The sequence below is a fragment of the Dermacentor variabilis genome, chromosome 5 (genome assembly GCF_050947875.1).
Source record: "Dermacentor variabilis isolate Ectoservices chromosome 5, ASM5094787v1, whole genome shotgun sequence".
NCBI lineage: Eukaryota > Metazoa > Arthropoda > Arachnida > Ixodida > Ixodidae > Dermacentor > Dermacentor variabilis.
In genome coordinates, this window is record NC_134572.1 from 23,525,081 (window position 1) to 23,597,169 (window position 72,089).

Consider the following 72,089-nt stretch of genomic DNA (forward strand, 5'->3'; position numbering starts at 1 on the left):
AGGTAGGAGCAAAAGAGAGCTTAATATTCAGCTGTCAAACTAATATACCCGATTCCATCTCACTAATGAAAAATGAAAAGCGGAAAAATTGTTTGATATATCTGTTAGTATACGTCAGACTTCGGTGAGAATTTTCTAGATCTGGAAAGAGGCGAGAATAATTAAGAACCAATAATCTGCTTTGGAGTCTTCAATACACCTGACAGAGTTGACGTGGTTTATTAGGATATCATGCAGCGTATAAGGGAAAACACAAGCCCGTGAACTTTTATTTCGGTTGTGCTCGGCGAAATCTTGCAAGAATAATTTCCCAGCACAGGTTATACCTACTGTACATGAATATAGACGATTAAATATGCCGTGCACTGCACTTAGTTTTGATTTGGCTTGAACTCCGTGCAACGTTAGGATATGTTGTGATCGCATGAAACGTGCTTGTTATGATTATCTTTTTGTTTTCTGTTCAGCGCGCAGAATACGCGAGCGCATCCTTTTGTTGGCCCTGTTGCCTTTAAAAGCACAGCGGCCAACCTGTGTCGTGTTATGGATTGTACTGCCGTCAGATGAAATAAATGGCTTTTCGACATCTACGTCTTCCTTCTAAACAGTATAGAGGGCTTTCAAAGGTAAAGTATAAGTAACATTATTAAAAGGGCTATGTAAGCCACTAAAAGAGCGATTGTGCGTGTTTTTTAAGTGCTTTAGCGAGCACAGTTTTTGTGAAGAAGAAAAGTCAACACTTGCATAATTTATTTTTTCTTAAGTTTTGTGGCTATAACAGATTTGTACAGAAAAATCCTGAGGCAAGCGTACTCACGGACTATTCAAAGCGTATTCTTGAATTTTTCATTCAGAGGCGGCAGTTATGACTCAACAAATCACCGTGGTTGTAGCAGTTATTATCCTTGACGACAAATATCGCTAGTTTAAATAAATGAATAAAGAGACGCCACAATCAAGGCGGGAAAATGCGGTGACAATTGCATATAGAAGCGGAAGCTTATCATTGGCTGCTTTCTCCGCCGAAATTTCGTACATGAATAGCCTCAGTTAAAAGTCATAGCGGCGGCTTCGCTCTCTACAGAGGCTCCGAATCGTCACTCTTCGTATAGTTGGACTTGGTGCACAAGGTCTTTGTTCCACGTGGCATGCATGTCTTGCCTTCTGCAGCTCTTCTATTTTTTGGATGCGCGCAGAGTGCTGTGTCAAGCAAAACGAATGCGACGCGCATCATTTATTAATGGTGATTAATTACCTCCGCACACATGTCACAATTCACCATAGATCCCTTATTTGCTCGGCAATGTCTGACAGCCTGCCCGCGTGGGACGACGCAGGTTCTGCCCAAAGGCATTGTACATCTTTAGTTGTTACTGCAGCGCCTGCATTTAGTGCCGCAAATGAGGCTTATCGAGAGCAGGATGGACACTATTGTGCCTTTAGCGAAGTAACAATGTGCAACTAAGTTATACGCTGAGCGGCCGCTGATATTGTGCTCTGACGTCAGAAACATCCTTCCCATTCACCTGCAAATAACTTCATGCCAGGCACACTGTGCTTGGTAAAAGTAGGAATGCTTACAAGCGTAGACATCTTATTTATGCTGTAAAAAGATTACTATATGAACAAGCGGCGACCAAGCAAATGATGAGAGAAAAACCATGCCGCGAGAGCGTAAATAAAAAAACTTGTAAACATACTTGGGCTGAACTCACCAAGTTTGCCGATTTCTTGGAGTATGTCCAGGGAGAAAAGCAGAGATGAAGAGCACTATAGCTTTCTCAGATGCCTTACGGTCACACGAATGGGGTTCTGTATTTCAACGCCACACTGTTTCACATAATCCCCATGTGACATATAGAGTCGCTATAGACTTTGGGGCCGAGTACCACATTACTGGACTGTGGAACTCAGAGCAGTTGACCTGGCGAAGTCGCGAGACAAACAGAACGGATGCCGGCTACTGCGAGCTTTCCATGCTCTACAGTGGGTTTATTACTGTCCATATGAGGTGGACAAATGACAGACCTCGTTGTATGGGGCTTCTGTACTAAATATGCCATTTTGACACTCTACCTCCAGTTTAAATAAAATGCCCGTATGGGGGGTGCAGTGATGTCTTAAACATGTACTGGATTCAAACTTTCAAGTAGCCATATATCACAAAAAATGTACGATTACAAAAAGCCAACAAACGAAGACACCAATTACAGCATGGGGGAAATTATATCTACTTATTAATTGAGTTAAAGGAATGAAAAATTAATTTAAAGAGAACGAAAAACAACTGACCGCAGGTGGGCCACGAGCCCGCGCTTTTTGCATCGCACGCGTAATGCAAAAGGCGCGGGTTCGTGCCCCACCTGCTCAAATTAGTTTTACCGCGAGGCTGTGTATGGCTAGGGTTCCGTGAATTTTAGTTCTGCGTGTGCAAGAATCGTGCGACGATCCAGGAGAGAGTGCAGTACCGCGCCGACTCGCGGCGGAGGTGAAGCAGGCTTCAAGCGCTCCGCCAACTTGCAAAAATAAGTTTAATATCTTAAGTGCAAATAGAACCTGTATGAGATATTAAGCTGATAAGAATAGATTCTACACTCTGACCTGTGTCGACCATGTCTACATTCGCACCGCCCTGTCTTTGTAGGCGTTCGAAGTGCTTGCGTTCCTACTTTCCTTCCGCTCTCCCGTGGTGGCGGTCCCGTCGAAACGTCACGCGTGTCTAGTTTCCTCCGGCTTCTCGGCGTGGTGGCCCCTTCGTCCTTGCGAATGTATGTAAATATCACGGTAAATGAGCTCGTGCATTTGTTTAAAATTCTGTGTCACCTCTGTGTCGTGTGCTAAACAGCTTCGCTGGTTATCCAGTGGAATGGCTCATGATTTTTTTCATCCACTTTCATATCCATTAATTTATAATTTCATTATTTCACCTAATAAGGACAAGTAGTTTCCCCTACTCCGTTTCAAACCGACGCGGATGTGGTCTATGTAGAAGCGGCGGCATATGCAGACGGTCGACATATGTCAGTGGTCGCCTCAAATCAAACGGGCCGTCAGCTTGCCAGCGGCACCAGGAAACTCGGCAATCGCGGAGGTAGCAACCATAGTGCTGGCGCTCGCCTCCAAAACAGCCAGCGTAGTAATAAGTGACTCTAAAACCGCACTTCATAAGTTTGATAAGGGAAGTCTCACGAAAGAGGCGCTAAGGATACTGGCTCACTTTCGCGGCGAGCGTGACGGTTATGTCATATGGACGCCTCCCTTCTGGGCAAGGAAACCGCACATACCCTAGCTCGAGAGTTAGCGAGCCGAGCAGGGGCAGGAACAAGGCGGGGCACGCACGCACGCACGCACGCACGCACGCACGCACGCACGCACGCACGCACGCACGCACGCACGCACGCACGCACGCACGCACGCACGCACGCACGCACGCACGCACGCACGCACGCACGCACGCACACACACACACACACACACACACACACACACACACACACACACACACACACACACACACACACACACACACACACACACACACACACACACACACACACACACACACACACACACACACGCACGCACATACACATACACATACATACACACACACACACATACACACACACACACACATACACACATACACACACATACACACACACAGAAGACATCCGACGCATAATCTGGCCTTGCCTCAACGTAGTGCAGGGGCCAAGCAACACGTGGAGCAGTGAGAGACCGAGGTGCTCAGCTCAGACAGCGAGGTCCAACTATAAGTAAGGCAAGCAGAAGTTGCCGCTAGTACCCAAATGCTCCTAGGCGCCATCAGAGGGAGAGGAGATAAACTCATGTGACACTTTCCGTTTTCATTAAAAGTTGTTTCCTCATAATCAGGTAATAACATTCTCGTAACTAATATTTTCTGAAATTTAGATATACGCGAATTTTGTGGCTCCTCGGTCAAGCAAGGTTCATTAGAAATAAATATTGCGGAGTTTCTTACGCTGTTTTCACGAGACCGAACTTCACAATGAAATTATAAGGTGCTCTGCGTTCTTTGTTATGTCATGCAAGTTTAAGCAAACCGGCCCTTTCCTTAGACCATGCAGCGCTTATGTACTGATAAAATAGAGGTAAAATGCGATTAGATAGGGCGTATCCACTGGCTTGGTAAACAGAAGGGGAAAATGCCTACGACATTACATTTACATGACTATAACGAAGAGAATATAATACTAGCAAATGCGACAAAACTTAGGAGGTCCAGTATTTTAATTCATGGACCAAGTACCGATTGAACTCAGAACGAAGACGGGTCAGCGCATCCAGAGGGTGGATTCTCTCAGGGTGCTCGGACTGGTCCTCAATGCAAAGGGCAGCAACGCGCAAACGATCGCGCGCCTGAGCGCGAAGACGAAGAACATGCTCAGACTCGTTTCGCGAGTGACGAGCAGGAAGGGGGGCATCAGCGAAGCCAACCTCATAAGGATCTACCACGCCTTCCTCATGAGCCATATCAACTACGTGGCTTCTGCGCTAAGCTGGTCGCGGTCGGAGGAGAACAAGATCGACGCACTCATGAGGAAGAGCATTAAACGAGTCCTCGGCATCCCCGTGACGACTAGCACGGAGAAGCTGATGCAACTCGGGGTCCACAACACCCTGAGCGAAGTGATCGAAGCACAGAAAACGGCACAGATTGTTCGCCTCTCTACCACCAAGGCCGGCCGTCGAATACTCGAGATGGCGGGTCTCGCAGCCATGGCCGAGGAGTCGTGTGCAGTCCCGCTCTGCGAGGGTGAAAGGGACGCCTTTCGAGTCTCCCCCTTCCCGAGGAACGTTCATCCACAGCACAACGAGGCCCGGCGCGCAGCCAGAGCCCGAGCACTCATCAAGACTGCCCTGCAGAACCCAGAGCTCGCGTCCTTTGTCGACGCGGCGCGGTATCCCGGATCAAACTCCTACGTGGCTGCGGTGGTTGACCCCCAGGGCAAGATCCTGAATGCGGCGTCTATACAACGTTCGACGGCGTCCGTCGCAGAGCAAGTCGCAGTGGCGCTTGCTCTGTGCGAACCCGGGCGCACGCAGATCTTCACGGACTCCAGGTCGGCGGCGATGGCCTTTCTCGCCGGCTCGGTCTCGGCCGAGGCTGCAGCAGTGCTGAGGACCCGCAAGACAGGCACGGCCCGTCACGTCATCACTTGGTTCCCGGCTCACATGGGCCGGGACGTCTACCCTGGCTCGATCAACCCGAATGAGCTGGCCCACGACCAGGCGCGAGGTCTCATCAACCGCGTCGGTCCGAGGGGCCCAGCTTCGCAGGGGATCGACCGAACCACGGACCCGCTGCTAACTTTCCACGAGATAACTGCTCACTACCAGCTGGGACGCAGACAGTTTCCGGCTCCTCACCCGAAGCTAGGCAGACCCCAGGCGTCGGTGCTGAGAATGCTGCAGACGGGCTCCTTTCCGTCTCGCTCAAGGCTGAGCCACTACACTCCGGGTGTGGATCCCCGCTGCCCAGACTGCGGCGAGGCACGATCCACTTTGAACCACATGCTGTGGCAATGTTCTGTGTTGCGCCACTCGCCTTTCAACAGGCAAGAAGATTGGGATGAAGCCGTCAAGAGCGATAAGCTTCAAGTCCAACTTCGGGCTGTCCAAAGGGCCTGCGCCAGGGCTGAAGATCACGGTCTTCCGCCCCCGGCGCGGGTGCGGCCCGCGACTACGACAACGTAGTCCCTTCGGACCAATTAAAGTTTCTTGTCTGTCTGTCTGTCTGTCTGTCTGATGATTATTCGCAGTCAACATTACAGAAACGCAGACTACTTTGGAACAGCGCAAAGCATAATAGGCAACAAGGAAGAAAAGTAAGCTTGATTCACGATAAACTTAACACTGACTGATACATATACGATGGAATGAAAAGAAAAATATAAAAATAAAAACGACAGATCTCCAAAATGATAAAGCAAGAGTATGACGAGGGACTATCTTTGCATGGAAGGTGCTCTGGCTGTTAAATATGAATGCCCGCAGCATTAAAAATAAAACTGAGTTATTGGAACTACTCCTAATGCAGCACCGATTCGCACGTTACTATTATAACAGAAACGTGGCTTCCTCAATAAAACTTGGTGCTGGGCTAGTTGGTGATGCATTCTTTAAAACTGATGGTAGCGCTAAAAAGGACGGACACACGATGAAAAGACGACACGACGACGAGGAAACGCTTCCTACTGAAATATCAGATGATGTCGCGTTTCCTCCTTCTTATGCTGTTTTCAGCAGGGCTCGCTTAACTAGAGCTGGCGGAGTAGTGGTATTTATTACAAATCAGACAAAATTGCCGAGCTCGAATGCTTGTGCATGAAGCTCTCTTTCTGTAGGCAGACGTTTATTCTCTAGGCTTTACACAGGCCTCCTGACGCGGCTAAGGAATTTTTAACCAAAATGCAGGTGCACATGCACCAGCATGAAAACAAGAAAATAATCTTGGCTGCCCATTTTAATCTCCTTGGTATTAATGACGCGAATGTTATATTTGACATGATGTTAGAGCACAATATTATCCATATCACAAACCAGCCGACTCGTGTGCATGGCTCTTGCAGTTCTGTTTTAAATTTAGTGTTTGTTCCCCACTGTATTGTTAATTACACTGTACGTGTCGAACACGGGATATCTATGGTGCTTGCTTGAGCTAGTTGGTAATTCATGATCAAAAATAACGAACAGCGCGAAGGACAAGGACTGCGAAGACGACGTACACAGCGCTTACTTCCAACAATATTTAATTGCGTTGCCGCATCGTGTGCGTATGTACAAGAAAGGGCATGCGCAGAAAATGAAAGGCAGTCACATGGGGTGTTCAAACAGGGGTGTTCAGTGACTTGCTGTTAGAACACCCCTTGTGAAAGCCTTTCATTTTCTGCGCATGCCCTTTTTTGTATATATACACACGATGTGGCAACGCAATTAAATATTGTTGGAAGTCAGCACTGTGCATGTAGTCTTCGCAGTCCTTGTCCTTGGCGCTGTGCGTTATTTTTGGTCACGGGATATCTGATTACAATCTAGTAAATGTTTCTATGACGGCATTTCTTGCCGTAAAGTGCAAAGAGAGACTCCTGTACATTGCTATAAAGGTTACTCGCGTGCGGATGATGCGTCAATTATTGATCACTTGGAGGCATGTCTTACTGATATTGATAGTGGTGATGTTAGCCTTTTACGAGAACGCTTTAAGAACATGTGCAGGTATTGCCTTGATAAGTTTGTGCCGAACAAACGAAAGAAAGCACACAATTAAGCAAACGCCGTAGATGACGCGAGACATGAACTAGTTAATACGCAAAGTGAAAAGATTAAAAAAGAACTGCGCACAACTTAACGTCATGGGGCAAACCAGCGGAAGCCTTGCAAGTGCATCGAATTGTTAAAAGGAACATTATTCGAATACAACACCGCCAAGAATAACTGAAACCGATCCTACTAAATTCTGGAACTCTTGAGGGGAAAAAGAAAAGCAGCCAGTTTCACCGATTTCTGCTAACGGCGTTATTATTAACGAACAAAAAGGCATAGCTGGACAATTCAATATATAACAGCGCATTTTCTTCTGCAGCTGATGGCTTTCCCAACCCCACAGACACTGCAATTACAAATTTTTCTAATGCTATGAGTTACCCTGGAGTGCTCTCAATGCTACTTAACTTGAAAACTAACACTTCGTCTGGACCCGATAACATACCAAACGCTTTTCTTCGCCGATATGCCGAACTTCCCGCAAAGTACCTTGTCATCATATTTCATGCTTCCTTGTCGTGTTAGAGTTCGCCGAACGACTGGAGGACAACTCGTTTCTTTAACAAAGGCGACCGACTACTTTTAAAAACTACCGCCCTGTCTCACTAATGCCAACTTGCTGTAAACTTATAGAGCATATTATTGTAAAGGCCCTCAATGAGTTTCTTGAAGAGAATAAAATTCTAACCAACTCTGAACATGGTTTAAGACAGGGATATTCTACAGTAACACAACTAGTCACGGTCATTCACACTTTTGCTTCTTCCACTGAAAACAACAACCAAACTGATTTAATTTTTCTTGATTTTAGTAAAGCTTTCGATAAGGTACCTCATTCTAACTAATATTGACACGTGTACTTATCTTTATCGGGCGACCACGTTTCGACGCCTAACAAATGTAATCGCACAGCGCGGGACGCGCCTGCATGTCTCCGAAGTTTCTGGAGAGTTTTTGATGCTTCTACCCGGCTGTCTGTTGTCGCCGAACCTTGTGTTATCTGATTTCATCGCGTGACGCGAATGGCGTAAAACTTTGCGGAAGGCACGCGGGTCTGAACGATTAGTCTGGAACATTCGACGACTGCTCTATAAAAGCCGACGCGCTTGACCCGCTGATTAGATTTCCGACGATCGCCGACCGTGTTCGCAGCTATCGTTGTGCTATAAGTGTAGCCTGTTTTTGCTGTCACAGGTTCGCCCAATAAAAGTTAGTTTTGTATTTCACCGTATTGCTGCTTTCTTCACCGTCACTACCACGTGACAATATTTAAGCTAAAGGACTATGGCGCACCAGACTACTTGTTTCTTGGATCTCTTAATACTTAAACAATCGTGAACAGTCCGTGGATGTAGGTGGGCATCAATCGACCTGCCTTCCAGTCTTATCTGGGGTACCACAGGGAAGTGAATTGGGTCCTTTGGTGTCCCTCCTGTACGTGAATGAGATTGCACATGTTGTAAAACCGAACGTTAAAATAAGGCTATTTGAAGATGATTGTGTGTTGCTTAAAAAAATCACACGTACCAGCGACCACAATGATCTGAATGATAGCCTGAGCAAAATTTTCTATTGGTGCACTCCATGGGGGTTACCCTTGAATGCTGAAAAAAGACTTTTTCTTCCCATTTCCCACAAGGAAACATCTCTCTCTTATAGATATATACCAGGCTCTTTTGCACTTAAACAAGTTTCCAACTATAAATATTTAGGTGTGACCAATTGCATCAGCCTGTCCTGCAACCTTCAAGTGGAAAATATATATTTCTCTGCTTTCCATAAACTGTGCTCTCTCAAATACAAGCTTAAGTACACCCAATCCACTGTTAATTAGTCCCTTATTACGACTTAATTGGACCGAAGCTAGAGTACGCCTGTATTATTTGGTATCGCTACACTCTTTGTAACTTAAATGAACTTTAACGAATTGAAAGACAGGGTATCCGCTTTGTGTACAACAAATTTTCGACATTCGACTCTCCAACTGAACTAATGTGGTCTAGTAGTATTCCGACCAAAAATCGCGCAAAAAAAATTACGGCTCGACTTTCTTTCTCAGTTACTTACTAACAAACTTGGACTCGAACGGGCAATATATGTAAGTTCACTAATAACGAGACCTACTTGCGAACACCACCAAAATGCTATAGCCCCATATTTTGCCAGAACCAACCTATTTAAATTCTTCTTCTTTCCACGCACCACTAATTACTGGAATGATTCGAATTTATGAAAGCTGTATCACCATCATTACTGTATTGTTGCAGAATTTTGTTGTATAAGCATTGTTTTACTGTTTGTGACCTGATATTGTATTATATCCACCCTGCGCGTACTTCGTTGTCCGCAGCACGTATTAAACAAAGATACAAACAAACAAGCAAACAAGCAAACAAACAAACAAACAAACAAGCAAAGAAAGAAAGAAAGAAAGAAAGAAAGAAAGAAAGAAAGAAAGAAAGAAAGAAAGAAAGGAAGAATACCGGTACGCCTATTAGCTACAAAATAACGAGAGAAAGAAGGGTGGGGGGGGGGGCGTTTCTTTCTTTTGTCTGATATATGTAGTATAGTGGGCTATTCCAGGTGAATACACTGGCAGGAGAAGTGATTGTCGCAGGACACGCCAAATTCCTGCAACATACAGGCTAGATTATATTCGAAACAAACGAGAGTATCTATTTAAGGCCAGTCATAGCGCGGGTCGAAAGGAGAGCGCTGGTCTTGTTTTTCAACCGCAGAAATTTGGCCCTGCTAGTATACCATGGTAGAGAATATTGAATAGCGCAACTACGTGAAAAGAACACAAGGAAAGACAGAGCGCTAACTTTCAACAAACCTGATTCGTGAAAACAGCGTTTAATATACATCGTCCAGACTAACATGCAGGTTTTGGTGCAAGTCGAAAGATATTTCAAATACCTACAATGGTGAGCTATATGAATGCTGAGACTACATCATTCGAGAAACAGTGAGGGTTGTGTGCGGTTTTGTTTGTTTTGGTACTTGCACAGCAAAGAAAACGTACTGCGCGACCCTCTGGCTACGCGTACCCGTCTTATGGTGATAATAAAGATGTTTTTATTAACGTATAGCTCGCGCGAAGGTATGTTATATGCAACAGGAAGGGGGAGGCGAATTCGCAGCCGGCTTAGAATCTGCGCGTCATTGGCGAAACGCAAGATGGATTCCAGAAGGGCCCTGTCAGAATCCACTTATCCTGTTGCGGCCTAATACACTTCTTGTAGGGCGACACTCGAACCGTCCTGAGGTGGCGGCTCCGGTTCTGGGCGTGGCGGTGGCCCTCCCCCCCCAAAATGGGCTGCGGTTGGTCGTGTGACCCCGCCACAGTTGGAACACCTGCATGGCTAATCGGATACTTCTTGGTCCGCGGAGGCTATCGTAAGGCCGGGTTCCTGTGGTGGATATTAGGTGGTAGGGATTAAACCGCGCATGTCCCACAACTGATTCGGGCTTCGTACGCCATGAACCACGGTTGCCGTCTAGTTTTACTGCAACCTCACTAGTCCCTCTCCAGTATTACGTTAATTTCCTGTTAATACGAAGCGCTCGTTGCCTCATTATTGATACCTTGCGATTGGTCGGTAGGCAGGTAGGTAGGCAGAGATTTCCTGTCTCGCCACTTTCCGACCTTTTTAAGGAAAAGTTCATGAACGATAGTGGAATTGAATCCATGCATTCGAGCACTACAGCCCAATGCTGTAACCATTACGCCTCAATCACGCTCATACTTTTCTCGTGCCAAAGCCGGCTAGATCACCGAAACGTCTGGCGTGTTCGTCCTACGATCCATGTGTTCCATATATCTCTTCTTTATTTTCAACCTTTCACCCCCTTCTCCCTGCGTAGGGTAGCAAATTGCTCGCGCGGCTGGTTGAACTTATGTCTTGGACTAGTTGGCTGATACTTGGTGAAGCCACTGTAGCGCAGATAGATACGAAAGCTAAGAACACAAGGCCGGATACCAAGAGTGCCCATGATGTCTGGTCTTGTATTCTCTGCGTTAGTTTTTACTTCCGCTCAATGGCTCCATCAGGTTGACTCCCCCGTTCTCTCTCTATCTCTTCTCCTCCTCCTCGTCATTACGACTTGGCTTGTGGTCATGCGAGTTCCCGACACCCAGATTTTGTGATTGAAAGAGTCAGTAGACAGAGAAAATTACTTTGCATTGAATTGTATTGCGAAAAACCAAGAGTTGACCTTTAGACGTACTCTCCTAAACTGAGGGAGGATGCTAATGAGCTTACGATAGAGTACAAGCTAGCGCCTACCCAAATATATCCGTGCTGAACTAATTGGCAATGTAGATGAGCTGAGTACGTAATAAGAGAAGTTTTCCGGAAGCCGTCTCGCGTTACCACAGCGTCGTGCTTTATTATCCGGTTAGCGTGGGTGAAACAGGGAACTACCGTACACAGCTTCGCTACTCAAGCGCTCATGCCTCACAGGGAAAAAAAGTTGCACGTGTTAGCAAAGCATGCCAAACTACCGCAGTTGTAGGCATGGCGCGCAACTTTCCGTTTACCCAAGTGAGTTTTGGGGCTTCGCTAACACATTGCGATTACAGGCAGCTTGCCAGAATCTCTGCAATAAAGGGATTGAAAGCTTGTGGGTAACCATAAGCAAGCAATGGTTGTAACGTGCAACGATTCTTAGGATTTACTTATTCAACATGTAAGGGTCGCTTACGTGAAATTGTATTCTGCTTTTAGTTACTTGGTAAACTTTCGCTGCAACTTTAATTCCAGCTCCATTTTTCTTTCTATCGCGTCTTCTAAGTTCTGGCGAAACTCTGCCCTTACCCATAGACTGACGAACTCTTCAAAGTCTAGTTAACGTTCCTGCATTTTCGTTCCTTCTTCCCTCTCTCTTTGTCTGTTACACTACGCCGGCTGCTCTTCCGCATAGTAAGAACTACGTTTAAGTAGTCATAATGATAACCAAAGTGTAACTATAGCTACCATCGGGGCTACTAGGCCATTACTCTTTTCCGCGTCGTCGCCCTGTATTCATGGCGCAGCAAAGCCTCCCCTGCCGTCCCACTTTGCGCCATGTAGAAGTGCGCCTATTTCGCTCCGTCCTGTCGCATCTACCTCAGTAACCTGCGCATGTTTTCAGACGTGCATGTACATCGTCGTCTGGCCTCTTGTGCCACAGGCCCCTTAATCTTAATTACCGCTCGCCGATCCGGCACACGTCCAGCCGCGATAAGCCCGCTTTATTTAGCCGAGAGGCACGTGCCGAGGGTGGACTACGGCCACGGCACACCTGGTGACGATACCCGCGGGGATTCCTAGAAGCGCACACGTGGCGTACGCCGCTATGAGTGCATCAAATATTTGCCCTCGTTCGAAGTTCCAGAACGCCGGAAAAGCTGCATCAACTTCAATATGCAGCTTTAGTAATAAATAAATGGGATTATTCATCCGCGAAATTGGCTACACGTTCACTAGGGCGGCCAAGCAACTCAAATGCAGTATAAGGACTTTAAAAGGAAGCGTGAAGCACTTTTCAGAGCCATTTCCTGCGCCTCGGGGGTTAAATTCTTGAAAGCTTTTTTTTTTCTTTCTTTAGATGTGGTTGCCATTGGCCGGCCGCCTTCGCTAATGTAATGTCCAAAGCCGCAACATCAACTGGCATTTGCGCTTAAGAACAGTCCTGGTGTATAAGAATGGTATTGTGAACTCTAGTATATGAACGTTCCAAGGGCATCTATATTGTCTGAAAATATACAAGCCCCCTCCTGAGTGGACGTGCTAGGCTATAGGTTTACCTGGAGCTATAGCAATATTTATCCTTTGTAGGAGAAAGGAACAAGGTTACGTGAACGTCAATGAAAAATGCGATCAAGATTGGAATGATGCAAACGGTAATACATACATACATACATACATACATACATACATACATACATACATACATACATACATACATACATACATACATACATACATACATACATACATACATACATACATACATACATACATACGCACGCGCGCATGTGTGTGCACACGCACACACACAAACGCGCGCGCGCACACACACACGCACACACATCTATGTAGGTTGGCCCACATAACTTGAGCCAAAGTTTTAAAAATGAAAGGCACTCCGGACGCGAGTTGAACCGAATGGATGTTGGCACTGGCATGGAGTTCGGCTATTTTTATTTTCCCCTTAACTAATGGATTAGATATGTATAATTAATCAACTTTTTAAGTATTGGCTGCAGACCCCAAGTGTCATAAGCAATGTTGTAGAGCCCCTTGAGAGACCTCACAAATTGTTTCCAACACGATATATCTCACGTGGTCCTTTTACGCATTCCAAAGAAAGCCCCACGAAATATGAAAAAAGAAAATACCACGTGACGGGGTGCTTGCGCACTGTTATTGTGCGGCTGTCAAGTGTGCGATGGATGAACAAGGTCGGCAACGCTCGGCGAGCAGCATGCATTTGCACCGTCATGCGATAAAAGCCGCATGCCCAGATACCTACGCCAGGCATAACCCCTTGTCGCGGGCCCGTCTCGCTGCAGCCGACCTTGTTTATCCATCGAATAAGCGTTCGATGGATGAACAAGGTCGGCTGTAGCATAATAACAGTGCGTATAGTAACAGTGCGGCTGCGGCATAATAACAGAGCAGCATAACAACAGTGCGTATGCACCCCCGTCACGTGCTATTTTTTCATATGTCGCGGGCTTTCTTTGGAACGCGGAATAAACGACCACGTGAGATATATCTTGTTGGAAACAATTTATTGAGAGGTTTCTCAAAGTCCTCTACAACTTTGCGTATACCGCTTGGGGTCTCCAGCCAATACTTAAAAAGTTGATTGATTAAACATTACTAATTCGTTAGTTAAGGGGAAAATAAAAATAACCTGAGTACCTCTAGGCCAGTGCAAACATTATGCATTCGGTTCAGCCCACCTCTGGAGTGCCCTCCAATTAATAAAGAATTGGCTCAAATTATATATATATATATATATATATATATATATATATATATATATATATATATATATATATATATATATATATTGTAAAGAACTTCGTGGAGACGAAAAAAGCCGCTCCTCCTTCCGGTACTCGCGCCACTTCGTCCCCTTCATGCAGCACTCCACATTCTCCGGAACCTCTGGCTCCACCCCGCCCTTGGATGACACGATATCATGTTACCAACGGAGCTAGTTTCCATTCTCTTTGCCGGAGTCTCATAATACACCAACTTGAGGATTCCTTGCTGGCTTGCCGTTTTGGTGACCGTGTATAGACCACTAAATTGGCACTTGGGGCGCTCATTCCTTTCTTGACGAGTGTAAAACTTCCAGGTTCACTCACTGGCAACTTGCGATAGTGTCTAATATCGAAGTTTCTTTCATTCCAAATTTATATTTCATTTGCTGTTCGGCTGTCTTGGGTGTCTGTAGAAGAGTAACGCGGCCGGCGATTCTTCACTGATGATCTGAAGGAAGCAAAGGAGTCGTTCCATTTGCAGAAAAGTGCGGACTGCAGCCGTACCCCTCCGTGTAGGTGCTATTGAGGCGAGTCGCTGTAGCTTCCAAAGCACATTTTCACCCACACGGGAAGGTAGGGTATAAAACCAAGCACTTCATTAGGTCGCGAATCAACCTTTCTGCGAGTGCGTTGCCTTCCGGGTGGTTTGACGTCGGAAATGTTAGAGCGGGGCTTCGCTGTTCTGCCCATTTTCTAGCTTCTTTACTGCGAACAGATTTATACGTCTCCGTTGAGACCTTTCAATTTTGGCGCAGTCGAAAGGATGTAAACAACTCAATGGAGGTGGATGAAGCCGGTTCTTCATTTCATTGAAATTCCTTGTTTTCCTCATCTTCTCCGGTACGCGCGCCCACTTCGTCATCATCGTCTCGACGGCACCATATATATATATATATATATCAGTTAATGTTTAGCACTGTGACTTGGTCTGGATCTTGCCCCACGGCACATGACCTTCTGGGCGGTCGCCTTTTGCATGTAATTTCAGGGCTGTGTGCGCAACATACAGGGTTTTAATTTAACTTGAGCGAAACCTTACGAAATATGCAAATGCAACGTGGCTGGATGTATTTTGCTGTCGCTTGGAGTTACTCCGATTATTTTTTGCATTCCGCCTATTTGGATCATCATCATCATCATCATCATCAGCCTAGTTACGCCCACTGCAGGGCAAAGGCCTCTCCCATACTTCTCCAACTACCCCGGTCATGTACTAATTGTGGCCATGTTGTCCCTGCAAACATCTTAATTTCATCCGCCCACCTAACTTTCTGCCGCCCCCTGCTACGCTTCCCTTCCCTTGGAATCCAGTCCGTAACCCTTAATGACCATCGGTTATCTTCCCTCCTCATTACATGTCCTGCCCATGCCCATTTCTTTTTCTTGATTTCAACTAAGATGTCGTTTACCCGCGTTTGTTGCCTCACCCAATCTGCTCTTTTCTTATCCCTTAACGTTACACCCATCATTCTTCTTTCCATAGCTCGTTGCGTCGTCCTCAATTTCAGCAGAACCCTTTTCGTAAGCCTCCAGGTTTCTGCCCCATATGTGAGTACTGGTAACACACAGCTGTTATACACTTTCCTTTTGAGGGATAGTGGCAACCTGCTGTTCATGATTTGAGAATGCCTGCCAAACGCACCCCAGCCCATTCTTATTTGATAATAATTATTAAATAACTAATCAACTTCTCAGTTATTCTAGTTAGAAGAATAGTGTCAATGAGAGTATTGTAGAGAAAATGAAAAACTCCCGATACACCTCTCTGTTGCTCAATAAGCGCTGCCAAAAAATGTTTTTCCCAGCATGAAAGAAGCCCACGAATACACGCAAAGTGGCTCAAGCGGCCAGTCACGCGGCGATGTTGCGTGTATTCGCCGCCTCCCTTGAAGTAGCTTTAGTCAGATTGCTCGTTGCATACAGTAATAACAGCGCGTGCTTGCGATGCAGAAATGTGTGGCTGGATGTCATCGGGCCTCCCTAAATTGTTCGGTTGATATTCTTGTATGAATGCTATGGCGTATGTAGAGATTTTGTTATAAAGTGTCCCAGCTGTCCCGTGTATCATGAATATTCTGGTGACTGAAGCTGCGTTTGGCGGCAAATCTTACCAGATTGTTTTGTAAGAGAATGGGTGGCATATCTGATGTGCTTTTCTCATTGTGCAGTAGACGCCAAGCGTAGAGAAATCAAATGTTTCCAAAACTAATCAACAAACTCTGTAAATCCTCCTCATCATCACAATCATTATCATCATCACTATAATCATCATAATAATCTCCACCCCTACTACAATAGATCTGGTGATGTTGAGCATCTAGTCTCTGGCGCAATATTGGCCCTGTGCAGCTGCAGGAACCCAAGCCGAGTGGTGGAGTTTCATGGGGACAACGGCGTATCACACTTCATCTGCATGTCGGAAACTGTAGTCGCATAAAGTTAAAACGGATGTGCCTTTCAGTATACCCGTGCCCCCACCATGTCCAATTCCGCTGGTTTATGTAGACAGCACCGAGTAAAGCCAGTGCCCATGTAGTCATCTTAGATGCAAGTTCGTAGGTCACAATTCCAAGCTCTCTTTCCCCCAAAACCACCGGAGATAGGTACACGCTTCAAAGGAATCGACGACCCTGTGATGACATTACCTCATGACTCAACTAAATATGATCTTCGAAAAATAGTGTTCGTCTGCATTTATGCCGCCCACCGGATCGGCAACGTTCTCGGGTACCTCGCAGACAATGAAGTCCGTGCTCCGCATGAGTGAGAGTTAAAGCTCGTCGGTCGTTCGCGGTTCCTTACCGCGTTAATGGTTCTCGAAGTGCGGGCGTATAATGTTACGATTCTTAACACCTTAAGGATTGATCAATCGCGGATATATCAAACTTCCTTGTCAGTCAAACTAACCGAAGGCGCAAGGCGCGCGTGCTATCAGACAACGATCCCTTGTAGTGCATTGAACAGTATTCGTAGAGGTCACGTGATCGCTGATATCGGTATCAGCGCAGATCACGCTTCTCTTGAAGTAAAGGTAGGCACCCACAGTAGCCGCAATTAATGAACAAATTTCTCCCGCTCTTGGACGTGAGATTGTTAGCGTGCTCGTGCACGCGGTCGTTCAGGCAACGACCCGTTTGCCCAATGTACGAGCCACCCCATGACGTTGGGACCTCCTACACAACGCTCTTCCTGTGTCGAGTTTCTTGTCCTAATTTTATTTTGGCGCTTTTTCTTTACCTATGACTCAGTACCAACTAGCTGGAGTTCGCACCCTCTTAAATAGAATTCTGCGGAATCCTGCCAGGTGGATGGGGGTGGTAAAATGTTTTATTTCCTATGCGTCCATATTAGCAGGAAGGCAAAGGGAAGGGTGTTCTACGGAGAAAGGTGCAGTTTACAGCACATGAACAGCTGGCATTCTCGGATCTGAGGGCGAGAGTCCAAGAGAGAGTCAATGACGGAGACTAAGATGCATTTCCTGTGCTGTGGTTTCCCACTTGACCTAATGCACTGCTGCAATTTTGCCGGCCGTAGCCATGCGGGAAGCGTCTGGACGTTTTTCTGTCGCTGCCTCCTGAGTCCTGGGAAAGTTCATCCTACTGGAGCATGAAACTGCAGAGGAAACCCATGGGTGTTCCTCAGAAAAAAAGAGAGGGAAAGAAAGACAGAAGAAAGAAAGAAAGAAAGAAAGAAAGAAAGAAAGGAAGAAATAAAGAGAGACATAAATAAATAAATAAATAAATAAATAAATAAATAAATAAATAAATAAATAAATAAATAAATAAATAAATAAATGAACAAGATAGTAGGAAAGCTATTGGTTTCCTCTGGAGCTTCTTGATGAAGTCGCATGTATGACCATTGTTCCCTTTCTTACTATAGCGATAATAACTGTAGTTGCCAAAGTTTTGTTCTATTAAGTTTTAATACAACCTTATCAGTTCTTCATCTAAATATTGTTTGATGCAGTATAGAAAATTATCGCTGAAGAATATAAAAAGGATGGTGAAACTAAAGCGTTTGTAGAGAGCACAAGAAAAGAAAGTAAAGCTATTGTTTGGCATAAATAAAACTGATTGCTGCGCGGATGTCAGCTTACTTCCATTCCTCCTATTCTCGACTTAGCCATCTGCCGACGATTACCTCACCCGACCTTCCACTGACACTACCATTTTTTTTCAGGTACTGATGCTTAGGCTCTTATGGCTACCTAATAACTCGTATCACGGAAGAATACCTACTTCATAGCGGCTGTTCTCCTCAAGGCATGATGCGCCGTTGTGGTTGCCTCTGCTGTTGGGCTGCGTGTCCCGCCGTGCGGCTTCTCAATCACACCAACGTTGTCATTAACCAGAAAAAGAAGGTGATGTCTCTGTAATAAACACACGATCGTACACTAACAGGTAAGCATGTTATTTATTTAATTAATTACTAATGCATTTTCACTGTAGAATAATATTCTGAGAGGGAAACCAAACAGAAATGCATTTTATTTGCGCGTTGGGCGTCTCTCCATCTCGAATTTTGGCATTGGCGGCGACATAGCATGACTAGAACAGGAAGTGTCTTCCACGAGCATAAAAAAAAGAAACTAAAACGAAGAACACATTAAGCGTATGTTGAACTTTGTATGACTGAGATACACTGGTTCATAATCAGTTGCAGGTAAAGAACAGAACAAGAGGAGCCATGTACCAAATAAACGTATAAAATTGGCCGGCATTTTATAACGGGCAACTATATATTCCATAAACTACGCCAAAAGGTTTTTGAAGCTAATGCTTGGGACGTCTATTTCTAACTTGACGTGCTCATTCAGAAGTCGTGGTAAGGTTTTCATCAATAATTCGCAATGAACTATTAATTTCTTCAGAGCTGCACAAATATTAGCATCTACACATTGGTAATCATCAGCACAGCTAGCCGTTTAATGTCACCGTATTGCAACAGGAAAAATATGTTTTTATTCTTGTCCAATTCTACGTTCCTCATTTAGTACTGCGAAGTAACGCCATCAAATTGATCATTTGAGCGCTTTTGTAGCAGCAGCCGGGACTTCGCTGCTGTCGTCGTCCGCCCCCGTATGCAGCACATTCACCGGGAACAAATAACCGACATTACAACGAGAGACTCGCCGCCAGCTTCAGGACTTAAGCAAAGCAAGACGTTTCTTATTGCGAAGTAGGATGAATGAAAGGTCTTCGAAGCCAATGTTAGACGGTACCCTGGAGACGGCTCAACTCTCACGAGAACTTGAGGGAAAAGAGGCGTGGGCAATGTGTCTCCACTCTGACAGATGGAAAAACCCTCGGGGTGAAATTTTGGCAGCGCAGGAGCTTTAGGTTCTTAACGTTACGCCTCATAGCACAGCCCGCCGGCGTTTGTAGAGAAAAGCTGCGCCTAAGGGAGATGTAGTGTTGTGAAGATGGTGTGCAGTATTCTTCTCAATTAAACATTTCAACTGGGGAAGTGCCAGAGGGCTACAGTACACTTACACTCGAGCCAATTTTTTTTACCAGCGCGTAGGTTTAAGCGTTGTGCCATGAAAACGAGGCCGACAATTGGGTTGGGTATTTGCCTGCCCTTTTTACGCCTGAGTATACATGCGAGAAGGTGGGAAATATTCTCGAAGCGATCAATTCGAGCTTACCGCGCCGGCTAGCAAGGACTATTTCTAACGAACTAAACTGCTGGTTTCCTATGACACGCGTCTTTGCCACCTAGCTGCTTAACAGGTGCACTGGCCCCACTTTATGTGGGAATGTATATATAGGCCACCCAACTTAAACTCGCCCCACACACTGACCTCCCTCAGCGAGCCTTGGGAGCCCGTCCTCGCTCGAGCTGACTTGGAGATCCAAAAGGGTCTCTTAGACCAGGCTGAGCGCAAAGCAACGGGCACTGTCCTGGAATAGGGACCAACCCTTCCCGCTTCTTTGTCTTTCCTGTTTAATAAAATTTTTCAATCAAAATATCTGCGCAGAGACGCTAATTATTATCAATACTGCCTCCAACTGCATCAGCAAACAAGGCGGTGGAACCTGTTACATGCATCAGTGCTTCGTCTGTGCTGAACACATCGATCGCAAAAACGCGTGTCATGAGATACATATTGATAACTCTACATTTTGGAAAACTAGACGCTCTAACTTGGTCAAATCAAATCTCTAGAGAATTATTCGACTGTCTTTTCTTTTTCCAAAACACTGATCATCCTCGAACGCTGCCAGGCGTTATATAGAGAAAACTCTTCGTTGCGGCATTATCGTCTTAATAATATTTATTTTTATTATTATTGTTAAATGTTTTATTACTTTTATAATATTAACAATCAATTTCTTCCTTTCTTTCTGTACCACTTACAGAAATGAAATTGCTGAGGTACTCGCTACCTCAATTTCCTCACGGCAGCCGGTTTAGAACGGCACAGGATATAACGTAAAAGAACTCATGTTACCTTTAACAGAACAATTTGCCCAGTTTTGTTGGTCGTTTATGAAACCCAGTAGCCGCGCACGCAGTATTCCAAACGTTACAACAATGGAAACCTTTTTGTCAAAAGAATACACTCAATTCCTAGAGTCGAGTGCTCGCGGGCAACTTCTTTCTTGGCCGAAATTCTGCAGTTCTGCAAAAGCGGCTTTCACCCACGAAAGCTGTCAAGAACAGCGGTGCACGTTTCCGCACGAGAAATTGCTTGCGTACGTTGCCGAAAAACTTCTCGAGTCCAAACACTGTGCAGCCTCACCGCGAGTTCTCCATGGGTTCTGCGCGAGAGCTGCTTATGCTCACAGCAGCCAGCACTTCTGCCCCTTCTTCAGAGCGGTTTGCAAGAATTCTGCGCTTTTGCTTCGCTAGAACAGTTCTTTGCTGCTGTGTGTGCTGCGGCACAAAGCCGATTAACTGTGAAAACCAAGTTCCAAAGAGACGGGAGACAAAAATCTGGAGGAAAAAAAACACAATTAGCAATGACTGCGTTCTCGCAGCTTATATTTTTTTGTTCTACTGCGTGCGTTGGCCTTGTTTTTCTACTACTCGACAGACATTTAGAAAGCGCGTGATCTTTGGCGGTTGCGATGCGCCATTAGAGGCCGCATTTCCATTCACTGCAGGCCACTGCGTACGCTGAGCGCTGTCCTGTGCAAGTGAGCCCGCCTTAGCGTGGAACCAAAATTGAATGCGCGCATACCTTCCCGACAAACGGTAGCTTGCCTCAAAATATATACTGCGCCAATTGCAAATACTGCAGCTTTGAAATATTTCTCCGCACCTGTTTTCTTCCACACGGTCTTCAATCCACTGCAATGACTTATGCCGCACAAAAAAAAAAAAAATTATAGGAGCAGGAACAGAAGGAGAAGGAGGACGTTAGTTGCACAGGGATCTAGCCTTGCAAGGCATGCCAGCAACTACTCCACCCGAACTCCTTTCAAGGCATTTCAGGTAACGCAAATGATACAGTTATGTCGTGCAGTACATCATTCAGTATATCATCGTTCAGAAGGGCAGTGTGGGATGGGTGAACAAAACAACGCGCCCAGCCAGGCGAAACAGGGCGCAATATCGCAGCTTCAGTGCCATGCATCGTACCATGCCAGGCCAGCCTGCCCGCCTCCCGGCACAACGCTGAGATATGAGTCTGCTAAACGATATGAGTCTGCTAATCACTTAAAAATTTCAGTGTCAAGGCTCCTGTATGGCGAGAACAGAACTACTCGATACATGTGTGCTTCGATGAGATTGTGGAGCGGCGCAGTGAGAACTTTCGCAAAGATGACAAAGATAAGCACACAAACACTTTAGTGAAACGAAAAATTTGTCCGTTTTTATTCTAAGAGAACGTGCTATTATTTAATCCCATGAGAAAAAGTTTACGGACCCAGGAGTCCAAGATAAAACTGATTTTGTTCTTAGACACTGAATTTAACTTCAGATTAAAGACTGCAGTCCAAATTTGGCATGGCGAATTTTCGAGCACAAGCGTCAATTTCAGTTCGTGCGTCTGAATGATGAATAAACAGTTTTTTTTAGCGAGCCTCTGGTCAACATAATTTTGCTTACGAGTGTACATGCCATCTAGCACCGAAAAATAAATGCGAAAAAAATGCCATGAGCGTACAATGTTACTCATCAAGAAGCCATCCACCGGCCAAACGCATGCACATTATGGACACATGTTGTGGCCTACTTGCGCAGGATCTTCTATGGTTTATGACTACGAAGCATATCATGGCTGTCTCCATGGTTTATCTTTATCTCTAAGCACAAAATCGTATCCACTGGCTTGGAACTGCAAGGCTCACAGTGTGCAGCCAAGTTGCCGCGCACGCAAGCAAGGCCACTAGCATACCACTGTTGCATGAGCCTCTCGTTGAGGCAAAGGCTGGTTAGCGCAACAGTCGCTTAACTTAACAAGTGCAAAAATATTTAAACGAACCCTTGGGCAACAACGATGAATTTTCTAGTGTGTACGAAACAGTCGTCGCACCACTTATTACGGCGCGTTTCTTGTCCTATTGTTTCTTATGTTTTAAAGCGCAGCTCCTAGGCGCCCGTTCCTGCCGCGAGCGTCGGCGGCGTCGTAACCGAATGAACGAGCACAGCGAGAAATGAATAGGCGAACGCGGAGAGGGAGAAGGAAGACGCGAGCCGCGAACTGCGTAGAGCAATGAGAGCGGCCCCTTAAGTGACGTGCGCGCGGGAAACTGGTCTCACGCTCACCCGCCCGATCACTCGATGAGTTCTCTTATCTGGTATCAGCCGGACCGCTGGTTTCGTACTATCGTCTGCTCGCGTCAGCGCTTATTTGGTTTTCTCGGGTTGGTCTTTTTCAAGCTTGTTTCGATTGTCATCATTTGCGATTCTTTTGTAATATGACTGTACGCGCGACGCTAATTGTGTAGTACTTTCTGGAAGCCACGCGGTACCAGCGTTTACGTTGGAAACTTCGACGAGCCATGTATAAAAGCCGATGCGCTTGACCCGCAGGTCGGATTTCCGACCGATTGCCGACTTTGCTACATTTCTCTCTCTAATTCTTTGCCTCAATATATCGCGAAATGAAAACACGTATGGAGCTGCGTTCAAATTTCGCATTAGGGAGTGTCGTAATCGTCGGTGAATTTTATGTCTCCTCTTTTCTGAAGAATAGGCGAGCGCTGTAACCCCTCCAGTGGCACTTGCCTGCCTGCACCTTGCTTTTCCTTTCCTGCCAAGTATATATATATATATATATATATATATATATATATATATATATATATATATATATATATATATATATATATATATATATATATATATAGGCACATCAAACAACAACAGCAGTAGCAATAATAATAATAATAACGTTGACGGAAAAAATACAATCCGCAGAGTATGTCTGGCAGTAACTTTCTTCAGTCTATGCGACAGAGCATGAATGTGAGGTGAGGCTACGCGTCTTCTGTTTGTCTTCTGATCACTTTTTGCAGCGAAGGCCATTAGTATCAGTAGATGTTATCTTGTTTGTTCTCTTGTCGTTTTCTGCCTTCATGAAATCATTGTGATCTGAAGCAATCTCTCCGATAGATAGGGTCATATATGAAGCTTTCTTTCTTAATTTGCAGCATCGTTGACCCCTCCAAATTCCCCGTCAGACGCTACTGAGTGAAGACACACACGTAATACCATACGTTCCGAGCATTCTTGACGCGACAGCTTTGCTGAACACCATTTTTCTTCTGCGCACATTCCTGCTCATGGAAGGCATTCCAGGAAAATGGGTACTGCTGCAATAACAATGTGAGACAGCTGGCTTCTAATTGCTTAATTAATTAGGCTGCAGAGCTGAAGTCACCACTACAAATTTAGAAACAAAGGAAAGACGAAATTCACAGGGGAAGTTCCATTTTATTTAGTCAGATTTATCGGCAACCAGTCCAAAGCCAACTTTCGAGCTAGTTGGTTAAAAACGCGTAGACTAATGACGACTACAGAGCGCTGATCTGGTAGTTTGATTACATTCTTCTAGGAGTAACCGAATAGCATATATGTGTTCTGGAGTCACAAATTCCTGTCTAGTTCTCCTGTATTCAATCCCCACTCAGCGTTTAGTAATGAGGAGGCTACGATAATAGATGGTGAAGGCATAGGCCACTTGATTGCACAAGTAACTGCAAGATATTGGTTAGGCAGGAGTTTTTAGAAAATTAGGAAAAATTTTAATCTTCACAGGGCTAGCGAACATGATTCACTAGGATTTCGTTTAGGCCTTGGTTCTTTTCAAGTGGAAATTTTTAAGAGTAGAGAGCCCATAAAAAGTCAGATATGGGTGATCTTAGTTGTAGTTACTTGTGACCATGTGATATTTTCTTTTGCTGCATTTTCGGTAAAATTCTGCAAGGAGCCAAACAACAGAGATAAGTCACACTAAAGCACAGTCTTATGCCCAGCGACAACTTTCTGCGGCAGTGATTAAAAAAAATAGCTGCAAGGTTGCAGGTTACGCAGTTGCAGGAGATTGCCGAACAGTTGAGAATAGTTTTATGTCACTGTGGGTTTCTGTTTGAACGTATACGCTGTCACCACTAAGAAAGAAGAATACTATTACCAAAATAATTTACGATTGTCTTTCCTCTTTTTCTATAACACAAAATGATAAAAGCAAGTTATTAAGTATTCTGTTCTTGTTTAGCTTGTTTCACACAACAAGACACTTCCATGGTTAAGCGACTAAGTCTTTCTGACGTGTTATTTACAGAGCACCACATTAGTACCAGAACTACGAACTGTGAAATATTGAAACAATCTCCCTCTTCTTTATTTCTTTTTATTGAAGAAAGGTGCTTTTTATCGTAAAATGCTTAGGGTTGAGCTCAAATGAGAGAAAGTGAGAGCTTTATTCGCTGTCTTCGTGCCCGTCCTGTCTTTCTTTCTTTTCTTTTTTCTGATTGTGTTTTTTGCCGCTGTAGTTTCAAGTAAGTCAATTGATTCTGTGCTGCGCGCAATTGCCGGCTCGCAAGCGAATGCAAATTCATGGTGCTGCAAGGAAAATTGGTGCCGTCATGTTTCCTGCGCGGCAGGAAACATGTGCGCACGTACGTTCTTTCTTTGGGGATTTAACCTCAGGTTAGACATATTCATGAATATCGTAGTGCACATTTTTTTTCGGAAACGTCATCGGTATGGAAGGAGAATATAGATTTTCGTTGACTAGATTAAAAATGGACCCGAAGTAAGATGCTGCATCCAGTAGCTCTATCGCACGTGCGCTTCCAGTCCTTAGGCTTTGCTACTATATCACAGGAAATTGTCGCTACGTGCATATCAAGAGCTTCGAGCTCAGCAGTAGCGTGAATCATGAGTGTGGCAGAACAGGCAAATTACACGCGCAATGTTTGAAAGCAAAGGAAAGTGCAAGCGGTTCCAGAATTTCTCAATGGATTTTCCCGTCAAGTTCCTCAGCCCCTCTCAGGCTTAAACTGCGCCTACAGGCGGTGAACAACGTCACGCCATAAAGAAGTTGGTTACGACTGTTTTCAATAGAAGCCCAGCTTTCGGCAAATGTAACATGGTGCATTACATTCTAGTCGTATCAAGTCTTGATGCGGAAAGGTCTTGAAGACTGCAGACGAACCTGCTAGAGCTGAATTGGGGCCGTTCTGCGAATATCGTAGTTTATCTACGAAGCAGACAGCTACAACGAGCTATCACTGTTGGCAGATTCTTTCTGCTTGTAAATGATGTCGTTCGTCTTAATGCTTAAATTGCGTCTGTATTTGCAAATCGAGAGTAAATTAGTGAAACAGTAATACGCTTACAAAATAATTTGCAAAATTTATTCGCAGATTCGCTCACTGGTTCTTTTTCTTCTTTCTTTTGCTACTTGAGGGAAAGAAAGTGGATGATCAAAGGCAAGGTGACTCAGATATGCTGGCTAATGTTTCGATAGGTGGCCTTACCTTTGTGAGTTGCGGCCTTATTTCCTTGACATGTTCATTTTACGTGTTAGTAGAGTGTCTTGTTGTGTCGATGACGGCGTTGGCTATATCTGCAAATTAATGAAAAAACTGAAAAGAAAATGAATTCTGTCATTTATAATTTCTAGACACAGTGATGGGGAGGACTAATAGGGGCGGAAAAGAAGAAAAAAAGGGGGAGGAAAGGGTGGGGATGAGACAATATGCGAGAATCGGTCCCAAGACCGGCATCTGTAAACGGTACGCGTCTCTGATTTAGGAAACCCTATCGGATAGGTTAGCTTCACGCTGCTTAGCTCGAGGACGCATATTCTATCCCGACCTCGGCAACCGCATTTCTATGGGGGCCGAATGAAAAGACGTTCGTGTACTTAGATAAGGTGCAGGTTGAGTACCGCAGCTGGTCAAAATTATTCCTGAATCCAGCACTACTCCAGCATCCCTCATAATCATAACGCGGTTTTGGCACGTAAAATTCCAGAATTTTTCTTTTTATTTTGTGGTTTAGAACAGAGGGTCAGCGCGAAAACAGCGATAAAACAGTGTTTTTTTCTTCTCTCACTATGTGTTTTTCTTTATCTTTTCTGCCTCCCTTTACCGCTTCCCCAGTGCAAGATAGCAAAGTGATTGTTTATCTTCCGGTTAACCTGCCACCTTTCTCTTCTCAATTTTATCTTTTTGGCTTTCTTTGCCTTACATGTGTTGCAGAGTCACCATTATTTTACACTAAGGCTCATTCTTTGTCATCCTTTGTTTCGTGCACGTATTCTCCGTTTTGGGACAATACTTTCACACTTAGCATCGCTTCGGTGGCATCTATCTGTGTCGTTTTTGCAGCCTTAGGGGGGCTAGTTTGTCCCATAGCTAACACCATTTGAAGAATTGATGGGGACAAATAAGACTCATTTTTGGTGAATCTTCATGGCAACTGAAATACACGGTATATGTCTTGTACCGACGACACGAAAACTGAATGATACAAACATTTGAGGCTATCGTTGTGAAACTTTGTTGTCAGATATCCAGTGCACACTAGGTGGTCAGGATTAATACACATCTGTCATCGCAAGGTGCAGGTACGGCTCGGTGTCTTGTACAATAAATTCATTTTCACAGAAGAACTGAAAGCTGGGAGAGTTGGTGATTATCCATGGTAAAACTAGCGCGCACAACGAACGAAAGGCGCAGGCATTTTACAAAGGATCGACAGGCTTAAGTTTAATGACCCCCGTGAGCGAAAGAGAGGCTTGCAAGAGTGGACAAAAGAAGGAACAAAAAAGGCAGCACAGATTGTTTTTTCTTGGCCTTCTTGACTGATGGAAGCTTATCTACCTTGCACTTCTTGAATAGATGGAAAACACATTCCTTAACGAAGGGCGGCTTTGTTTTTACTGTCTTAGGATTCTTCTTCGTTGGCGACATTGCATTTTTTAAACATGCTCACTGGCCTAATGACAAAACAGTCTGCTTTGTCCTATAATATTGGTCTACAAGATAAGTCACCAATGCCAGGATAGGTTCTGAATTAACTCCGGAGGTCACCATGCTCGCGATCGATTTCGAAACGTCACGTGAGCGTTCTTCTTTGGCAATAAATAATCTAATGTGGCGCGGCAGGCTCGCCTCAACTTCGGGTTCGCGAGTGGCTCAATAGAGTAATTAAGACGTAGAACAGAAGTTCTGCTTTGCGTGGCGTCATTGACGTCGTCTCCGAGAACTAGCAAGTTTTTACATCGCGAATAAGTAGAAAATACTTCCGCATTACTGAGAAGCTCTCGAAATTTTATCCTCGCTAAAAGCTATAAGTGGCGCTCAGCTGTCTTGCGCAATACAGCGTATAAGCTGTTCTGGTGGAGAACGTCTTCCTTACTTTTTCTTTGCAATAAAGCCTGAAGCATTCTTGTAGAATGCAAATTGTCGCCACAATACAGAAGACGCAGTCACACATATTCTTCTACATCAGGCGCGTAGCCAGGATTTCTTTTCGGGGAGTTCAAATGTCGCATTTCGGGAGAGGGGGTGGGGAGGGCAAGGTTACTATATTATTCTTGTTAAGATTCTCATGTTTGGTGGATATTAATACAACTATCACCTTGAGCAGGCCTTTGGTCTGCCTGAAAGCGTGTACCATCTTATACTTGTCCTGGGCGGGAGTTCGAAGGATATGTGCCTTTCTTCATAGCCGAAGTGCCAGGCATAAAAGGGAGCAGCGCGCCGGCCTGCAAATTTTCGGGGGAGGGGGCGGGTTAAAGCCCGGCCAGCCCCCCCCCCCCCCCCCCCTCACCTCACCCCCTGGCTACGCCACTGTTCTACATGACAAGTCGGGGGTTGCAGAAAACCGCACAAGATCTGACCTTTATGCTAGCAGACACGGTTTCAGTTAAACGAGGACTTAGTCCTGACACAGTACATGCGTATGCCTATGAAGGAAGTTAATGTTTCGGGATTAGGCAGATAAGTTCCTGTTCATGTTAGCACGCCGGCCTTTCACTAACATGAATCCGTACCAGCTTGCTTAACACTCACTCGTTTTAATTTAAGGTTTTAGCCATAGAACAAACGAGCACTGTCGAAAAGTTTTTCATTGTGTACCTGTTTCCGGAAGATCTTCGGCCATCAGCCTTCCAACTCTTTCTTTGAGGAAACCAAACTTTGCCTTTTTCTTTGCTCACAACTTGGAGATCGAATGTTCGCTTCATTTTCTGTAGCAGACAGCGCAACTGTCATTGTACATCAGCACTGCTCCGCGGTCCTGCTAAGCCAAATACTCGGGACACTGTTCGATGGGGGCGGAATAAATTTTGAGCCTCGAGCCGTGGAGACTCGCGGGGAGCGGTGCGCGTGCTGCCACTGCTAAGCGCCGATCCGAGCGTTGTGACTGCGATGTCGTGGCACTCTGAACAAAGTCCGGTGCGGCCTGCGGGAACCGGGAAAACTGAGTAGAGCCTAAATTGGCGGCGCCCAGGACGTGCGTTGTGCATGCTAAAAACCCAAGCTAGACCTTGCGGCTCGGTCAGACTTGCTTCAACCCCACCATACGTAAATAACAAAGCACGCGTGGACAATCGATGGGCACCGAGAAGGTCCACCAATTCTCTTTCCTTCAGCAATAATGATCCAAGGGTTGACACTGCCATTTGGCTATCTCTTAATTGTACGAGACACGCGCTAGCACAGAACAGCACGTCTTTTTCTGCTTGGAGTTGTCATTTCGTTGTCGTCCTTTTCTATCTAAGCTTCAGCCCATTTGCAGAGTTCCTTCAGGATGCTTACTAAAGTGCTGATGTTGTATGAATCCACAAGAAGTCCTTTTGCAACATGCGTTAGGCAGTGGTTGTATTCTAACTGATAGAGTTGTGAGACAATTTGGGCCGCGACCATTGCCGGTTCAGGCTCTCTGTAATCTTTCTTGCTCACATTTACAGTGTTCGTAGGAACCCTGCCTCAAGTGCTTTTCGCATGTCAACGGGACATTATTTTTCGCAGGCTGTCCCTCTCTTTCTTTTTTATTGCGAGATCGCAGCAGAGGAGTGGCTGGGGTCTTGAAACGAGGAGCGAAGGCCGTTTCCATTACATTAAAAAAGCAACGTGCGCAACGTGAGATACAGTTGACATTGTCTAGATTATTCAAGAGTGAGAACGGTGCCCGAGTAGATGTGTATGCAATCAATCAATCAATCAATCAATCAATCAATCAATCAATCAATCAATCAATCAATCAATCAATCAATCAATCAATCAATCAATCAATCAATTAAGTAGCTCAGGACTAATTAAGCAATTAATTAAAATATAATTAATTAATTATTAATTAATTAATTGATATGTTTCTAATTAATACTTAATTCAGCAATTAATTACCTGTACTTACTTTTTGTGCCCAGGAACAACCTCGAGGGTCTTGGTGCTGGCGCACTCGGCAGAATAATGCACAGGAAGAACAATGCAAGCTCACTCATACACATACACAAGCGCGCATACATAAAAAGAAGAATAATTTTCCGAAGATCGATTTTAACATAGCATAAAATGCGCACACGAAGCGAATACAAAGACAAGTGGAGAAACAGACAAAAGGATTACATGATCACGGAACACGCAACAGATATGAGAGTTTTTCAGTTATTGAAATTTCTCTGCCAGCCCTTTCAGGAAAATACTAAACTTAGGCATGAATATATCCAGGCATTCTGAATGGGTGTTATATGTCGCGTGCACACTAGATAGAGGCTCACAAAAATCTGAAGGCTGAAAGGCGCTCTGTTTCCTTGTGCCTTTCTGTGGAATGTAAAAGCTCACATGCAAGTGCGAGCAGCAGATTTTTCCATGTATTAATTTGTGAAGAAAAATAACATCCGATTTATTGAGTCTACAGGCGAGGGCAGGTAACGTGAGTGTCTGTGTTAGCTCTATGGAGATGGAAGGCTTTTGACAGAATCGATGCTTAAATATATATGTGAACTTTATTTTTGCACATTTTCGAGAAGTTCACAATTCCACCTACAAGTGCCGCCCCAAACCATGGAAGTGTACTCAAGAACTGGAAGGCATACGCTCCTATATAAAGATAAATATGTTCCAGGTTGTTTGAGGTCTCTCGTCACCCGACATATTGTGCCGAGCTTTCGAAGTGCACACTGCCTCGTCTGTTGAGCGTGGGGCGAGAAACTCAGAGAGCTATCAAAGTACACTCCAAAGTACTTCGCTCCGTGAGCTCTTGGTAGGAGAACGTCTTTTACGCTAGGAAATAAAGTACTGTCAGTCTTCCACTTTAAGCTTACAACTTTCGTTTTTGATGCATTTATGACCAGCTTGTTTCCAGCGCACCACGACGAAAAATTTGTAATTTTCTTCTGAAGAGTGGTGCAATCATTGAAATTTTTTACCGCTTTGAGAAGCTTCGCGTCATCAGCATATGACAAAATTGAAGAGTTTTGAATGACTGCTGAAACGTCGTTAACAAAGAGCGAGAAAATAAGAGGGCCCAGGACATGAGGAACTCCACTAGTAAGCGCATAAAGTTATGACGACTAACCATTTACGCTAACGTAGCAGTACCGGTCGCGTAGGTAGCTTCTGATCAGCGCTGCGACAGAGGGGTGCAGATGAAGTTGTGCCCTGTGTGTATGTGTGTTTCTTCTTTGTCCTCCGTCATTTTAGCGCCTTCGCATCAGATCATGCTTAACCAACACGCCCAACTATCCATCCTAAAGCTGTGTCTACTTTTGAATGCGTATTCCATGACATGCGACATCAACCGCCTTACTGAGGTCAAAATAAATGACAACCAGTTGTCCTTTCTTATACACTCCTTGAGAGGCATGCATCATGAAGCTAACGAGGTTGTTAGTTGTGGAGCCTCCCTATATGAATCCATGGCGCTGAGGAGTGATGGTTGTTTAATAGAGGATGAAACTATTGAGTGCAGAGTTGACTCTAATAATTTAGATGCTGCACATAGGAGAGAAATAGGCCTGTAGTTACTAGCAGCTGTTTTTCACCCCTGACTTAAAGACGGGAACGACCCGCACTGTTTTCCAATCCTTTTTGAATGTGTTCATCGTTCAAGCAGAATTAAAAATACGAGTAAGCAGTGGAACAAGCAAGGACCCGTACGTCTTAACCAAAGCAGGTGGAATGTCATCAGGACCACACGAAGAAGACGGTTTTAAGCGTTTGATGCTATTAAAGACAAGTAGTTCCCCTGAAACCGATAGACTTGAATCCAGGGAAGGGTGATTTGAAATTTCACTAACTCCGTCACTGCACCCTTCACCGTAGACAGACTCGAAGTATAGGCCGAAGGCTCGCGCGACATCTGGGACAGGTTGGCCGTCGCCACTAAGTAGAGAAATATGTTGTTTCGTATTGTTGGATGACCGTTCACTAACGTGTCTCCAAAAATACTGAATTTTTAGGAGTAATTAATAATTATGGAGTTTTACGTGCCAAAACCACTTTCTGATTATGAGGCACGCCGTAGTGGACGACTCCGGAAATTTCGACCACCTGGGGTTCTTTAACGTGCACCTAAATCTAAGTACACGGGTGTTTTCGTATTTTGCCCCCATCGAAATGCGGCCGCCGTGGCCGGGATTCGATCCCGCGACCTCGTGCTCAGCAGCCTAACACCATAGCCACTTAGCAACCACGGCGGGTAATTTTTAGGAGTACTAGCTTCCCCATGTGCTATATAGATGCAATGATCTCGCTTGTAAAGACGTTTAGAGAGGGCGCTGTGCATCTTAGAATTGATATGCCAGTGTCAACAACAACAACAACAACAACAACAACAACAACAACAACAACAACAACAACAACAACAACAACAACAACAACAACAACAACAACAACAACAACAACAACAACAACAACAACAACAACAACAACAACAACAACGACGACGACAACGACATCGACAACGACAACGGCAACGGCAACGACATCGACATCGACATCGACATCGACAACGACGACATCGACAACGACGACAACATCGACAACAACAACAACAACATCGACAACATCGACAACATCGACGACGACGACAACATCGACAACAACATCGACGACGACGACGACGACGACGACGGCAACAACAAGCACAACAACAAGCACAACAACAAGCACAACAACAAGCACAACAACAAGCACAACCACAAGCACAAGCACAAGCACAAGCAAAACCACAAGCACAAGCAAAACCACAAGCACAAGCAAAACCACAACAAGCACAACGACAACAACCACCACAACGACAACGACGACGACAAAAACGCCGTCGACAGGAATAATAACCAAATTCTGAGAATTTTCTGCTAATGCGGAAGCATTCTTTGTTAAAAGGCAAGCTTGCTTTTCCTAGTTTATGCATGCCTACCCATCGCTTTTCCTGGGTCAAAGAAATGAAATCGGTGTACTCAGCGTTGTGGAGATGAGTTGACAGGAAGCTTCATGGCACCTTCAAAGCGATCGTATTAACTGAGCCCGAACGCCGTTACGACCCCTTAATTAACCACAGCTGTTCTTTCCCGTTTTTTAATTTTATTTCTTATCTACCCTTTTTTTCTTACTACCTTGACGACGGTGACATCACAAGTTATTTTAATTACAGCAATAATTTAGCATTATTATTGAACTATTATCACATTTACCAAACGGTTACTCTTATTTTTATACTCAGCAGCCCCAGAGCAGGCTACTATGCACACACTTCCGTCATTCGAGAAAGTAAGCTTTCAAGGCAGCCTGAGAAAAAAAGTTTTTTTCGTTGACAATCTTCTTTTTTTTTGTTTTTAGTTGTTCCTTATCGCTTCCAAAGCTACCAATCATCGACATTTACACTAATATAACGATTGAATGTCTTAACTTCCTAAAGTACGCATTCTTGTGCAGATGCAAGGCATTACAGTTTTCGCGGCGCAGACAGATTTTGCTGGCGTACTCGCGAAGGAATTTTCACGCAATAATAATAATAATAATAATAATAATAATAATAATAATAATAATAATAATAATAATAATAATAATAATAATAATAATAATAATAATAATAATAATAATAATAATAATAATAATAATAATAATAATAATAACAATAATAATAATAATAATGTGCATTCTGCACAGCACTGACGATTGTGGTGCATAGTAGAATCGGTTTTCCCCTTTTGATATTGTTTTATGGTATAATAGACTTTATATGTGCCTCAGCTTCGTCTGCTGTCCTTCTGTACAGTCTAGCCCATGCAGTTTCGTCATTTGTATCATTAAATAAACATACATTCACGTGTGCATTCTTCGCTTGTGTGCGTTTCTTCGTATTGGATCATTTCTCAACCTCATATGCCTTTATGAAGGTTCTGCAGACACATCTAGTTCATCTGTTCAGCCACTTCATCTAGTCTGTTCCTGTCGTTTATGTCTGTATCTATCCGATTTTCATAGCCTACGCCGGGAACTCCTTTATTCTTCTTAGTTACTTTCGTGCTCGCTCTTTCGAACTTGCAGATGTTTCTGCTAATCTTGCATCATGTTCTTTTTATTAACTTTGTGTGAATAGGCACAGCCCCCGCCTTTGTTAGGTGACTAAGCCTTTTTTTCTTTTCAGCTATAAAGCTTCGCAATAGGGTAAAACAAGCTTCACATAGATTTTACCGGTTATGGCTTTTTTCGGGGTGCCTTTTTGCGACGCCTGCAACTACGCGCTTCGCGGGCGTCCTTTCTGACACCCCTCCCATGTGTGTGTGTGTGTGTGTATGGATATATATACTGAACAAAGAATACGAGAAACAGTCTTCAGGCGGCTGCGACCATCGCATGCTTTACGTGAACATGGGACCCCTCTCCCCTGCGTACCACTGGCTGCGTCTTTCCATCCTATATTTATCCCGCGCCTGCCTTGTGGATGCTACTGAATGTACACGTGTTGGTGTTCATGACGCCGTACGTTTTCTTTATTTCCTTCTTTATTTAAAAAATAAAAGCAATATATGTTTCAACCTTAAAGAAAAAAGAAATGTGCAAATTCAGCTCTGGGTGCTTGAAATCGCACTCTTGATGAAGGCCGGAACCTGCCAGTTATTAAACTACGCAACATTGGACCTCTAAATCTGTCATGAAGAGTTATCACCAGCTGCGCTTTTAAGGTGATTTTGTAGTACACATTTACGTTCGAACGGAACATTGCTATTAGGAAGCTCATCAGTAGCTTTACGTCCATATCAATTATCCTACGATACTCAAGTTCAGTGGGCAGGGCAACCTTTGTTCTCTTTATTGGCATTAGTTTTCTTTTTTTCTATTAACTCACACTATGATTATGTCCTATTCATGTAGTGATAACGTCATAATTTTTTCCATGCTAACTCGATTATAAGGTAGCGTCGTAATTTTCTCCGTGCTAACTCGATTGTAAGGTAACGATAGCCTTGCCCTCCTTTGTATAAGCGGTCCTCTCTATGAACCCTCACAATTTTGCTATTCAGCTGGTAAGATGTCAGACCTTATTTACAGGCCCATCCGCTAAACTTGCTGTATATTCTCTTTACACCAGACGATGTCGCCTCCTCTTTGCTTTGTATGCACTTTTCAGTGGCTTCACTATGCTGACATGGTTAAATGATACGTCTGCTCGAATTTGCCTAGGGTCAGTCCTTCGGCACCGCCGATATCACTTGACTTCCAATCTTGCGTTAAGGTGAGAAAAGCGGTCAGGTCCTCCGGCCCATTCCTGTTTTGTGACCCATCCATTACTGCGGCTTCCGCCGACGACCTTCATCGAAATCAGCAGACAGAAATCACCAAGAGACTTCATTTCCGCTAGTCAGCATACGCATATATCATGTGTTTTAGTTAAGCTTGCACCACAGTATCCCGCTTAGTTGTCACTAGATTTTGTTTAGTGGTGCTACAGAATCTGACTTCACTCCTAGATTTTCTTTGTCGTTTACTTTTTCTGGCGTTTTATATATTCCTGCCGTCGACAATGGCGACAGGCTTTGCCATATGTTCCTCCTGTGCGGAATCGGCCGCAATAGACGTTGGCTCATTGCGCCGTTTTTTCGCAAGCATTGATTCAGTAGAAAGCGTGGGGCGACACCGGAAGTAATTATTTTTGTTACTATCTTGCATGTAATTTTAGCGATGCTCATGCATCTTTCTATATTACCAGCAAAGGAAAAACTGAATGAAGTAACAAATCATAAGCAATGCATAAACAAACACAGCAAGAAGACATCAAAGAGAGAGAGAGAGAGAGAGAGAGAGAGAGAGAGAGAGAGAGAGAGAGAGAGAGAGAGAGAGAGAGAGGAACGGTAGGGAACTTTACACGTGACATCAGAGCGAACCTGCGTTTTCAGCAGTGCTATAGAATTGTGCACCGTATATACACGTTTCTGTTTTACGTCATTGACATGTTTCGTAGCTCCTATGCCTTTGTTATAATTGCAGCGCTTACACAAACAAAAACCGAAGTCATAGGAAACAGTGCAGGTATAGATTCCGCTAAGAATTTTGTATGCTAAACACGTACGCATCAGATAACGTAAGAGCAGCGAAGAAAACAACCAGGAACGCAACTGAACATCAGGAAGACGGAACTAAGCGACAAAGTCACGTCTTAGGGAGCTGTAATCTTTATCGCTTTCACTATATCTCTTCTTGTGCATTCTACCGAGAGCACGCTGTGTTGAGTCTCACTCTTTGCCTCCTCTTATTCTCGCTTTTGCTTGTTCCCAGCGCGGGGTGGCAAGCTGGGCGCACGCGTTGTGGAGATCCCTACCTTTCGGTTCCTTGCTTTCTCTGCGTCTATCGCGCTCTCCAATAGCCTTTTCACCGGCACAAGTCTCCTCTTGTCTTCTGATATGGAAAAGTGCAATGATCGGGCGGGATGGTGTATGACGACGGTGGCGAGTAAATATGACCCTGTCGCTAGGAGCAGTATTGCTGCCACGAACCCTTCCCCCCCTAGCAGGGTTATCAACCGGAACTACCTCTGGATAACTTCCCTGCCTTTCTATTGATGCCTTTCTCTCTCTCTCTTAATGTTAAGGGAATTTATAGAAACCCCCTGTGAGATATAGCACACATCTGCTCATTGAGCGCGATTATTCGATGAGTTATGCAGTGCAAATTAAAATGCATAATCGACTAATGTACAAAAACATTCTGAACCAACTTGTTATTTAATAACTTTAGCGCACATATGCAATATACGAATTGAAGCCAGTGATTTCCCAAAGTTAATCAATTAGGAACGCATTTCGAAACTCGCACCAGTTACGATATACGCCCTGTAAAACTTGTGGCTAAAATGCACTGCTGTTCCATGCACTTTTTTAACAAAAAAATGTTTTCATTCACTGAAGCTCAAATAGTGCTACAACACCAATGTATTTTGTCACAAACTTCGGGAACGCATACGAGCATCTCAAAACTGGTGTAATCCTCAGAAATTGTTCCAGTTAGTGGATATGACTTTCGAAGTCACCCTCTACAATTAGTAGATAGAAACATGGGCCGTTAAGTTATTAGTTTAAACGTTAATTGCGTGAAATTGCGTTTTTTTTAAATGTTCAACGAATAATAATAATAATAAAGACTCCGTATATGCTCATTTTATTTAACCACGAATGTTCAACTCGCACAGTTATCTATTTCGATGAATTTACCTATCTTCAGCGTCTATATATTAACGGATTTTCATGACAGTTTTCGCAACACTTGAGAGCATCAGTGAAAGACAACTTTTGATAGCTGCCTGCATATTTGTTTCTTACGTGATCATAGTGATCTTGTCGGTATGTGCAATGAGTAACAAAGAAATTGAGCGTTTCAAACTTGAAAAAGTACGTTTCTTCTTGTTCTTGCGACAGATTATCAACACCGACGAGCATTCTACGAGATCGGCGGAATGGCGTCAACGGTTCTGTGAAATCTAACGCAAACGGACTCAACGCAAACGGACGCAAACGCAATCTAACGTTTGCAGACGCAAACGGACTATTAGGTTTTGCAAAATTTATGTGAAGGAGGAAATGTACCGAGACAGTGTAAAATTGAGGCTTTCATGTTTTAGTACGTTTTGAATGTAATCCTCGAGTGCAGTCGTAGCATGCAATGCTTCTTGGAATAATTTTGCAATACCCGTCACGTCCGCGTTTTTTTTTGTTGTATGGCTTAGAGATGATTGCCTCGCAGCTAGTTTTCTTTTAAAGGAATTTTGTTTTTTTGAGGTTGTTTCATGTTAGATAATTCTTCAAAGCTTTTACGTTGGCTGTGTTCTGTTTCTATTGATCGAGCTCTGAAGACATACTGATATTGTTGGAGAGAGAATGGAGCCCTGAATTCCGGAACTTTCCCGTATGTAAAGTTAAGCATCCGTCCTTGCCATACAATGCCATCTATGAAGCAATGTCGCTAATACTTTGGAATATTTTAATGAAACTAGGCAAACTATTTGCAAAGCGTCCATTGAGGCTCGTCAGCAAGAAATTTTATACGGAAAGGCATTGTAATACCTAATCTGGCGGTACGGAAGAATGATTTGCATAAACGCATTCTGGCAGCGCAACCTATAACAACCTTTATTATCTGGACAGGAAGAAATCAACCGCACATTGAATGAATTGGTGGAAAGCGCGGTAGATAGGATAAAGGAACATGTGTGCTAAGCCGCACAGTTTGCGATATACTCCAGGAAAATGTACTTACTGAGGATTCAACAGCAAACAAAGATATAGGACGAGCAAAAAAATGTGCAGATTTCACGTGGTGTTGAAAATGGCTTAAGCGAAGCTTTTCTTTTACTGTTTAGTGTTTGCGAAGAACGCTGTTCTTGTTCAGTGACCAGTTGCAAGTACAGAGCAGACGACTAAGTTGCACACTTTTTCATCGAGAAATGCCTCGCATAACATAAGCTTTTGCCGGTCTAGCATGCGGATGGTACGCATGACGACCAAGGAATGAAGACAGCGAGATATCTAAGACGGTATGACAATGACAGTGGATGACGGCGACATGACTGTATGACAACGACGCAATCAAGTCGATGGCATGAAAACAATGGAATAGTTAAATAATTGCGACGATGCAACGACAATGGTAGGATAAGAGTATGACGACTATGGCATGACGACAACAATGGAATGATGATGCTTTTATGATTTCAGCAGTGTAATGACGATGGCGTAACGAGGATGGTGTGGCGATGACGGCATGACCGCAATGATGTGACGAAGCTGGAATGATAGCGAAGGAATAATGAGGATATAACTACCACGACGGCATTGCAATAACGGTACGACCCCAAAGACATCACGATGGCGGTACAACGATGACGACACAATAACGCCGCCGCAATGACGGCGATGGCATGACGACGATGCATTGATGGGGACAACATGATGAGGATGGAATGATTACAATGTTACGGTGGCGGCAAAATGACACCAGAGGAATGATTACAGTGGATTGAAGGCAATGAAATGACCACGATGGAATGACCAGAAAGGCGTGTTTGTGTTGGAATGTCAGTTCGCGCGTACGTACATCAGCTGCCGCCCTGAGCTGCCTCTGCTTAGGCTCTGTGCATCTGGTGCCGGTTTACACTATGACTAGAAGCGGCCAATCGAGCAAGACAGTAGCTAGCTGTTAGCACCTGCATATTTGGGGGAAGAGGCAAAAAAAGCTTCGCTTCAGAAAGACAACGGGAAATTGCGTAATGATGTAGCGTAATGAGTGTTCACCAGACTCCTATCACTGAGGGACATTGCGCTCAATAGATTGGGTGCAATAATAACGCAGTAACTACAGGCCTTATAATGCCGTTAGGCTTTATAATTTTGATCACCTGCGCCAAAAATTACTTCTTTTTAAAATAGTTCACATCCACAAACCATACACTGGATGAGAAGTTCGGCGAGGTCTTCGTAGTCGTAAATCAATTGCTTATTCACACGGCATTCCCTGTCTACTGTTATACGATGATTATGGTTGATTGCTTATACAACATAGTAACATATTTAAATACTCAATTTCTAGACACTGTAGCCCCTTTAGTTGGAGAAATGGTGACACAGACACGCATTTTTTAAAACTTCCTTCACGTCTTTGTATACATTCACCTAATAAAATACGATCCCTACGATACCATTTATGTCAGGAAGCAGGAAAGAATTGAGGTAAGAAAATTATCTCGCATTCCATGAAAACATCCCCATAGAGCACCCCTTTTCTACCGCGAGGCTTCGCCTATTAAATGCAGAAATAAAGACGTTTAAAAAAATCTGTGAAAACACTGGCATTTCTGAGGAAGGTGAGGCGATTCCTTTGGCTTGCATGGTTGCTCGACTTGGTGGCAAGAAATGCTGAAATGAAACATTTCCAATAGCCGTTAAGGATACGACGCGTGAGACATTTGACACCTATCTCAGCGTCGATCCATAGGAGAGCAAATATGTGGTAAGTAGTGGCGGCGCATAAAGTGACTTCCAATGTTATTGCGAAAACTACTACACGTGGAAACAAAAAAGAGAATATTGGGAAAGAAAGAGGCCAATGACTTAGGAACTGCAATTCACATTCAAGTATACCTGCCAGAAGTTTACGCCGCTGCCAAAAATAGGTAAAAAAAAGAACAAGAAAAGAATGATTGCCACTGACACATGGTTTCGGCCACGTGAAGGAATTCGCCAATAAATGGCGGAAGCACCTTTTCGACTGAACACGCATCGGTGGTACAGGAGCAGTAAATTTCGGTCTTAGTCACTCCTTTTTCATTGTTTTTTCTTGGATGCGCAAGTCTCCCGTATTCTTACCATGCTGAAGCCAAGTGACCTGCAGCACTCGTAATATTTGTATGCTTCGAGTCGTCCTTTTAACGGCGCTGGTCGGTTTGATGGATTCAGCTAGTCGGTGAAAAAAATACCGCTGCAGAGCGCGGAGATTCAAAGCCTAGGGAGTGTCCACCTTCCAGAAGCGTTCAAAGCGAAGTAATAGTTGAATTCCTTTTCAATTAACTTTCGAACGCTTCTATTTATGCAGTGCGACAAGGTGGTTACTCTTTCTTGTGTGTTGTTTGCGTTTTGTTATTTTGATAGATTTTAGCAATCCCTTGTGATGGTTTAGTCGCTATGGTGTTCTGCTGTAGTGAACAAGGTTTCGAGTTCGAAGCACTGCAGCAGTGACGGAATTTGCCTGGAGATAAATGGCATAAGGAACTCGCATAATGAGATTTCAGGAGCACCTTAGTGAACCCTCGATATGATGATTGTTACTTGATTCAAATATGCCAAGTATCTGAATATGATGGGACTCATACCAAACTGACTTTACTTTATAAAGCAACGATTGTTTGTTCTTTTACTGCTAACTGTGGGTATAACCGCGTGTTGATAAAGCGAGCTAAAATCGCCAATCTGCACTTGCATTCAATAAAAGGGATGATATACCTTCTCTGCTCCTATGCATTAGTAGAAGAGGAGCACATAAAAATAATATAATAAATATAGTAAAAGGTCTGCGCGGCACACACAACACAGTCACAGCGTAAGTTGGAGGAGCGACTCCATAGGAGTTCTATTTTCGGCAGCACGCACAAGAAAGTCTTCGGTGAGAAATCTGTTTGCGCCGTTTTCAGGAGAACGACCTGAACTGTCTGCGCGGTGTCGATGGAAAGCTGCAGTTGGTGCTGCGCTTTCCACAGCGATGTGCTGAGCCCGACGTCGCCTCGATGTAGGCGTGGAAGTAGCTCTACAACTGGCTTCTTTAGCAGCGGTTAATACCTTGTGAGGAGGCGCCATAACATGCACCGAAGAGTAAACACAGGCATTCAGACTACGCGGCAAACATGCCATATCCCTTGATCCGTGGCACGATACGCCGCCGTTGATGATGGTGATGATTTATTTACATCCTATTTGAAACGGGGCGCTGAGTATGTCACCTAGCCTACTTGAGCTCACCAGGTCTAGCTACATGGAAATACAACTGCTACATGAACTTGATACATGCCGGGACGCCTGGTGAAATACAACGCAGCTGCAATACAAAATTTTCACGTATCGACGCTACGTGGTGCGCATGTCACATTGTTACAAGTGGCATGATATGACGCCAATAATGATGATGAGAAGATTTACTGGCATCTCTTTTGAAACGGGGCACTAACTAGCACTCACTTAGCCTGCTCGATTCATTCAGGTACGTTATACATGTGTTTGACGGCCTAGAAGAAGACAATCTGCTACGTCCTGTACACGCGTTCGTCCTATGTCACTTTACCTACGTCGCAGCAATGCACAAGCGGAAACAATCGGAGCGTGGCAAGCTCAATATACTCATCCGAAAGTTAGTGAAATGGGCCCTCGGGATCCCGACCACCATGCTGACGCATCGACTCCTCGAGCTCGGAGTGCACAATACGCTCGAAGAGATCGTTGAGGCTCAGGAGAGAGCGCAGGGGATACCACTGTCGAACACCAAGACGGGCTGCCACATCTTGCGCTAGCTCGGCTACTCCCCACCGACCATCCATGATCAACTGGAGTTTACGCTGGTTCCCCGCGAGCTCCACGATCTTATCCCCATCGCACCCATTCCGCACATCCACACAGATGCAAGCAACGGGGGCTTTGACGCTGTTCTCGTTCAGTGGCAAGACGGTGCCGAGGGGGTAGTTGCCCAAGCGAGCAGAGCATTGTCACGTGCTGAGTCCAGCTACTCAACCACGGAGAAAGAATGTCTGGCTGTCGTATGGGCAGTCACGAAATTTCGCCCGTACTTATATGGCTGCGCTTTTCAAGTTGTAAGTGACCACGATTCCCTTTGTTTGTTGATCAATATGAAACACGCTGGAGCTTACGGCTTCAAGAATACGACATGAAAATAGTCTACGAAGCGGGAAGGCAGCACTTAGATGCCAACTGCCTGTCGAGATCACCGATTGAACCGCCGAGCGCGGACGAGGATGAATACGCAGGTTTTTTAGGAGTGAGTGAGTGAGTGAGTGAAGTAACTTTATTTCGGTCCAGAGAAGACGCAAGGAAGACCCCGCACCACCCGGCTAGTCCCACGTAGGAACCGCCAAGCCGAGCTTGACGGCCCGATCGCGGGCACTCTGGACGGCCAGGGTTTGGTCGTTGAGTTCGGGGCTGCCCAAGAGCGCAGCCCACCTATCCTCGCTGAAGGAGGAGCCGATGGCTTCACACTCCCACAACACATGGTCCAATGTTGCCCTTAGTCCAAAGGCAGGGCAGTCCGCACTGGGATATCTTTCAGGGTATATGGCATGAAGAACCGCGAGGTTAGGGTACGCACGGGCTTGTAGAAGTCGAAGGGTAACCACCCGCGCCCTGCATAAGGCGGGGTGCGGGAGGGGGAATACCCGTCTTGACAGATAGTAGTGTGTGGTGTTTTCATTAAACGTAAGCAAGGGTTCCCCGCGGGGCAAGGGGACTGCTGAGGTGGCGCGGTCAGTGAGACCTCGTGCGGCTGGTGTGCGCCCTCGTTAGGGTTAGAGGGAGAACCCTCAATTGACCCCAAGTGAGCGGGAAACCAAATGAGAGAATGCAGAGAGATACTTTTGGCGCTTTGGAGAATACGGAGGGCCTGGGGGGAGACCATACCGGTTTGATAGCCCTTAATGGCTGCCTTAGAATCACTATATAATGCCTCTCTGCGACCATCGAGCACAGCCAGCGCGGTCGCAACCTGTTCGGCTACCACGGGCCTCGAAGTGCGTACCGTAGCACAGCAAGTGAGCCTTGAATTGGAGTCTATGATGGAGACGGCGAATGCTTCTTGTTGGATATATGCCGCGGCATCCACGAAGCTTGCCTCAATGTGGTTATTGCGGACATGCTCAAGTAGAGCTGTACCTCTGGCCCGACGTCTGCCGACGTTGTTTGCGGGGTGCATATTGCGGGGAAGGGGCGCGATGAGCAGGTGAGACCTGATGTCGCTGGGAATCCGCACGGCGTCGGGGCATTGGTCGACAGGATTGAGGCCCATCTCGCCGAGTAACTTGCGGCCCGTCGGGGTGCCGGATAGCCTGAGCAACTGTGAGTGCTCTTGTGCCTCGATAATTTCTTCGAGCGTGTTGTGGACTCCGAGCTTCAACAGATTTTCGGTGTGAGTGCTTGCAGGTAAGCCGAGGGCAAGCTTAAAGACCTTTCTGATGAGTGAATTGAGCTTGTTCCTCTCTGCAACATGCCAATCATGCATGGCCGCCGAGTATGAAAGGTGGCAGAGAACAAAAGCGTGTATAATGCGAATGAGGTTGTCTTACTTGATTCCCCGGTGCCTGTTGGCGATCCTCCGAATGAGGCCGAGAGCACTCTCCCTCTTGGCGGTGATCTTTCTGAGTGCGGTTCCATTGGCACCGTTAGACTCGATATACATCCCCAATATTCGGAGCGAGTCCACTCTGGGCACCGGAGACCCGTCACCAGTGAAAAGCCGTATCTCGCTTTCGGACGCCGGTTTCCAATCACGATGGCCGCCGCCTCTGGGTCTTTTCTTGTAGAGAAGTAGCTCAGATTTCGATGGAGAACATCTGAGCCCAGTCGGGCGGAGGAAGCGCTCGGTCGCATCGATGGCGCTCTGCATGGCGGCTTCAACTTGGCCGTCGCTCCCGCCGACGCACCAGATGGTGATGTCATCTGCGTAGATGGTACGGTTGATTCCTTGAATCTTCGCGAGCTCCTTAGAAAGCCCAATCATTGCGATGTTAAATAATGTTGGCGAGATGACTGAGCCTTGAGGCGTGCCGCGTGAACCGAGGGTGATCTCTTGCGAAAGGTATCCTTCGATCTTGAGCTTGGCAGTTCTCTGGCTAAGGAAGGATCGGACGAAGTCGTAGGTCCTCTTCCCGAGGCCGGCAATAGACTGGAGAATGAACTCGTGTGAGATATTGTCGAACGCCTTCTGCAGGTCTAATCCAGGGATGGCTCTGGTATCACCCGTGCTCCGGTCGATGATCTGATGCTTTATCAGCTTCATGGCGTCCTGTGTCGAGAGGCCGGCTCTGAAACCAATCGTATTGTGGGTATACATGTCATTGGCCTCGATGTGCACCTTGAGCCGGTTGAGCAGGGCATGCTCTGCAACCTTACCGACACACGGTGTCAGGAAAATTGGTCTTAGATTTTCTATTCCTGGTGCTATACCGGGTTTGGGGATGAGTACTGTGCAGGCCGCCTTCCGCTGTGTGGGAATCTGTCCACTACGCCAGGCTTCATTAATCCTTTCAGTGAGGAAGTCGATCGACTCATCATCGAGATTCCTCAGCATCCTGTTAGTGACGCCATCTGGGCCAGGGGCAGATTTGACATTGAGTGAGAAGAGGACATCTCGGATCTCGGCCGCGGTAAAGTCCTGGTCCAAGTCTGGCACCGCACACCCCGCGTAATCCGGGAACTGGGTAGGGGCAGAGCTATCCGCGACCGGCAGGTACTTGTCTATGAGCCTGTCGACAATCAACTCGTCCAGGGTAGAGTCCGTAGCGAGGTGGATGGCTCGCGCGAGGGATTGTCTCTGGCTGGATCTGGTGCTGCCCTCATCGAGAAAGTGTTTGAGCAGACCCCAGCTCTTGCCTGATCTGAGCTGACCCTCGACGGATTCGCAGAGTTCATCCCATTGTTGCTTACACAGGTTCTTGCAGTTATGTTCGATCTCCCTGTTAACCTCCGAAGCCTTCTTGCGGAGCCTCCTGTTATGCTTCTGCCCCTTCCATCTCGTGAGCAGGGCTTGCTTGGCTTCCAGCAGGTGCGTCAACCTGCTATCCATCTAGTGAACGTCGAGCTCAGTGACGACCTCCTTGGTTGCCGCCGCGGCGTCATCCCTGATCCCTTTGCACCAAACTTCAAAATCTGTCCCGGCCATCGGTTCGCGCTCGGCTCTGATCTTGCGGAAAACGTCCCAGTCGATCAACTTTAATTTCCTCGTCTTATAGCGGGCAATCGGGAGGGAGACTTCGATGACGTAGTGGTCACTTCCGAGGTCTAGAGCCGCGTTTACCCACTTGACCTCCTCTACGTTCTTGACAAAAGAGAGGTCTGGGGTAGTGTCCCAGCATGCGGAGTTGCCTCTCCTAGTGGGGAAATCCTTATCGGTGATAAGGGTCAAGTCCAGTTCCATCGCAGTCTGCCACACTTCGCGTCCCTTGGGCGTGTCATGGGTGTACCCCCACACCCTATGTGGGGCGTTGAAATCCCCGACGACTACAAGGACTACTACTACAGGCCGTCAGCCTGCCCACCGGCCAGGCTGACTGCCCTCTTGAGGAGAGAGATGGCCCTCACCCTGCGGTAGCTGGGGCTGCAGTATACGTTGAAGATGAAGAGGCTGTTTCTTCTGAGGCCCCTTCTGGGTGGGTTCATGAGGATTTAAGCCATGACGTACTCGATGCCATCACCAACTGCGCCGAGGTCGCGAGAGAGGCAATTGTACCTTTTGTTGACCTCCTGAATGTGAGGATGCTACCAGATAACCTGCGAGTTTTATAGGAGTACTAGTTGAAACTTCATGAATAGCGATGATTTGGGGCTTAACCTTGAGAGTTCTTGAATATTGCTGCAGAAGCCGCTTCTTGTTGGGAAACCCTCCGCAGTTCCATTGCCAGATACTAAAGTTCTCGTCCGCGCCATCCCTGACTAGGCCGAGAGGAGGCTTGAACGGCCCTGAGAATCGCGCCCTCCGTCGGTGGTGCTAGTATATGACGTCGTGCTGCGACCTGCGAAGGAGCGGGGCTGCGTTCTCTCCTGGCATCGACGTCCTCTTGTTTGCTTATCCCTTCACTGAGTGCACCTAAGCCCATTTTTAGGTGCGCTATAGGTTCCTGGACCTTTGCTAAGCTAGCCTGTATGCTGGCGAAGGCATTCTTGAGTTCTGAGAGCAATTTTATAGTCTCGTCTTCTCCTCTGTTCTCTACCGCTCGACGCTTGGGCGGGCGAGCCGCGTGGGATGTTTCTGACGTATCCATGGCGACCGGGGCCAAAGCGGGTTGCGGCGAGGAGGGTGAAAGCGCGAGCTGCCTATTCTCCGCCATCTCCGCAGCTAGCCTGCGCATTTCTTGTTTAACCTGCGCGTTTTCTTTCCTCAACTGCTCGTTAACTCGTCGCAACTCCTCGAGCTCATGTGCGTGGTGCGAATCGCGAGGCGAGTCGTCACCTCTTGGACCCTCACGTCCCCCTCGAACCTTGTCGGCCCAGGAGAGCGTGGACTTGCTTCTAGGGGCGGTGGGCATGCGGGAGCAGGACCTGGTCCCCCTCGACGTGTCGCGCCCTGGTCTGGAGCTGGAGTGAGGCCGAGAACCGGAGCGTCCCCGGGAACAGGCCCGTTCTCTGGATCCACGGCGGGAGCCGGGACGTGCCCTGGAGGCGGAGTGGGCCCTGGATACGGAACGGACTCTCGAGCGGCCCCTGGAACGGGAGCGTCCTCTGCGCTGAGCACCCGGAGTGGACGAAGCCTGGACGAGTTCCGCAGTGTCCGAGCGCATGGCTGAGGGGACGATGACGCGGCACCGGCCATCTTGGCGCGCTCACTGCGACGACGACGTACGATGTGTAGGATCTTGAACCTTTGAGCACAGTCCTTATTAGCCGTGAGATGTTGGCCACCACAGAGTTTACACTTGGGGGTACACTGATGCTGCTCATCGGAACTAGGGGCACCACAGCCACGGCAAATAGCCTCACCGGGATTGGGACACACGTCGGCGCGATGACCGAGGCGGCCACACGCATAGCACACGTCGGTTTGCTTGCGGTAGAGTGAGCACTGCATGAGTAACGGTCCATACCTGACAAAGTTCGGTACACGATGCCCGTCGAACGCGACGATGACCGTGCCGGTTTAAGCTATACTCTTCGCTGTTAAGACAAGTGGATTATTGGCGTTGACAATCTTGGCATCGATGACGTCAGGGCCGTCTTGAAGAGCGATGTTGCGGATCACCCCTTGCACGTGGAGTGCAGGGCCGTCTCGTAGGCACTGAGCTCATATACCTTGCCCGAGATGAGCATCTGCCTCATCCGGACGTAGCGGTTCGCATTCTCGCGCTTGTGAGTACAGGCAACCATATTTTGTTGCGGATTCGGGCATAGAGTATCTTGGCATAGATCTTCCTGACTGATGCCAGCGGCGGCGAGTGTTGCGTCAGCCACCGTAACAACGCCAATATTGGAGATATTGAGTCCACCTCGCGGCCTGATCACAATCTTGATATCGTCTCGAGGAAGTGAGGGCATTCGTCCCGCTAGTATCACTTTGGATTTTAGCGCCGCATCACCCGATTTGCCACGGCGCGCTCCCGGCTGGGGCGATGGCGCAATAGTGTCAGCCGTGCGCGTTTTGGCGCTAACCCTTCTGGCCCCCGCAGACTGCCAGCCTTGATCTTGGGTAACCTCTTCCGGAGAAATATCCTCCCCTGCCACTTGATACTCCATCTTGAGCAAGAAATGAAGTGTACCCCGCATTCAAAGGGCCAGTACGCGGCGGGCAGATGGTTCACGAGGCGAAAAGCTCGGTCTCAAAGCTCAGGCACGGGCAGGCGGCTCGTGGCTGAGGCGCGAGGCGAGTGGCCTCGGGGAGCAAAGCTTGGCAATCCTCCGTAGGCTTAGCTTGGCGGCCGCCGCCTTGCTGCTGTCAAAGCGTCTAAATCTGTGAAAAATGAACTCACAGCGCTACGGATGGCCTCTCTGAATGCCACTTTTCGAGCTGCGTCGAATGATGCGGACGTTCTGGCGCTTCCAGAATGCAGTCCGGAGGAAGTACATGTTGAATCGGGAGCTCATGTGGAAAAAGTGCGCTGAGTTGGCCCCCTTGCGGTGGTTCGGCAAAATGCCCTTTTTTAGGAGTTGTCGAGGCTGCCATCCCTCGGCAACAGGAAGGCGACCGGGAGCTCAACTCATTCGTAGAGATCTTGAAAGGGCGAGCTACGAATGTGTCGAAATTATTTTCAAGGAGACTACCTTCATTCTGTTTGTGTAGTGAAATTCTCTAAAGGAAGAATTTCTCTTCAACAAGTATGAGCTATCTGCTAGTAGTTCCCGAAAATCTCCGCCACGACATCTTGCAAGCCTGGCATGACGAAGCCACCTCAGGCCACCTCGGGCCGCCTCGGGCCACCTCGGTTACACATGGATAGTGGTACGAATAAAAGAAAAGATACCTCTGGCCAAGGCTCGCAGCAGAGGCGAAACATTACGTTAGAACTTACCATGAGTGCCAGCGACGCAAAGTACCACTAACTAAACCCGCTGCGCTATTGCAGCACGTTGCAGTACCGGAAACGCCGTTTGCTCAAATTGGTATAGACCTTCTTGGCCACTTTCCAATATCCGACAGCGGTAACAGGTGGGTAATAGTCGCGACGGTATATCTCACCTGATACGCGGAAACCAAGGCGATTCCGAGCGACACCGCAGCTGAAGCGGCACGATTCTCTGTCGGGAACATTGTCCTGTGACACGGTGTTCCGGCGGTCGTCATAACGACAAAGGAACCGCATTCACAGCTGAGCTTTGCGCGTTGTGCTCACGCTTAGTGGCAAATCACATAGGAAGATGACAGCCTATATAAACCACAAATGAATGGGCTTACAGAACGCCTACAGAACAACACTGTCGCAGCAGACATGCTTTGCATGTGCGTCGACGTGGAGCACAAGAATTTGGACAGAATATTGCCCTATACGTCACATTCGCATATAATACAGCACGCCAGGAAACAACCAAAATGATGCTATTTGGGTTTATCCATGGTCGCGAAGTCACTACGATGCTTGACGCTACAGTATGCTGCCTCATGGCTACAATCACTCAGACGTAGACGCCGCGGAATTCACTGAGCGCGCCGAGGAAGCACGACAGCTCACGCGCGTCATAATAACTACACAGCAAGAGCGTGACGCCCGACAATACAATCGCCGCCACCAGTTCGTCGCTTATACACTCGGAGAAAGGGTCTGGGTTTGGTATCCGGTACGACGCCGACGCCTCTGGGAAACTTCTACGCCGACACTTCGGACCATGCAAAGTTCTGCGCAGTATTAGCTACGGGAATTATGAGGTCGTAGGTGACGGTTCGTGCTGTTCCAAACGCCATCAACAGGTGCGTGAGATAGTTCACGTGGTGCGCATGAAGCCGTATCTCTCTGAATGACGTGGACACCGACAAGCTGTTTATCGAGCCTAACACTACCATTTGATGAGCATGGGGACGATACTCGCTCTGGAAGGAGGGTAATACCGCGTCACTATTCGTGCCAACTACAGCCTGACGATGACAAAGACGAAGACCGGGCCGCTCGAGAGTACGAGTACGAGCACAATAAAGAAAAGATGAAAACGTTCTTTTGTGCTGGCCTGCGTCCTGCACGTCCTTTTCGAGTACAACGCGGTACTGCTACTTGCCGCCATAAAGGCTCTGTGCTTCGTAACTTGCGACAATTATGATGTGTTTCGTATCCATTCACCAAGGTCCTTGACTTAATGTCCTCGAATACTGTACCTGCAAACCGGAGGCGATCAATGAAATGCACGCTCGATGGTCCGCTGATTGCAATGTCGATGCCACCGATGGAAACGACGAGTCAGCGCGCACCCGTAAAGCTGGCTTCGTAGCGGCGCAGAAAAACAGTTGATGTCATTTTCCGCCAGGCGATAGATGGATGGATGGATGAAAAACTTTATTAGGGTCCTTTAGGACGCGCACTAGCGCGCAGCGGGCCGCTCCCACGACGGGACAGAGAGGCCGAGCCTCTCCACCGCGTCGCGGGCCCGTTGGACAGCCCATAACTGTTCTTGGAGGTTGGGACTGTGTAGGACCGCATCCCAACGTGAAGCAGTGTTGTTTTCATCGCCGCGTAACGCGGGACATCGCCAGAGCATGTGAGGTAAATTCGCTAAGTCATTGCATAGTGCACATGCATTTGTTGTCTGAATTTCGGGGTACACCTTGTGAAGAAGTAGGGGGTTTGGGTAAGCCCCCGTCTGTAGAAGCCTTAGTGTCAAAGCCTGAGGTCTATTGAGTTTACAATGTGGGAGGGGGTAGATCCTCCGAGCCAAGTAAAAGTGCTTAGTAATTTCGGTGTACGAGGAAGGAGAGTCCCGATTGTCAGTACCCCCAGCGTCATGCTGCCCGGTAGCTACGCGGTTGATGATCCCTCGCGCAGCTCCGTGTGCCGACTCATTGAGGTTGGGCTGGGCACCCTCGATCTGTCCCATGTGGGCTGGAAACCAGATCAATGTGTGTGGCTTGATCTCCTTGCTTCCTAGTATCCCTGGGGCCAGCTCGGATATGGTTCCCTTGGCAAATGCCCTAACAGCTGATATGGAGTGACTGTAGATTGATGTGCTCTTGTCGTCCAATAAGGCCATCGCTATTGCAGCCTGCTCTGCGATCTCAGAGGACGTCGCCCGAATCGAGATTGCGTTCGTTATTTGCCTTTCATGATCTACGCTAACTACAGCGAAGGCCTGTCCGTCGGCGTAGCGCGCTGCGTCTACGAAACTGTTCTCCGAAGCCCGTTCACGAGCCTTTTCCAGGAGAGCCTTCGCGCGCGCCCGACGTCTTCCCACGTTGTGCTCTGGATGGACGTTTCGTGGGATCGAGGTGACAATAATGCGGTCCCGCTACTCTCGAGGGATGCTACAGAACTTTGTTTTGATTACTCTGGGAGAAACGCCCAGCTCCTGTAAGATGTGTCTTCCAGCTTGTGTGGTAGATAGTCTGACGAACTGGGCCCTCTCCTGTGCTTCCGCTATTTCCTCTAGCGTGTTATGAATGCCAAGTTGAAGCAAGCGTTCCGTGTGAGTGTATATGGGGAGGCCGAGAGCTCTCTTGATTGCCTTCCTGATTAATGCGTTGAGCTTATCCCGCTCCGATCTTTGCCAGTTGTGCATAGCCGTGACGTAAGTGAAATGACACATTACGAACACATGTACCAACCTCACGAGGTTATCTTCTCCGAGGCCTTGCTGCCGGTTGGCCACTCTTCTGATTAGTCTGATGGCATTGTCCGTCTTCTTAGTGAGTCGCAGCACTGTCTGTTTGTTTGAACCATTCGACTCTACCATCATGCCGAGAATCCGGATAGCATCCACCCTCGGAATATATTGCCTCCGTCGTTTGCGCGCAGTTTTATGTCGCATTCGGCGAGTGCTTTCCACCCCTTTCGTTTCGGGCCTCTGCGCTTGGGTCGATAAAGTAGCAGTTCCGACTTGTTCGGTGAGCACCGAAGGCCCGTGGACTCAAGGTTTCTCTCGGTAGCATCAATCGCCTCTTGCAGGGCCGTCTCTACCTGTCCGTCACTACCTCCCGTACAGCAGATGGTAACGTCGTCTGCGTATATGGCATTACTGATACCGTCGATAGCAGAGAGTGTCCTGGATAGTCCAATCATGACGAGGTTAAAGAGGGTTGGGGATATGATTGCCCCTTGTGGCGTCCCCTTAGACCCCAGCTTGATCATGTCTGAAGTCAGGTCCCCGATCTTAAGGGTGGCTTCTCTGTTTGATAAGAAAGATCTCGTGTAGGAATGAAAGTGCTTCCCCAGGTTAAGGCTCGAGATTGTGTTTAAAACGAACGAGTGAAGAACGTTATCGAAGGCCTTTTCCAAATCTAGACCTAGTATGGCTCTCGTGTCCCGCGTATTACAGTCAATAATGTGATGCTTGATGAGCTTCATCGCGTCATGCGTCGAGAGACCGACCCTAAAGCCGATCATGTTGTGTGGGTAAATGTCGTGGTCCTCTAGGTAGCGTGGAAGCCTGTTTAGGATTGCGTGCTCAGCAACCTTCCCCACACACGATGTGAGCGAAATTGGGCGGAGGTTATCGAGGCTGGGCGGCTTGCCAGGCTTGGGGATGAGAATCGTGTTGGCCGATTTCCACATTTCCAGGACTTTACCGCTGCTCCATGCTTGGTTAATGATGTCCGTTAGGTATTCGATGGACTTCTCGTCCAGGTTTCGTAGAGCTTTGTTTGTGATCTTGTCCGGACCCGGAGCCGATCTGCCGTTGAGGGCATGGAGCGCCTGCCTGATCTCCTCAATCCCGAATTCTGCGTCGAGCTCAGGGTTCTCGGAGCCTTCGTAGTCAGGGGAAGGTGGTGTAGGGCCCGATGCGACTGATAGGTACTTCTTCACTAGTTCAGGTGATAGCCCTCTGCAAATAGCGGTGCGATCGACGAGGGAAAAGTTTCGCGCAACTCTGCACCCTGCCGGACCATATACAGGAACACTAATCGCGTCTGCTTACGCGCTAGGACGCATATATTAGGGCATGTTTCCACTGCAAGCTAGCAAAGCGCTGGCGTGGCTCAGTGGTGGAGCAGCTGAATTCCGCACTGTGGGCCCGTGTTCGATCCCGATGGGAACTGGGTGTTTTTAAAGCGAAAGCTAATGGCGTCGAGCCGAGTTTCGCCATCACCAGCAATTTGACCTTCATTTGACTGCAGCTGCGCCGTAGCCTTGGCAACGCATTACGTGACTCGCCGCGCCGAGTTCTACCGGCGCCGCCGGCTTGGCGCGTGCGCTGTCCGCAGCTGGGTCGCCGCCTGACCACGTGACTCGCCACGCGCCGGCCAAGAGAAGCGCCGCCCTCGCCTAGTCTGCGCGAGCTTGACCATAGATGAGAGCGAGGTTGCGCCGTCTTTGCTGAGCGTTGCGCGGGAGCGGGAGGCGTTGAGCCGTCGTTGCCAAGCGGGACCACCGAGACCAATGTGGCGACCGCGTTCGAGCCCTGTCGCTTTTGGGCTTTGACGCTGCGCGTATTCGCGGCGTCTCTTTGCATGTCTAGCACTTGCGCTTTCCCTGTGGCACAATAGGCGTCGCACTGTCGAACGATGCGTGTCTACCCAAGCCTAATCACAGTCATGTCTAGCCACCGACCTAGGCACAGACATCATTCCTGGCTTAACGATGATTGTATACTTAAGTATAAAAATTACAGCTAAATCAACGGTTAACCGAGTGAAATCAGCAGTTAACCAGGCTAAACCAAGCTTTCGCTTTGCATATCCAGGGTTAGCTGAGCTAAGCAACAGCCAATTCTTTTTTCTCATTCCTGATGAAAGCTGTGATGGACGCCTGCGGCGGCGGACACCCTCGCCGACGGAAACGGCTATTAGACTAAGCCCGTAACAGCTTACGCTGTAATATCGGCAGAGAGCCAAAGCGCCCGCGGCAACATGTCCAGCGACTGCTATTTTTCGACATCAACCAGCATTTTACATTGAGTTTGACACTTTTCTAACACCATTTGCTGGGCGTGTTCGCACTAAGCGTGTTCGCACTAAGCATTGTACAATTGTTTGCTCCGACAGTTGCAAAAGTAACTCGAAGGCGGCGGATCCAATGAGTGCTTCACCGAATAGCACACCTGTCACCTGTTTCATGTACAAATGCCACATACCTTGAACTAATTGCAAGGACAGTTCTGCAGCTGCTTATCTTGTGTACAGTCTTTATGCTGTCAAAAGATCAGCTGCCGCGTTCCTAATGTACCGCTGCAGGAACATCGACTATAGTGGAAACGTGGTTATCAATATTTCGCTGCGACGCCACGATTCGTAAACAGTAGGTTCTCGAAGTTTCGAAAAAACTCAGAAGCTGGCGGCACACATTGGGCCGGAAATTGGCCGGAGCCCGGCGCGACAGTCGCTACAGAAAAAAAGACGCTTTAAAGCTCTTCCCGATCTTTGCCCATATAGAGTATCAAACGAACTATGGAAATTAGAAATATTTGCATAGTCCCAGCTCATTACTTGCGAAATTGAAGGGACGTTGGATAGCGGCTCGGACGAGTGAATGTACGAGCGAATGCGCAGTGACAAAGCCAACTGCAGTTGGTTTCGTTGTTACAATGATTGCAGCCCGTATTCTCTAACGTTGTTGTAGAACACGGGCTGAATAAAACCCGTGTTCTGATATTCAAATCTAAGCCTCTTCACGCCGTAAAAATAATGACACGTCTACTTGTTTATATTTTTCGGGTGACCCCTTTTCACCGTCTAACAAATGTTATCGCGCAGCGCGGTATGCATGCACATGTATCAGAAGTTTCTCGAATGTTGTCGATGTTCCTTCCCGTTGTCTGTTGTCACCAAAGTTTGTGTAATCTGGTTGCACGTGCGACGCGAGTTGCGTAGAATTTTTCTGGAACACACGCGGGCGCCAGCGATTACTCTAGAACCTTCGATGGCTCATGTATAAAAGCCGACGTGCTTGACCGGCAGGCCAGATTTGCGATGATCCCCGACTGTGTTCGCCGCTATCGCCGTCCTTTGAATGTACCTTGCTTTTGAGGGCACAGGTTTGCCCAATAAAACGCTAGTTTCGTCATTCACAGTTTTGCTTCCTTCCTCACCGTCACTGCTACGTGACAATATGAAACTGGGCACAATCTTTTCTTGTAGCGCTTCGTGTGTGCCTGTCTAACTTTCATGTTAGAAATTGATAAGAACGGAGCTGTTTAACGCTTTTAGTTCCACCGTTCAGCGTTAAAAAAAAACTCAGGCCAGCTGTGCGCCGCCTCGCGTTGCCTAGCAACCACCTGCGAAAACACCGGGTCACTAACCTGCTCGCATCCCACGCGCCTAGGGCGGAGTCGTGACGCCACAGGCGAGTAAAATGTCGGAACAGCCGGCGCGGCGAAACGCATCTCGCCTCCTCTACTCCGTTCGTATGTGCTGCTGCCATGGGAATACCGAGGCAAGTCCGCAGGCCCGAACAAGGAGCGTCTTACCAGGAAGAGCGCCGTACTGCCAAGCGAGAAGCGATGCGTCGCCGCCGAGCGACGCCGAGTCGAGGACCCTGAGTTTCAGTCCAGGGAACGCGAGAGTCGCCGCCTGAACGCTCGACGTCACCGAAAAACCTATCCCGGCCTGCGACTTCTCCAAAACTTCCAGCGTCAAGCCCGCCGATACAACTTAGCAAAACCTAGCATAACCTCGCAAAACCTGGAAACGACTTAGCCAGGCATTTCAACAACTTAGCAAAACCTAGCGTAACCTCGAAAGACCTACAGACAATTTAGGCCCCCCCCCCCAAAAGCCTACCATAACCTAGCAAAACCTAGAAACGATTTGCCAAGCCTACCAACAATTTAGCCAAACCTATAGCATAACCTCGCAAGACCTGCAAACAACTTAGGCAGGCCACGTAAAAGGTAGGTGATCACAAGCTCCACTGTTGACTCCAGCTTTGCACCACTAGTGCAAGCTTGGCACGTATTTTTTTCTCACGTTTTCTTGGGTGTTACTATCCCTCACTGCCCTGCTTGTTACTTAAGGCGAGTCAAATTAATTTCCATTGTTGAGTAATTAGAAATTACTACAGTAAATAACCTAATGTGATGGAAGGTTTATCGGACACCATGGCAAAATGGGAATTATTGCTTCGTTCAATTTATGTTTGCTCTATAACTGCATCGCTCCATAATTGCGGTTGAGTTATGCTTGCCTTGTGAACTGTTGACTGGGCTTGTAAATATGTGAGCTTTGTTTGCTGGATTTCAGCCGTTCTAATTTCGAGTGTTTAATTATATTTCCTGCTCACTACGAATTTAGTACGTGTCCGACTTTCCAATTTATGCCGCCCTTTATATGTTTAGGCGCATGTATTGCCTTTTCGCCGATGTGAACTAGCAACGCTTCATACTACAGAGGGCTGAATGTACAAAATTCAAGCACGCATGCGACCCGGTTGCATATGCCACCCCAATTTGTTAAATGTGCACATAATGCAGCCGCTACGCACGCATAGCTTTTACGTGGCACTGCAGTAAATTTTTATAGTGCGCTTTCCTAGTACTACCTTGTAAAGGAAACAAGTTTAACTTTGCAAACAGCGATAATCCGCGGGATGAGTGCATCTGTAAGCGAGTGGTAGCATGGTTTAAATTGAAACGGGCCTGCGACAGCAATATTCAATTTATGCACGTCGCATTTTGGAAGCAAACGGGAGGAACGTGTCGCGTCTGGTTCATAATAACTGACCTTTTTACTGTTTACAAAGAGAAAAACCTTGAAATCTTGTGGTTTTTCTCCGCAGAACTAGAGCATGCCGGGAAGACAACGGCGAGGATTTTTTTGTACAATAAGAGCATGCGCTGTTTTCTGTTGCTCAGGCCTCAGCATCCCACCCGCACGTATTTCTGGCATAGTATATAGTTGGACACGTGACCGAAAGTTTCTTGAAGCGCAAGCTGACTGCCGTCATGTCGTTTGAAAAACCATCTTCACTTGCGCGAGGTTTTCGCTTTGGAAATGAATGCGCTTCTAGGCATGTAATCGTTGCTGCGCGCTTTTTGTCAGGCGCGACAATGTCAGAGAGGGTTGGCTATATTGAGCCTGACAACGCGTCACAGTTTGTCTCTTTCCTGTGCTACGACTTCGGAAATTTCGCTCGCATTTTGCCTATTGCCTCTGTATCAATGTAGTCAGCCCAAAATTCGGAAACCATAGCCTTCAAGAGCTGTTTTGTTTGGTCATCGTAGTCTCCAATTTTACTAGAAGTGTCGGACGTGTTTTTTCAGAAGTTGACAATACAAAGACGTATCTCGCGAACACACCTCAATCCGAACCACTGCGGAAGCCCAATGACTATGATGGCGTTGCGCTGCTGATCTTAAGGTCCTAGGTTCAATCCCGGGCGCGGCGGCCGCATTCCTACGAGGACCAAAAGCAAAAGCACTCGTTCACCGTGAATTGCGTCTACGTTGAAGGACCTCAAGTGGTCAAAATAATCAGGAGCCTCCCACTACGACGTGCCTCCTAATTAGGCCATGGTTCTGGCTTCAGGAATTAATTATGAGTTGTCAAATTTTGATCCGGACATAAGCGCCTTAAACAATTTCCGATTGATACGTTCAACTACGCTGCTAGATTCACTCACATACTGTTTGTTACCAACGCGCATCTTCTGCGAGCGCTACTATCAGAAAATACCGGAAGAAAAGCACTATGCAATTTAATCAAGCAATTGTGATTTTTCGCGAACTGTTTGTGGGCATGAAGATATCGTTTCTTTGGTCCTGACACGATTCTGACAAATAAAACTTGTTCAGAACTACTTTTTGTATCGAAAAAATTAAAATCCTGTGGCAATGACGTAGCACAGGATGTGAAGCCCGCATTGCTTGAGTTCAGTGGATCATCGTACATTAAACAGAGAACGCCCAGAAATTGGTGAAGGTGTTGCTTCAAAACTATTTCATTTTGTAAAGTTTTTTATTTCCTTTTAAAGCACCACGTGTAGGTATACAGCAGGGCACTTAAATTTGAAGTGGACATGCGGGCAGTGTTCCGGTGTTTGCCTCCGACAAACAAAAGACTCTCTAAGCAATTTCATGGGCCGGCGCTTATGACCAGCCGTTGTTTGAACTACATATGTTTAACGAATGTATGCATGCGGGCTGCACTTGCTGTAAACTCAGCCTTCTGCACTTACGATTTGCTCCAGGCTCCCATTTGCTCGATCTCCATGGTTGAAAGTGTGGTTTGAAGCTGCATGCGGAAACGTGTTGTATGTGCAGTGAAAGATTCGGCGTGACAGTTTTTCATGAGTGAGCTTGTATTGTAACTTGTCATGTCATGATTAACCCCCCCCAAAAAAAAATACAGACAAAAAAGAAAAACATACCCTATTCAATGATGTACTTCGTTTGAAGAACACGCAAGCCACACACGAAGGCAGACTGCACGCGGATAGCACTATATTTTGGGGTGCATAAGTTCAGCAGCAATATATATACATATATATATATATATATATATATATATATATATATATATATATATATATATATATATATATATATATATATTTGCATAGTCTGTCCGCTGAGACCTGTAAATATGCAGTTTTAATTAGGGATTAAACTGCGCAAGATGAACTCATTTTCTTCGTTTCCTACAAATTACAGTACCCACTAGAGATGTCGCTCCACGACACATGGGAATCCAATAATAGTAGGAGAGTGCGAACAGTGGAACTTCCAAATCAAACCGAATACGAATGAAGTTCACAAGAATACTGTGGCGTTCGATTCCACCGTTTCCTCACCCCAAATGTGGAATAGGAACCGGAACGATAGTCTGGTCGGCCTCCCCACCTTACCTCTCTTCTCCATTCTTTCTATTCCTCGCTCTCTCCTCCGCCAAAGATTTGACCCGTATTGTGCTATGATTAATTTCAATTTCAATTCCTGCGACAACAGTAACATGCTGGAAACTGCTTTTGTTGTGTCTGCCAATCTGGCCGACATCGTCTGTATCCTCAGGCCACCTTTTTATCCTCTAATTTACACTCTCCACAGGTTGAAGAAAAACAACACATAAAACACACAACAACATGCAACATACGAGCTAATTCAAATAACTAATCGAAGTCAGTGTCTCTCACAAAGGCAGACTGAACTGTAGTTGACGTCTGCGTAATGCGAAGCATTCCTTATTTGCAGAGAACGCTTCTATGAGAGGTGCAACCGTCATGTCGCGAACGGTAAGAGGAAATGTTTTTAATGGCACGTTATGACATCGAAAGCAAACTAAAACTCAGTGGCACATAGCCAGTTGCCCCAATGCGCATATCTAAAGCACATACCAAGTCGTCCCTGTGGCACATAATTTTAGACTAGGCTATCACCGGGACCGGCCCGCGAGAGCGGTGAGATAGGCTTGCCCGCCAAACGGAGCAGGACTGGGAGAAGAATGCTTCGAATTAAAATCTTTCCCATGAGCCCTTCAGTGTGATTGGACCACATGCCGACGATGTTCAATTGCGAGCTGGACCCTCTAAGGAATGTGGTGTTGCGCAGCGTTGGTGCTTTTCAATAAGTGCGGAGTTTGGCTCGCCACACTCTCTCTGAAAGTTGTGGAGTTTGTATACACTTATACTTGGGGAATGTTAGAGACGAGCACGACGTTGTCTGCATTGCGAGGAAGCTTTTCTTGAGAAGATAGTGCTACTTGTGCACGATGAGAGCCAGCTGCATTGCAGCCAGAAGAATGGTTGAAATATGCAATTATTTGTTGTCTCCCTTTATCATTGCGTCTCCCCATGTCATACTTTCGCTATCACCGGAATGGTCCACTCGGAGAAGCCCCTACGATAAAAAAGAGTTAATGGGACAAAAACAATGTTTATCAAATACGTCCGCATGCAAGGTCAAACTGTTGCTCCTTAAGACATAGCTCCTGCGTAGACTAGTTACATAAATTTTTTTGATTCACCTGGCTTGTTGCTTCAGCAGCTATGCTGTCAAAAGATAAATCGGGTATACCAAGCGCAATAAAAAATTATGCTGATCTAACGCGCACCTTCGAACCTGTGTAGTGGTTTATCAAATGCTATAAATTTGCCCCTTTTTTCCATTAAATTTGTTTGCGGGCTGCCGTTGTTAAAATTCTAAGGAATGGCTTTGTAAAGAATGAAAGACAAGGTATGAGCAACTTTGGGGATAGAAGAGTGGTTGGGTATGCGAAGTTTGGAATTTGGTTCGAAATCATTTTTGCCGAAGCGACGTCCAAGGCCGGACGTGGGACACCGACGCCAGATTTTCTACGGGACGGGGCCCTTAACGCTATCGCACTAGCAGTGGGAAAAGTAGCCCTTATCAGCTTTGCTCGAAAAACATAACTTCCTAAATGCAGCCTAAACATATAATATTGGCTCACAGGCTTCTCTAGAGCACGCTAATCTGTTCATCGAATGGTTAATTATATATAACGAATTATTTGATTTAGTGTACTTACTTTGATTTACCCACGCAGTATGTGCCATCGGTTTGTGCCCGTTCCTGGCCAATCTTCAAGAATGAGCTTGTTACATAACGATTATTAAATAAAGCCTGAATATATAACCTCGTCTCAGAGATATCTCCAAAGCATTGTACGCCGACCTGTTTATGGAACGGTGATATAAATTTGATGGATTCCTTGATTGGCATTATTTTCTTTGATTTAGCCATTCGGTACCTGCCAGTGGGATTGTGTTCTCTTGGTAAATCCTCGAGAATGGGCGTGCCGTACTGTGACGCAAGAGGTAAAAAATCCCTAAATATTGCTTTATACGTGTCTTACATCTCTGAGCGTACACCTGTCATCACCGTTCCTCCCTCAAGAAGCATCAAACGTTGCCTTCGTCCCTGTGACATCGCTGCGTATACGTCTCGCACTGTGCGTCCGCCTGGCCTGGAGTTTGTATTATGGCATATATATATGTATAGCTTGTGAGCGCTGTAATGCATAAACGTAATAATTGCTTGACAATAGCGCTGGAAAATTTGTGTGGTCTAACATAAACGTTCCATGCACACTGCATAGTATGAACTAAAACAAGATTGTGCGCATCACTATTAGTTGCAAAGAATGTAATTAACGGCTTTACTAAAGCTTTATTTGATATATATTTCAACATGTTCGTTGGACCTGCATATCTTTTAGACTAAGTTGGTTGCCTTACATTTCTAGTATATAATGTAACTGTTAAAATATCACCAAGAGTCTGCGCAATCGTTATTTTCTTAGAACGCTTTGTTTCTCCATGTCTAGAATGAATAACTCAATGTGAATATGAAATATGATTAAGTGTGAAATGTGCAAATAACCAAAATAAAGTAATTGTTCTCCTGTCTTAAAAAGATGATGAAGATTGAATGTTCTTCTGTGGCAAAGTGTGATTTAAACTGAAAAAAAAATACAAATAACGAAAGATAGACAATTTAAGAAAAACTGAACAATGTGCGAGAGCTGAAAACAGCCAGGCGATACTTCAAATCGTCCTATAATTAGCATGGCTGTCCTGATAAATGTTGTAATGATCCTCACTACTGTCTAAAAAAGCTGAACGATCGCAGTGCCAGTTGGCCATCACGGTAGTCACGTCACGAAAATTTGCTTTTGCATACCGAAGTACTTTCTCTTTCCCTCACGATTCCGCAAGAATGGAGAGAATTCATTTAAACAAAACAGATTGAAAGGAATACCTCTTGTAGGACAATGACATACTTCAATATTCGGTGGTTTGTTAAACGATCCATGGATCCGAGGCACTAAAGTAAAATACGGATTTTGGCAGTACTAGTCTCTGCCCTGCGCCAAAGGAGATGCCGGACAATATTGATCCCACCTCTCTCTCTCTCTCTCCTTTCCCTCACTCGCTTTATGCATTCATCCATGCACCCTTGCGTCCATGCGTCTGACAGCCATTTTCGCGATGTTAAGTCCCTATGTATATGAAGTCCGTTAGAATACAGACAGAGAGGCTCTTTAATGAATCTTGGAGAGGTATGAATTGACCCGTTTAGGAGTTACCGAATGAGGGAGATGAGTGAATAGTGTACATTTCCCGATGAAGAAAAAACATTTAAGGCAAAATGCTACCGCGTAATATCAAATAGAAACTTGGCCCGTCTTCAGACGGGAGAGAGATTTCGATTTTTTTGTCCTTTCATTTAGGGCGTCCGAGCAGCTTTCTTCAAAAACGTCGGAGGAAGCATTGGTACGTGACTTCGGTACAGCCCAGGCAGGGCTCTTGACCTTTGATTCTTTGAGGTGCGACACGCGTAAAAGGGCAGTTTCCGTTTCCGCCCAGGTTTGTTTACTTCGCAGTCTCGTAGCTTCATAGAATTGAACGTGACGACAAGTCTTACAAAAGTTCTAAGCGTTAAGAAAAAGTAAGATATCAAGTCTTTTAGAGATGCTGCGCGGCCGGCTTAATGCTGCTTACATTGAAAAAGACAGGGGCTGTGAAAGAAAAGTGTTTTCAAAACCTTTAATGCCTTTGGTTTTTGTGGTTCTCAGGCTGTAATTGAAAATATTTGTTTGTTTTATTTTTTACCCTTAATAGCCTCCATTATGTGACGCGAGCTCTTTCTCAAGGGTAAATGAAAAAAGAAGCAAGGATGGCTACTTGTAAAGTCCAAGAAAGTGTCCCATTATTGAGCTAAATTCTATCTTGAGCAACAAACTTGGACGTTATATTAAAAATGTTTTCACTTTTCGTCAATGCTCATCTCTCGGGAACTGTTGGTTCACTGGCTGCCCGAGCCGTTTGGCGATTTTGGAGAGCGCAAGTTAAAATGATAGACGCAGATACCATGCTGTGAGTGTGTGTAGCGTGGGTTTGAATAATCTAAAAACGGGATGTTTATCGTAAGAGAAAAAGAAAAGCTAATTAAAAATAAACGCTAAGACAAAAAAATGTGGCAGCTGTAGGTGTCTTCTAAGTATGTTAATTGGAAGGTCCAACTAGACGGTATCATCGGCAGGTATGTACTTCACTTATTACAGTTTTTACTTTGCTTGTAATGTATGCAGTCGTTTCTCCGACATGGAACTCACGATCAACTGAAGTGGTAAATCATAGAATTGATCCATCAGATGAAAGAAAGGGACATGATATCTATTTTCAGTGGATACCAAGTCATTGCGGTATCACTGGGAACGACGATGCAGATAAGCCAGCTTGGACGTCAAATCAAGAAGGCCGCTGCGTCCCCATTCCTCTCTCAAGGACAGACGCTACCAGGCAGCTCCGCATTCTAGCACGTACACCCTCGTTAGCTGAGTGACATACCGCACATGCAAGGTGCAGCTGACTGCACAGACAAAACCCTTCGCTGCAACTCGGACCTCTGGTCGGACTGCATCGACGCAAATCGTCTCTTCTGTGTCGGTTGGGGCTGGAAGTTGCCTTCACAAAAGTTTATTCAGCAATAATTGCAAGGGCTGACAATGCTGCATGTGATGTCCGCAGCTTCGAGGAGAACACTGACCAACTATTGTGTCACTGGCTTGAATTAAAAACACAAAGACAGTCTAGATGATCGTATTCTGACTGGACAGGCAATACTAGAAGACCGTCCCCACCGATCATCGGCTCAGAAGGCAGTGAAGGCTTCTGTGCTTTCTGAGAACGTCTGGATTGTGCCAGCGCATTCGACTTTGTTGTGCTGTCAGTGCACGTCTGTGTACTCCCCTCTCTCTGTCTTCCTTTTATTTCCATTCTCCCTCCCCGCAGCGTATGGTAGCCAACCGGACTCTTGACTAGTTAACATCCAGGCCTTCCTTATATATATACATACATATATATATATATATATTACGGTATATTACGAAAACAAAAAGCTTTTTTTAGTACTTATGTGATCCTGCTGGCGGGCGTTGTTTCCGCAGTTCCTGTAGACGATCGTCTACGGGAATCACATAAATACTAAGAAAGGTTTTCTTTTTAATATATCCATTAATTTTTTTCAATGTCATTGCAAGAACGTAGTTTTGAATGAACACATGTAAATACACATTTGCCAAAAATTTCGTTCATTCACACTTACGCTGAGGAAGCACAACTCTGGCATGCCGAGTTCTGTCGTCTGGCCGTAATTCTTAAGAGTCCCGAGGTACTTGTCTTACTCGTAAAACGTCGCTTGCATAAGAACGCTTGGTGAACGACTGCAGCACGTAGAGACAGCCACATCGGACGCGCGCTTCGCGTAAAATTTCTCGCAAATACTGGCGCTGCTCGTAATATCTCTTGCTGCTCAAAACATTGCGTCCCCTGCTCCTTCGCCTGTTTTGTGCGGACTTCAGTTTGTATGCGGGCTATAGGATTCTTACGATAACGAAATAGCCAAAATTAATGTTCGAGATACCAAGACGCTCGCTAGGCACTGCGGTATTGTGGAATAGGCACACAGATGCCTGAAAGTGTTTAAAACCTAAAGACGTCTAGTAGTGAATGATTTTGCTTAAGCTTTTTATTGAATCTCGCAGACTTCCACTAAATGAAGTATCTTATACATGTAATAGCAAATAGCAATAACCAGCTGCTGCAGCCCCACACTGTCTTTTCGGGTCCTAGCTAATCCAAATGAGGGAGAAATACGTATATTGAACATGTCTGAGTATCCATAATAGTAGCACTCTTGTGATTACCAAAAATCTGTCGCACGGGCTCTAAATGGTTCGGAAGAATTCCATTCGTTAGAATACAGCCGCACCGCTGGTATAACAGCTATAAAAGCTAAGCTTAATTTACCTTCTCTCGCATCCCGACGTAAAATACACCGTTTATTTTTTTTCCATAAGCTTTATCACCATCTGCATTTGCGTAATGAACTAATTTCTGTTCCCGAATACGTTTCTAACCGACTAGATTATATTCATAAAGTTAGAATTCCGTCATGTAGAACTCGCGCATTCCTTAATTCGTCATACCACGTCCATCGATAGAGTGGAATTGCCTTCCCGCAGAAACGGCTGAAATTTAAGATTGTCAATTGTTCCCACATGTGTTTTAGTTAACAGTGATGTTATAACTCTTTTGGATATAGTGTACTTACTGTAACTGCTGTAGTGTTCTTATATACTGTGTTACGTTGTGTTATTGTTGTAATATCGTAAATGCATTTGGCGGCTATCACTGCATTAACCTATTATTGTACTTAAGCTATTATTGTATAGTTAGGAACGACCACCTCTCTTTATTTGTGGCCACTCCCCTCTGTAATCTCTTTGACCCTGAGGGTAAATAAATAAATAAATAAATAAATAAATAAATAAATAAATAAATAAATGCAAGTAAAACCAGTAAGGTATGCGCTCGAAGTCTATGCCTCCGTACTAGTGCATATCTGTAATAAACGCCAAGGCTGGCAACAGTTCCTGATCAAATGATAGACAGAAAGTGCATGTAAATGGTACAAATTCGGTGATAAAGATGTCGTTGGCAACTACAAGCCAATTTCTGTACTTACTCATCGCAGTGGCTTAGTAGCTGTGGCGTTGTGTTGCAGAGCACGAGATCGAGAGTTTGACTCCCGACCACGGCGGCCGTATACTGAGGGGGGCTGAATGCAAAAAAAAAAAAACGCTCATGTACTGTGCCTTGGGTACCTGTTAAAGAATTGTAGGCGCACAGAATCAATCGGGAGCCCTCCGCTGCAGCATCCTTCATAATTCTTCTGCGCAGCTTCTGGACGTTAAACCTTATTGCTTTATTTTGATTTACGTACTTGATGTACTCTTTTAAAGCGCAGAAAAAGCTGTGCTGTGCAGAAAAGAATTTAGTAGCAATTTAGCGGAAAGTGCAAGAAAAGTGCGTTAGCAGTACGTCGTACCTCTCAGAGGTCCGGGCTCTATTAGTTAAGCCGTGTTCCCCACAATGCAAACTGTTGTTCAGGAGCTCTTCTCGTACACGCGAACGTACACGCTCTTCTAAGCTCTCCGATCAACCTTCTACTTTTACCACCCGACCGGCTTCCTATACATCTACTTTTTTTCTACTTTCACACTCCTAATGCTAACGCATTAAATATAAGACATAAAATATATTCTTTGATGCGCAATTGTGTTTTCGCGTAGGATGGGCAACAACAACTGTCATTGCTATGTTGAAAGAATAGTACTATAAATGCCAGAAAAAAAAAATTTCCCGTAGGCCTTTCCATAGACAAGCCGGTGCATTTCTGGTTAAAATTCCTGCTTTTGTTTTACTTTCCCCTCTTCTTTAGCCAGCCACTTGACTTAGTCATGATATTTTTGAGGATAAGTTGTCTTTTTATGGCGTTTGCCGTATACAACCCGTTCCATGGATGTGGCGTAATCATATATGCGCAATCACCATCAATGTGCGTGCTTGGAAGGCTATCATTCACGTTACCTTTCAACCGCAAGAGATGTGCCTCAAGGGAATTTTTCTTGACACCCTTACTTATAACTGTAAGATAGAACTTAGACAACGTTTCTGCTAAGTCCAAGTCCGCCAGCCTAAATAATAAGGTTAATACGACGGAGGTTGGTATTTTCCTTGCGAAAAATGACTAAGCCTTTTTCGCAAGGAAAATACCAACCTCCGTCGTATTAGCCTTATTATTTATGCTGGCGGACTTGGACTTAACAGAAAGCATTATCTAAGTCTACACGACGGGCGGGCATGCGTGAAGACAGTCTCGTGCGTCTTGTCCAGTCGTTCGTGATCAGTCACATCGCCTACGTTGCGGCCAACCTCAACTGGCACGTCACTGACGGAACCAAGATCAACACGCTGATCAGACGGGCTTACAAGATGGCACTGGGCTGAATGGAGACCACGAGTACGGCTCGGTTCCTGCAGCTCGGAGTCCATAACACCCTAGACGAATTAGCCGAGGCGCAGCTCACCGCGCAAATCGAGCGCCTCTCTACCACCAAGATGGACCGCAGTATACTGACGTCCCTGGGTTACAACCCTTATGCTCCCAGCCGGCAACCGTGCGAGATCACAGATTAGGCGCGGGCCCAATTTAGGTCGACCCCATCCCGAAGAACATGCACCCAGAGTACAACCAAGAACGGCGGCAGGCGCGGGCCAAGGCCTCACCGAACAACACGCCCAGGACCCACACGCCCGGTACGTGGACGCAGCGGAATACAAGCGGGAAGGCTTCGCGGCAGTGGTCGCTGCGGCGGCTACCGGCACCAAGACAACGGCAGCGAGCGTGCGGTGCACGAACGCCACACACGCTGAGGAGGTTGCCATCGCTCTGGCGATCACCGAGGCCGAGTGTCGCACCGTGCTCAGCGACTCGAGGAATGCCGTGCGCAACTTTGCCAAGGGGCGAATATGCGCGCCGGCGGCCGCCATCATCGGCAAGCTCCAACTTCAAGACCGCGGCAGCACCGTCCGTATCAAGTGGTTCCCGGCGCACGCCGACGAGTGTGCATCCTCACCGAACCACAACGAGACGGCCCATTCGGCGGCGCGAGCGCTTACTCTCCGTGCCTCCGAGAGTGACCGTTCAGTGTGGTAGTTCGAAACCAAGGACAGATTGACCAGTTATGCCGAAGTAACCAAGTGTTACCGTTTAGCTCGACGGACAATGGCGCCTCCACACCCGGCACTCAGTCGGGAGGCGGCCGTAATCCTGAGGCAAATACAGACGGCGTCACTCCTCGCCCCCGCAATGCTGCACGTGCCTCACCCAGAGCTCTATCCGAGTGGGCTTTGTGCAGCGGGTCCGGCGGACCAATGGCACATCATGTGGGACTGTGCCAGGTTCCCGACAGCAGCTACCTCCAGGACTTACCCACCCGAACTTCAAGGTGCACTGCAGTCTGCAGACAAGGACACACAACTATGGGCCGTCCAGCAGGCCCAGGGTGCGCTCGAAAAGCACAAGCCTCATGACCCACTACAAAGGGGCCCAACTGGGGTAGTGCAGAGTAGGGTATAACCCCGGGTCGACGCTTGGCCAGCGTCACGACGGGTTAAACCGTCGTTTGCCGGCACTTTATTAATGTTATCCCTATCCTATCCTATGGCTAAGCCTAAATAGAGAATATGCTGTTGTATAATTAGAGGCAGACCATTGATGCAGATGCATGATCACAAGATGGTACTTGCTATTTATTTCCGTACACCTGTACTGACGCCCCTCTGCCCCTTGTCTTGAGTGCCTTTCGTTTCGACAAGACGTGCTTTCTGCGAGGGCAAACCTGTTTAAGCACTAATTTTTCAGAGAACGACAAAAATGTGGAATGCATTATCTCATAGTTCTTTTCTTCATGCTCCTGTGGTAAATTTGAATTATTGTTTATATAACGAGACTATATTCATCAATTTATATTCTGTCTCGGTATCTTCAGTTTTTTTTTCACTGTGCACAAAACACTCTCCAGCGTCTAAGGCATCAACCACACTCTCTACGCCGACGACATCATCATCTGGTATGCCGGCGGCAGCGAGGGTGAGGTCGAAACTGCGCTTCAGGAGGCCCTTGACCAAACAGAACGTTTTCTCACCAACACTGGCCTTAAGTGCTCTTCGAGCAAATCGGAGCTCCTCCTATACAGGCCCGTCACGAGGGGGCCCGAACCTAAGGCCTGGATGCCGCTGTGAGCAGTCGATATAAACCTGCGCATGAGTAACCGTAATCACATTCCTAGGGTGGACGTCCTTACAATTCTCCGCATGATGATAGAGTCGAATGGCTGTAACGGTCGAACGATCAACAAATCACCACCAAGATGGTGAAGTTTATCAGAATAATAAACAGAGTCTCCAACAGGCGGGGAGGTCTCAGAGAAGACAACCTGTTGAGGCTTTTTCACGCCTCCCTCATGAGCCACATCACGTACGTGGAGGCCATGCACTGCTGGCAAGGCCGTGAGAAAAAAAAAACTGGACACGCCAATTCGAAATAGTATAAAAAGGGTACTGGGCATTCCCATGCAAGCCAGCACTGAGTGAATCATGCAGCTAGGGGTTCACAACACCCTGGAAGGGATCATCGATGCCCAGGTAACTCCGCTGTGATCTACAACGGCCGGAAGGAAAATTTTGGCCGTACTCGGCCTCAACGCCACGCTCGTTGCGGAGCTGCGACATCATCTCTCTGACGCCCAATGGGCCAGCATTCAGGCCTCTCGTTTTCCTCGCAGCGCTCATCCACAGCACAACGTCGGCAGGCGCAGGGCCAGAGCTGTCACGATTCTCAGACACGTTACACTCTAAGAACAGTTTACACCCTTTCGCTTGCCCCTTCTGCCACACAAAAATAATCGTCATCTGCCTTGATGCGTTTCCTTTCTTTATCGCTGCAAGCCCGGAACTTTCCAGTGGCGAACGGCACGCGCGTTATCAGAAGGGACACACCAAAGGGTGTAAACTGTTCATAGGCGTGTATATATCGCCTTCCAACAATTTCGACACTAAAAGATTAGCGGATATCTTGAGTGTTTGCCCCGCCCCATGGGTCATCATAGGAGATTTCAATGCACACCATCCAGCATGGGGAAGTACAAAGACAAATGCAAGAGGACGAAGATTATGAAGCATCGCCTACAACTATGGCCTTACTCTCTTGAACGATAGTAGCCCTACCTTTCTTCGAGGCGTGACATACGGCAGCTGCCTCGACCTTGCTTTTCTCTCCAACTCTCTCGCCAGATATGTGAAGTGGTTACCAGATATTGAGACACATGGGAGTGATCACATTCCCACCTATCTGAACATCAAAGGCTTGTCGTCTAGATCTGGCCCACGAAATACCATTCGGACGATTCAATGGGCCAACTTCAAATCTGATATGGAAGATGCCTGCAGCGAGGGCCTACTCTCTGGGTTAGAACAAACAATTAAAAACACGATGCGGAACGCCACTCGCATACTGACGATCTCTCACACGCGAAACGACTTCGACATAGAATTAGAGCGACTTCGCGCACTTCGTCGCCGGGCGGAACGTCGATATCGGCGTACAAGATCAATCCATGACCTTAGGGCAGCCAGGAGGATACAAAAGAAGATTCAGCGTCGAATGGATAGATTAGCGTCTGAACGTTGGGCAACGTTTTGCCAGACACTCGACCCCCGCAAGCCGCTGTCTCACCTTTGGAAAACGGTGCAAGGTCTGCGTTGCCTTCCGGAACAGCGTTTTCCATTCAAGGCACTCGCGCTTTTCCAAGGGCGGCAAGACATCGATGTCGCAGAAGACATTTGTGCGCGAATGGCAGACCAAGCGACACGTCCAGATCCTCCAGCCCGAGATGATGTCCCCCATTCCCGAGATTGCCGCATGGACCTTCCTTTTACAATGGAGGAGCTCGAGGCGGCACTAGCTCTCTGCAGGCGCTCATCATCTCCGGGTCCAGATGGTATATCATACCGAGCCTTGTGCTATCTCGGAGAATACGCACGGATAGCACTATTGAGTCTCTACAACACCTCATGGCAGGAGGGAAATGTTCCTGACGAATGGAAAGTGAGCCGCCTGGTGCCAATCTTGAAGCAGGGCAAATCCCCGCTAGAGCTCACCTCTTACCGCCCGATAGCGTTGGCCAGCTGTGTAGGAAAGATAATGGAACGGATGATCCTTGGCCGCCTGGAATGGTACCTTGAACACTACAAGATTTATCCGAGTTCCATGGCTGGCTTCCGACGTGACCGCTCTTCCATCGACAATGTAGTTGATCTCGTTTCATATGTCCAGCACGAAAGGTCCCGTAAACGTTTATCTGCAGCTTTATTCCTAGATGTGAAAGGGGCATACGATAATGTATTACATGAGGCTATTCTCGACGCTCTTGTGACGGTTGGCTTAGGTGGTCGAGTATTTTTATGGATTACAAGTTACCTATCTGCAAGATCATTCTATGTATTAACTGACGATGGGCCAACTACGCGACGCTATACCAGCAAGGGCGTTCCTCAAGGCGGTGCTCTCAGCCCGACGCTATTCAACCTCGCTCTTATTGGGCTTGCTGAACACTTGCCAACTACCACCAAAATTTCAGTATACGCAGACGACATCTGTCTCTGGACTTCGGCAGTCACACGTCCTCAGATACGTGCACGGCTTCAGAGAGCGGCTACTTTGACAGCGAGCTACTTGTGTGAACAAGGTCTCAGCATATCGCCATAAAAATGCGCCCTAGTGGCGTTTACTCGCAAACCAATGACGCCTTATGTCATCTCAATCAATGGGCGGACCATTTCCTATGTCAGAACCTACAGATTTCTTGGCGTAATTATCGACCGAGACCTCTGTTGGAGCCCGCACGTAGCTTACATGAAACGACGCCTAATAGCAACCTCCCAGTTGTTTAAATACCTGACAGGAAAGACGTGGGGGATGTCAGTAGACGCAATGCTGAGACTCTACAGAGCTCTCTTTCTCGGTTTTTTAAGATACAGTCTACCTGTACTGAACAACATCTGCAAGACAAATATTCGTGTTCTGCAAGCAGCGCAAGCTCAAGCACTCAGAGTTTGTCTTGGTTTGCCGAGATGCACGTCAACTGAGGCAACTATTGCGATTGCTCGGGACCATCCAATGCAGACTCACATCACGGTGGAAACCCTGAGAACGCATATCAGACATTTGGCACGGGCCCCCTATCACCACCTTGCAACACTACCTTCAGACAGGCACCAAGCATCATTCTAAAAAACTATTGTCAACTACAACGACAAACTTCCCTCGGGCTTCACCGCTGCATCTAAACCATCGATGCCCCCTTGGTGCCTTGTCAGCCCCACAGTCCATCTCAACGTGCCAGGAATCGGGAAAAAGTCTGAGCTGTTGTCGCCTGTGCTGAAACAACTGCCTCTGCTTCTTCTGCACGAGCGGTACGCAGACCGTGCACATATTTATACTGACGGTTCCACAAACATCCAGTGTTCGTCCGGTGCCGTAGTCGTCCCAGAAAGAGGTATTACCATCAGCTTTAGGACTGACCACCCAACGACATCTACATCTGCGGAACTAGCTGCTCTTCGAGCTGCACTT

General features: G+C 46.4%; 1 long non-coding RNA gene and 1 pseudogene across 1 annotated transcript; both read right to left on the reverse strand.

Annotated features, from left to right (window-relative positions):
* Positions 1–2,434: 2,434 nt before the first annotated feature.
* Positions 2,435–2,614, reverse strand: LOC142583827 (U2 spliceosomal RNA; annotated as a pseudogene).
* Positions 2,615–24,370: 21,756 nt separating this feature from the next.
* Positions 24,371–58,323, reverse strand: LOC142581819 (uncharacterized). Its single transcript, XR_012828298.1, has 3 exons — positions 58,268–58,323; positions 26,296–26,384; positions 24,371–24,730 (listed from the first exon to the last, which is right to left on the reverse strand). It is a non-coding gene; the product is annotated as an uncharacterized LOC142581819 (long non-coding RNA).
* Positions 58,324–72,089: the final 13,766 nt, after the last annotated feature.